This window comes from Alosa pseudoharengus, unplaced genomic scaffold (assembly GCF_046254945.1).
Source record: "Alosa pseudoharengus isolate Yale_2024_CS ecotype anadromous, Long Island Sound unplaced genomic scaffold, YU_APseudo_1.1 YU_APseudo_1.1_scf_1, whole genome shotgun sequence".
Taxonomy (NCBI): domain Eukaryota; kingdom Metazoa; phylum Chordata; class Actinopteri; order Clupeiformes; family Clupeidae; genus Alosa; species Alosa pseudoharengus.
In genome coordinates this window covers 16915184-16987272 of record NW_027468564.1, presented here as the reverse complement: position 1 = coordinate 16987272, position 72089 = coordinate 16915184, and the positions used below count along the sequence as shown (strand labels likewise).

The following is a 72089-nucleotide window of genomic DNA, read 5'->3' as shown; positions in this document are numbered from 1 at the left end:
AATAGTATTCGAGCTAGAGCCTAAAGCACTACCGGGGATTCGAACCCTCAACCTAACAAACACCAGCACTAGGCATTATCCCACTGAGCCACTGACAATCCTACATATTGGCTAGTCACATTCACATGGTGAAAATGTGTGTTGGTAAACACACAAGAAAAACTCCAAGTATATATTTGACAATAAAATGAAGGGCTTTCCTGAAAAAGTACACCTGAAAACTTTTGGATATTCTGGGGCAATTAGACATTTATAGAGAAGAACAGTAATGGATGAAATATAAATATGATAGACTTAATGATGAAGGAAAAATAGTAAACAAAGAAGTTCCCCTATATGTCATAGAGTGTGTCGGCATTCTGATTCTTGGCAACTAATGAGTGTGAATGTTAATTGTCTGATGTCATTCAGGTGCTGTTCAATAGTGTGAATCTTCAATAACCAATAGCATGTGCATCTTGAGCCTAAAGCTCTAGCAGGATTTGAACTCTCAACCTAACAAACACCAGCACTAGGCATTATCCCACTCTGCCACTGACAATCATACACATGCAGCAGTCACATTCAAATGGTGAAAATGTGTGTTGGTAAACACACACGAAAAACTCCAAGTATACATTTGACAATAAAATGAAGGGCTTTCCTGAAAGAGTACACCTGAAAACTTTTGGATATTCTGGGGCAATTAGACATTTATAGAGAAGAACAGTAATGGATGAAATATAAATATGATAGACTTAATGATGAAGGAAAAATAGTAAACAAAGAAGTTCCCCTATATGTCATAGAGTGTGTCGGCATTCTGATTCTTGGCAACTAATGAGTGTGAATGTTAATTGTCTGATGTCATTCAGGTGCTGTTCAATAGTGTGAATCTTCAATAACCAATAGCATGTGCATCTTGAGCCTAAAGCTCTAGCAAGATTCGAACTCTCAACCTAACAAACACCAGCACTAGGCATTATCCCACTCAGCCACTGACAATCATACACATTGAGCAGTCACATTCAAATGGTGAAAATGTGTGTTGGCAAACACACAACATCAAGAAAATTCCTAGCATACATTTGACAATAGAATTAAGGGCTTTATAAAAAAGAGTACATATCTGAAAATGTGCACTGTTAATGGTATCCACCTAATGATGGTTGTATGGTTGTTATCCAAGAAAAAAAAATTACTCATATAGGAATATAGGTGATATAGGAGAAATGGGCTGAGTGGTCGAACTTTATTGGCCTATATCTCTGAAATGGAACAACGTATCCAAATTCTTTTGATAACTTTTGTGAGGCTTTGTCTAAACATTGTCTGTGAGAATTTTGGTGAAGATTTGATAATTTTTTAAGCCTGTGAAACTTTTTATGATGTTTGGCTTTTCTCTGAAATTGTGGCAAAAGTAAACATTTTTAGAGCATAAGACCAGGGTGAAAAAGATGCATCTGAATGTAGAGATTAATATGATGAAAGAATTTTGAGTCTAGGTGAATCTGGTAAGGAGAAATAAGCGTTTTTGACAAGAGCGCCACCTTTGGGTGCAGTACCCCAAATTTGGGTTATGGGTAGTGGGGGGTACTGGTAACAATACTTGAAAATGTCAAGTTTCTAGGACTTACGGTTTATAGGAATATAGGTGATCTAGGAAAAAAGGCCTAAGTGGTCTAACTTTATTGGCCTATATCTCTGAAATGGAACAAAATATCAAAATTCTGAGCGATAACTTTTGTGAGGCTTGGTCTAAACATTGTCTGTGAGAATTTTGGTGAAGATTCGATTATTTTTGAAGAGTGTGAAACTTTTTATAATGTTTGGCTTTTCCATGAAATTGTGGAAAAAGTAAACATTTGTAGACCATAAGACCAGGGCCAAAAAGATGCATCTGAGTTTAGAGATTAATATTCTGAAGGAATTTTGAGTCTAGGTGAATCTGGTAAGGAGAAATAAGCATAATTAACTTTTTTTTTCAATAGCGCCACCTTTGGGTGCAGTACCCCAAATTTTGGGTTATGGGTAGAGGGGGGTACTGGTAACCATACCTGAAAATTTCAAGAGTTTTGGAGTTACGGTTTAGGCTGCAGTATGACTTTTACAGAATTTTGGCCAAAAAATGAACGGTACAGAAACAATAGGGTTCCTGCAGCTACGCTGCTCGGACCCCTAATAATCCTTACAAAAACAATAGGGCCTTGCGCCCTTCGGTGCTCGGGCCCTAAATATAGCCGCAAGCGGCAATGACGGGCCCGAGCACCGAAGGGCCGCAACCCGTGACATGTCGGAATCCAACAAAGCACCGACGTGGTGCATCTGTGAAATGTACATATTTTATGCGTGTGCTATTTGTTTTCGTATTTTATTTTCTGGCACATATCCTGCTTGACCAGGTGGTGGCGCTATGCCAGGCAGGCCCATTGGGTGTCTGGATATCATCATAATCATAATATCTATTAACCTGAGAAGTTTCAGACCATTTATTCAAAGCATTGAGCATTTCTGGCACATTATCTGCTTGGCCAGATGGTGGCGCTATGCTAGGCCTGTGAATTACGCATGTGAATATCATCACAATAATGATATCCAATATTTAATAAACTTTCAGATCAATCACTTAAGGCATTGTCCATTTCTGGCACATTTCCTGCTTGACCAGGTGGTGGCGCTATGGCAGGCAGGCCCATTGGGTGTCTGGATATCATCATAATCATAATATCTATTAACCTGAGAAGTTTCAGACCATTTATTCAAAGCATTGAGCATTTCTGGCACATTTCCTGCTTGGCCAGATGGTGGCGCTATGCTAGGCCTGTGAATTACGCTTGTGAATATCATCACAATAATGCTATCCAATATTTTATAAAGTTTCAGATCAATCACTTAAGGCATTTTCCATTTCTGGCACATATCCTGCTTGGCCAGGTGGTGGCGCTATGCCAGGCAGGCCCATTGGGTGTCTGGATATCATCATAATCATGATATCTATTAACCTGAAAAGTTTCAGACCATTCATTCAATGCACTGTGATTTATGACACATTTCCTGTTTATGTGGTGAGATATTAAAATCATATCAAATATATTACAACATTCAAAAATCCCTTCACAATTTAACATCAGCGACATCTTGGCATAATGTTTGCCAAATTTCAAATGAATCTGACAAACCGTCTAGGAGGAGTATGTTCAAATTGATCATGTGAAATCACTATAATTGTCATTCTTTCTGTTGCCAGGTGGTGGCGCTATGCCAAACATGCATTATGGGCATGTGCATATTATCATTAACATGGTCTTTAATGACCTGTGAAATTTAAAACATTTCAAGCCATGCATGGTGAATTATGACACATTAATTGTTCATGTGGAAGGGTATTAAAATGAATAATTTCGCCATTTCGTCAAATTACAACATATCAAAAAAAGGCTTCACAATTTATAATCAGGAACATCTCGGCGTCATGTATACTAACTTTGACATGAAGCGGATCAACCGTCTAGGAGGAGTATGTTCAAATTGATCATGTCCACAACGCACAAATTCTCAATTACCTCACGTCCTGTGGGCGTGGCTAATGACATGTTAATACAAAAGTTGTTTGTTTTTGGGAGTTACATACACCCACCAAATTTGGTGTGTGTATCTAAAACTATATGCCAACCACAAGTCACAGTGACATAAGGGGGCGCTATGGAGTTCCTGGGCAACGCCCGGTGCCAAGCTTTTATCCCTGTCTATTCACTGTATCACTTGATGTGTGTGCCAAATTTCATGCGTTTTCACCCATGGGAAGCACCTCTTTTGGCATCATGATTCATCACATATTTCATCACATATTAGTCTGCACAAAATCCCAAATACCTCACTTCCTGTTGGGCGTGGCTAATGCATTGTACATACGAAAGTTGTTCATCTTGGGGAGATACAGACACCTACCAAATTTGGTGTGTGTAGCTGAAAGTATATGCCCACCACGGGATCAGTCATCTAAGGGGGCGTAAGGGGGCGCTAGCGAGTCTCTGGGCCATACCCGGGGCCAAGCTTTTTTACCTAGCTGCTTTGTGTGACACTTGATGTGTGTGCCAAATTTCAAGACTTTTCGATTATGTTAACCACCTCAAAATATTTGCCAACCACGGGATCAGTCACCTAAGGGGGCGCTAGCGAGTCCCTGGGCCACGCCCGGGGTCAAGTTCTTGTACCTAACTGCGATGCGTGACACCTGATGTGTGTGCCAAATTTCAAGAGTTTTCGACCATGTTAACCACCTCAAAAACAGGAAAGCAAAAAAGTGGAATAACAATAATAATAGTGAAATATAGCCGCAAGCGGCAATGGCGGGCCCGAGCACCTGCGGGCCGCAACCCGTGACATGTCAGAATCCAACAAAGCACCGACGTGGTGAGTTTCTGAAATGTACATATTTGATGCGTGTGCTATTTATTTTTGCATTTTATTTTCTGCCACATTTACTCGCTTGGCCAGGTGGGGGCTTAATGCAAGGCAGGCCCATTGGGTGTCATCATATTCATAATATATATTAACCTGAGAAATTTCAGACCATTCATTTTAAGCAAAGAACATTTCTGATACACTTTTTGGTTTGCCAGATGGTGGCGCTATGTAAGTCATGAAAATTACACATGTGAATATCATCACAATAATGATATCCAAAATGTTTGTAAACTTTCAGATCAATCACTTAAGGTATTGTCCATTTCTGGCACATTTCCTGCTTGACCAGGTGGTGGCGCTATGCCAGGCAGGCCCATTGGGTGTCTGGATATCATCATAATCATAATATCTATTAACCTGAGAAGTTTCAGACCATTTATTCAATGCATAGAGCATTTCTGGCACATTTCCTGCTTGGCCAGATGGTGGCGCTATGCTAGGCCTGTGAATTACGCATGTGAATATCATCACAATAATGATATCCAATATTTTATAAAGTTTCAGATCAATCACTTAAGGCATTTTCCATTTCTGGCACATTTCCTGCTTGGCCAGGTGGTGGCGCTATGCCAGGCAGGCCCATTGGGTGTCTGGATATCATCATAATCATGATATCTATTAACCTGAGAAGTTTCAGACCATTCATTCAATGCACTGTGATTTATGACACATTTCCTGTTTATGTGGTGAGATATTAAAATCATATCAAATATATTACAACATTCAAAAATACCTTCACAATTTAACATCAGCAACATCTTGGCATAATGTTTGCCAATTTTCAAATGAATCTGACAAACCGTCTAGGAGGAGTATGTTCAAATTGATCATGTGACATCAGTATAATTGTCATTCTTTCTGTTGCCAGTTGGTGGCGCTATGCCAAACATGCATTATGGGCATGTGAATATTATCATTAACATGGTCTTCAATGACCTGTGAAATTTAAAACATTTCAAGCCATGCATGGTGAATTATGACACATTTATTGTTTATGTGGAAGGGTATTAAAATTAATAATTGTGCCATTTCGTCAAATTATAACATATCAAAAAAAAGCTTCACAATTTATAATCAGGAACATCTCGGCGTCATGTATACCAACTTTGACATGAATCGGAGCAACCGTCTAGGAGGAGTACGTTAAAATTGATCATGTCCACAACGCACAAAATCTCAATTACCTCACTTCCTGTGGGCGTGGCTAATGGCATGTTAATACAAAAGTTGTTTGTTTTTGGGAGTTACATACACCCACCAAATTTGGTGTGTGTATCTAAAACTATATGCCAACCACAAGTCACTGTGACGTAAGGGGGCGCTATGGAGTTCCTGGGCAACGCCCGGTGCCAAGCTTTTATCCCTGTCTATTCACTGTACCACTTGATGTGTGTGCTAAATTTCATGCGTTTTCGATTATGTTAACCACCTCAAAATATTTGCCAACCACAGGATCAGTCACCTAAGGGGGCGCTAGCGAGTCCCTTGGCCACGCCCGGGGTCAAGCTGTTGTACCTAACTGCGATGCATGACACCTGACGTGTGTGCCAAATTTCAAGAGGTTTCGACCATGTTAACCACCTCAAAAACAGGAAAGCAAAAAAGTGGAATAACAATAATAATAATAAATATAACCGCAAGCGGTGATTTACGGGGTCCGAGCAAAACGAACATGATGGCATAGCTTTTTAGTTTTACATATGCTTTGATTGTTTGGGCACAATTGTTCAAAAGAAATGTGATCGGATTTCGGTTATCGGATTTCAGTTACCGGATTTCGGCTATCGGATTGGATCAAATCTTGAAAATGGGTTGTTCAAAAGGAAACAAGGATCCTGAAATTGGATTAGATCACATAATCTATTCTTGGTTTTGATCTGGATAAAACCTTTGTGTTGTTCAAAACTTTTGAGTTAGATTGGAATAAATTTGATCCATAAAATTAGGATTACCCTGTGCTGTAACGTTATAGTGTGCTAACCTCCACAACCCAACAGTATTCTAACAATACTTGATTCTACAGGACTATTTATTTGTTGTGGATAAGATGAAGGGTTTGATAATGGAAGGCAGTGTTTCCCACAGAATTGAATTGCATTTGTGGTGGTGGGTTCTGTGTTGGAGTCAATAAGATAAACAGCCTATAATTATACAGTTATACTTGCCTTGCACTACAAGTCCATATTGACAAGTAGCTGTAATGCTGTAATGTTATAGTGTGCTAACCTCCACAACATTCTATTCTAGTATGCTAACCTCCACAACCCAACAGTATTTGAACACTAATGCTTCAGGTGGGATTTGAACTCTCAACCTAACGATGACCAGTACAAGGCATTATCCCACTAAGCCACTGTCAATCCTACATCTTTGCCAGTCACATTCACATGGTGAAAATGTGTATTGGTAAACACACAAGAAAAACTCCAAGTATACATTTGACAATAAAATGAAGGGCTTTCCTGAAAGAGAACACCTGAAAACGTTTGGAAATTCTGGGGCAATTAGACATTTGTAGAGAAGAAGAGTAATGGATGAAATATAAATACGATAGACTTAATGATGAAGGAAAAATAGTAAACAAAGAAGTTCCCTATATGCCATAGAGTGTGTCGGCATTCTGACTCTTGGCAACTAATGAGTGTGAATGTTAATTGCCTGATGTCATTCAGGTGCTGTTCAATGGTGTCAATCTTCAATAACCAATAGCATGTGCATCTTGAGCCTCAAGCTCTAGCAGGATTTGAACTCTCAACCTAACAAACACCAGCACTAGGCATTATCCCACTCAGCCACTGACAATCATACACATTGAGCAGTCACATTCAAATGGTGAAAATGTGTGTTGGTAAACACACAAGAAAAACTCCAAGTATACATTTGACAATAAAATGAAGGGCTTTCCTGAAAGAGAACACCTGAAAACGTTTGGAAATTCTGGGGCAATTAGACATTTGTAGAGAAGAAGAGTAATGGATGAAATATAAATACGATAGACTTAATGATGAAGGAAAAATAGTAAACAAAGAAGTTCCCCTATATGCCATAGAGTGTGTTGGCATTCTGACTCTTGGCAACTAATGAGTGTGAATGTTGATTGCCTGATGTCATTCAGGTGCTGTTCAATGGTGTCAATCTTCAATAACCAATAGCATGTGCATCTTGAGCCTCAAGCTCTAGCAGGATTTGAACTCTCAACCTAACAAACACCAGCACTAGGCATTATCCCACTGAGCCACTGACAATCCTACATATTAGGCAGTCACATTCACATGGTGAAAATGTGTGTTGGCAAACACACAACATCAAGAAAATTCCTAGCATACATTTGACAATAGAATTAAGGGCTTTATAAAAAAAGAGTACAGATCTGAAAATGTGCACTGTTAATGGTATCCACCTAATGATGGTTGTATGGTTGTTATTCAAGAAAAAAAAAATACTCATATAGGAATATAGGTGATCTAGGAAAAAAGGCCTAAGTGGTCTAACTTTATTGGCCTATATCTCTGAAATGGAACAAAATATCAAAATTCTGAGCTACGCTGCTCGGACCCCTAATAAAACTTAAGAAGAACAATAAGTGTGCTTGCAAGCACACTTAATTATACAGTTATACTTGCCTTGCACGACAAGTCCTGACTAGTAGCTGTAACGTTATAGTGTGCCAACCTCCACAACCCAACAGTATTCTTAACAGTATTCTATTCTAGTATGCTAACCTCCACAACCCAACTGAAGGAACTGTAGGGGGCGATGTGGGTCGAGGTAGAGTGAGTGTGTGGCGAGCAGGCAGAGCCTCGGTCAGAAGGCTCAATGGTATGGAGTGATAACACGGAGATGGCAGGTTTCGGTGCAACACAAGTTAACTTTATTTGAGTTTCAATTCATCTGTTCTTTTGTTCTTTACTTGTATGTGTGCTTCATCAAAGAGGAAACAAACAGAAAATGGAGTAATCAGTGAAATGGGGTAAATCAGTACAGATCCCAACTCACAAACAAACCAATTGACATTTGAACAATAAACTGAAATCATATGGCTATATAAGGTACAACTAAACAATACTTGACATCCCAAGTCAACCAACATCACCTAATCATCTCTCACATGGGACTCCAACACACCAAACCAACAAAGACCTTAACTTTACACATGATGGCAGAGCTACTCTACAAACTGATAAACATCACAAAAGTCATAGTGAGGGTGATTAAAGTGATGACTTACGTTAACTCAAAGACGCACACAGAGCCGGACACACTGGAGTGCTGGGTTGAGATGAACAAAAGAGCGAACTGAGGGCGAGCAAACAATTTATCCTGGTCTGAGCCACTGCTCCGGAGCTACAGGGTTTCCCAGCAGGTAAACTTTGGAAAGATTTGCAAAGATTTGGAAAAGATTTTTGAAAGACTACAGTCTCAGACCCTCTCACATCTAAAGACAAGTAGTAGAGTTTTAAGTCACAGACTATAATTTTGCAATGACTAGGGATCTTGCAGGGTCACTATTTACAAGACTGCAACACGATTCCTTTAAATTATTACCCATTGTGCAATAGATAAACAGGAACTGAAAATTATAGCCTACTAAACTCAAAGTCGTATTTTCGTGTTTCTGCAGCATTGTTTCATGCGTGACATCCTTAACCGATATAGAGTTGTTCTGTCAAGTGGAAGAGCCGACTAAATATGTATAAGAAATGACAAATATTATAAGAATAACAAATAATTATAGGCTACAGCTTATAATTATACAGTAATACTTGCCTTGCACTACAAGTCCATATTGACAAGTAGCTGTAATGTTATAGTGTGTTAACCTCCACAATCCAACAGCATTCTATTGTAGTATGCTAACATCCACAACCCACTAATGCTTCAAGTGGGATTTGAACTCTCAACCTAAGGATCACCAGTACAAGGCATTATCCCACTGAGCCACTGTCAATCCTACATGTTGGCCAGTCACATTCACATGGTGAAAGTGTGTATTGGTAAACACACAACAAGAAAAACTCCAAACATGGAGGGGCAATTAGACATTTGTAGAGATGAACACTAATAGATGAAATATAAATATGATAGACTTAATGATGAAGGAAAAATAGTAAACAAAGAAGTTCCCCTAAATGTCAGAGTGTCTCGGCATTCTGATTCTTGGCAACTAATGACTGTGTATGTTGATTGCCTGATGTCATTCAGGTGCTGTTCAATGGTGTGAATCTTCAATAACCAATAGTATTCGAGCTAGAGCCTAAAGCACTACCGGGGATTCGAACCCTCAACCCTCAACCTAACAAACACCAGCACTAGGCATTATCCCACTGAGCCACTGACAATCATACACATTGGGTAGTCACATTCACATGGTGAAAATGTGTGTTGGTAAACACACAAGAAAAACTCCAAGTATACATTTGACAATAAAATGAAGGGCTTTCCTGAAAAAGTACACCTGAAAACTTTTGGATATTCTGGGGCAATTAGACATTTATAGAGAAGAACAGTAATGGATGAAATATAAATATGATAGACTTAGTGATGAAGGAAAAATAATAAACAAAGAAGTTCCCCTATATGTCATAGAGTGTGTCGGCATTCTGACTCTTGGCAACTAATGAGTGTGAATGTTAATTGTCTGATGTCATTCAGGTGCTGTTCAATAGTGTGAATCTTCAATAACCAATAGCATGTGCATCTTGAGCCTAAAGCTCTAGCAGGATTCAAACTCTCAACCTAACAAACACCAGCACTAGGCATTATCCCACTCAGCCACTGACAATCATACACATTGAGCAGTCACATTCAAATGGTGAAAATGTGTGTTGGCAAACACACAACATCAAGAAAATTCCTAGCATACATTTGACAATAGAATTAAGGGCTTTATAAAAAAGAGTACAGATCTGAAAATGTGCACTGTTAATGGTATCCACCTAATGATGGTTGTATGGTTGTTATCCAAGAAAAAAAAAATACTCATTTAGGAATATAGGTGATATAGGAGAAATGGGCTGAGTGGTCGAACTTTATTGGCCTATATCTCTGAAATGGAACAACGTATCCAAATTATTTTGATAACTTTTGTGAGGCTTTGTCTAAACATTGTCTGTGAGAATTTTGGTGAAGATTTGATAATTTTTGAAGCCTGTGAAACTTTTTATGATGTTTGGCTTTTCTCTGAAATTGTGGCAAAAGTAAACATTTTTAGAGCATAAGACCAGGGTGAAAAAGATGCATCTGAATGTAGAGATTAATATGATGAAAGAATTTTGAGTCTAGGTCAATCTGGTAAGGAGAAATAAGCGTTTTTGACAAGAGCGCCACCTTTGGGTGCAGTACCCCAAATTTGGGTTATGGGTAGTGGGGGGTACTGGTAACAATACTTGAAAATGTCAAGTTTCTAGGACTTACGGTTTATAGGAATATAGGTGATCTAGGAAAAAAGGCCTAAGTGGTCTAACTTTATTGGCCTATATCTCTGAAATGGAACAAAATATCAAAATTCTGAGCGATAACTTTTGTGAGGCTTGGTCTAAACATTGTCTGTGAGAATTTTGGTGAAGATTCGATTATTTTTGAAGAGTGTGAAACTTTTTATAATGTTTGGCTTTTCCATGAAATTGTGGAAAAAGTAAACATTTGTAGACCATAAGACCAGGGCCAAAAAGATGCATCTGAGTTTAGAGATTAATATTCTGAAAGAATTTTGAGTCTAGGTGAATCTGGTAAGGAGAAATAAGCATAATTAACTTTTTTTTTCAATAGCGCCACCTTTGGGTGCAGTACCCCAAATTTTGGGTTATGGGGTAGAGGGGGGTACTGGTAACCATACCTGAAAATTTCAAGAGTTTTGGAGTTACGGTTTAGGCTGCAGTATGACTTTTACAGAATTTTGGCCAAAAAATGAACGGTACAGAAACAATAGGGTTCCTGCAGCTACGCTGCTCGGACCCCTAATAATAATAATAATAATAATAATCCTTACAAAAACAATAGGGCCTTGCGCCCTTCGGTGCTCGGGCCCTAATAATCCTTACAAAAACAATAGGGCCTTGCGCCCTTCGGGTGCTCGGGCCCTAATAATAATCCTTACAAAAACAATAGGGCCTTGCGCCCTTCGGTGCTCGGGCCCTAATAATAATCCTTACAAAAACAATAGGGCCTTGCGCCCTTCGGTGCTCGGGCCCTAATAATAATAATCCTTACAAAAACAATAGGGCCTTGCGCCCTTCGGTGCTCGGGCCCTAATAATCTTTCCAAAAACAATAGGGCTTTCCAAAATCAATAGGCCGTCCCGGCCTCGTGCACCGTCGCCCTAATGATAGAAGATCCATAAAAAAGACAGAGTGATGGCAAAGAATTGTTCCTGCCTCAAAACCCGGATTGCTGCTAAAAAGGTGCGGTCTACAGTCATTGTGGAGTCATGAAGAGGCTTGGTAGGTATTATATGAACCATTTTGAGAGCTGTGATGGCAAATAAAGATGTTTCCATTGATTATTCAAAAAAGGTATGAATAATTTTAGCCTGCCTGGTTATAAGGGCAGATAGAGACAGTTTAAAATCACGGAAACCACAGAAATCAATCAGTGGCGTCTTGTGCATTTTTATTGATAAACAATGAACGTCTAGCACTGATAGGCAAGCTAGTTTTTTATGAAACCCACAAACACACACAAACACAATCACACAGAAATGCATACATGAGGCTACTCCAATGTTGTAGAGTTCAGCATCCTAACAGCCTGGTGTATGAAGCTGTTGGTGAGTCTGGTGGTGCGGGAGCGCAGGCTTCTGTACCTCTTCCCAGAGGGCAGTGGATCAAACAAATTGTGAGCGGGGTGACTTGCATCACGTAATGTTGATGATTATAACTGACAACTAATGAAAATCCCAAATTCAGTATCTCAGAAAATTTGAATATTACTTAAGACAAATACAAATATTTTTTACAGCACTCAATACTTAGTTGGGGCTCGCATTAATCACTGCCTGGAGTCAATGAGTCAGTGGCACTGCTCAGGTGTTATGAGAGCCCAGGTTGCTCTGATAGTGGCCTTCAGCTCTTCTGCATTGTTAGGTCTGGTGTATCGCATCTTCCTCTTCACAATACCTCATACATGTTCTATGGGGTTAAGGTCAGGCGAGTTTGCTGGCCAATTAAGAACCAGGTATTGGTAGCTTTGGCACTGTGTGCAGGTGCCAAGTCTTGTTGGAAAATGAAGTCATTTCTCCATAAAGTTGGTCAGCGGCAGGAAGCATGAAGTGCTCTAAAACTTCCTGGTAGATGGCTGCATTGACTCCGGACCTCAGAAAACAGTGGACCAACACCAGCAGATGACATGGCACCCGAAACCATCACTGACTGTGGAAACTTTACACTGGACTTCAAGCAACGTGGATTCTGTGCCTCTCCTATTTTCCTCTAGACTCGGGGACCTTGATTTCCAAAGGAAATGCAAAATTTCAGAGAACATAACTTTGGACCACTCAGCAGCAGTCCAGTCCTTTTAGTCTTTAGTCCTTTTTGTCTTTAGCCCAGGCGAGACGCTTCTGATGCTGTCTCTTGTTCAAGAGTGGCTTTACACAAGGAATGTGACAGCTGAAACCCATGTCTTGCATACGTCTGTGCGTGGTGGTTCTTGAAGCACTGACTCCACCCTTTGTGAATCTCCCCCACATTTTTGAATGGGTTTTGTTTCACAATCCTCTCCAGGGTTTTTCCCTTTTTCTACCACATCTTTTCCTTCCCTTTGCCTTTCTATTAATGTGCTTGGACACAGAGCTCTGTGAACAGCCAGCCTCTTTAGCAATGACCTTTTGTGTCTTGCCCTCCTTGTGCATGGTGTCAATGGTCGTCTTTATGACAACTGTCAAGTCCCCATGATTGTGTAGCCTACAGACCTAGACTGAGAGACCATTTCTAGGCCTTTGCAGGTGTTTTGAGTTAATAAGCTGATTAGAGTGTGGCAACAGGTGTCTTCAATATTGAACCTTTTCACAATATTCTAATTTTCTGAGATACTGAATTTGGGGTTTTCATTAGTTGTCAGTTATAATTAATCATCAAAATTAAAATAAACACTAAATCATACATTATACAAGTTTCACTTTTTGAATGGAATTACTGAAATAAATAAACTTTTTCATGATTATAATTAATGATCTAATTATATGACCAGCACCTGTGTATACTTAACTATATACAGTATATAGTTAAGTATTTCTGATCTGTTGCTGATTGGATCACAAACGGCAACAAAGAGGTAATGACGGATTCTTCTCTATTATTGTGTTTACATGTTCCTATCTATATTTTTGGGGCCGTATTCACAAAGAATTTTAAGGCTAAAAGTAGCTCCTAACTGGTGAACTTAGGAGCAACTCCTAAAAATAATGGATCACTCCTAACTTTAGGACTCCTAAGTTTTTTTTCATTGAAAGTAATTCACAAAGCATTTTAGACCTAAAAGTAGCACCTAAGTCTGGGACAGCTCACTGGGACACCCCCCAGTGCTCCCCGAGCGCCGCTGTTGTTGCAGGCAGCTCACTGCGTCGGGATTAGTGTGTGCTTCACCTCACTGTGTGTTCACTGTGTGCTGTGTGTGTTTCACTAATTCACGGATTGGGATAAATGCAGAGACCAAATTTCCCTCACGGCAGGGCTGGAGTGGGGCCACTTTTCAGCCCGGGAGTTTCAGGCCCAAGACCGGCCCACTTTTTTTAGTGGTGGAAATTGGATAAATAAGGCAACATTTCAGCTCTTACTATCCTGTAGTTTTTATTATAGGCTAATATTCCACTATTCCACAAGGATAGGTTGATAAGTTAACAAAAACAGGAAGGAAGAAATAAAGCATTTGAAATGTATCCCACAACTCCACTAAGAGGCATATTGAACTACTGTATTGTTTACATGTTTTTTCTGCATGGGTCAGCTATCATGTTGTTGTTTGGTGATTTGCTCCTTTACTACACCCACTTAGGTGATCAACTATAGGTTGATCATGTAGCCTACTGCTGTCATAGCCTACTGTTATTTTTTCCATAAAATAACTTTAATATTTATGGTTAACTCTATTATCCTTTCTACTTGTCCCTATAGTCATAGTTAATTTCGGGCTCATCATTTTCAGCGGGGGACTGGCTGATCTGCTGCTCAGGCTACTTTTGTTTTTAGGCCTATAGGCTACTACACAGATCAAGCTTGAGTTTTGTTATCAATATTTGCATAATATTTGCAAAGTCTATGAATAGCCATATTGGATGATACCAAAATGCTAATATTTTAATTAATTTAATATGTTACTTGCAAATAGGTTGACAACGCAACAACGTCCAGTAGGTTATTAGCCCAATTACGCCGTTATAATCATGGCTATCTCTCTTTACCAGTTGCCACTTATGTCTGTCCTCTTCAAAAAAAATTGGAAGCATGGCACATTTGGCAGCATTTCCCTCCAATACTTTTCGTCTTTTTTACCTGGCCTTTTCAGTCCCTCATGGCATCTTTCTACCATCCATCCTCCCTGACACTTATCACTACTGTAGGGCCGGCCCAGCTGGTATCTGAGAAAACTTTTTAGGAAAGACGGGCTATATGGACCCAACCAATTAACTCTTCTTGGGAGGGGAGAACAACCCATGCAGAGGCTGCGGTGTTAGGCATAGAATGCGAACGTGTGTAGCCAACTTTAAGAGAAGATAGATTAACGTGACAAATGCCAATATTTTTCCCTCGACCGGCCCAAAAGTGAAGCGGCCCACCGGGAATTCTCCCGATTCTCCCGATTACCCACTCCGGGCCTGCCTCACGGGATCAAAACAGTATATACAATTATACTTAATTATACTACACTATAACTCCTCCTCTAGGTCATAGCCAGACATTAGCCTATCTGCACCCGGCACTTTAACTCATGCACAGGACTCTAGTACAGACCCATGTTCATCTATTTACTATTTATTATTATTTTACATATTTTTAAACAATGATTTATAGGATTTTTACTGTACTCTACTCCATGGTACTATGTACTCCTTGGAGATAAATCAAGTCAACCTGACTCCCTGACTTCCGCTCCACTCACATCCATCTGGGATCGCTTCCGTTGAGAGTGATTTCAGCACAAGATTGTATGGTAGAGCCAATCAGGACGCAGGGCGGGAGTTTCATAGATGTGACGTAGCATAGAAGCGACTGTGACGGGTTGGCTTTGATGTGAGTGGTTGAAGTAGCGCGTCAATAAATGACGGACAAGTGGCTTATCTAATCATATGAAAGGATGTTTTGATAAGGCCCAGCCTTCTGAAGCAACACTCCAATGGATCGATCCCAGATGGATGAGTGGAGCTAGGCGGAACGAAATTCATCTGGCGAGAGTCAGGTTAAAATAAAGTGTTTTTCAATTGAATTTGTTTACCATCTAAACCTGTACAATTAAGGTAAAAAAAAATTCGATAAGATGATACCTGTCTCATCTCTGTCATCACTAGCGTAGTTTGGCATAGCTCATTGAGGTGGGCAGAACCAAAAGTAGCAAATTTGATAGAACTCCATCATTGTCTTATTTACATGTTGTGACTACTATAATTACAATGTGTACAAATGTCAATTTCAAATATTAGTCACAGTGATTTTCTAAGTTTATACACGCTTGCAACTACTTTCACTTTCAGGTGAAGCACTGCTACCAGAGACTTTCTAATGAGGAGACACAGCACTCAAAAAATCCTCCATAGAAATGCATGGGGCTAGTTTGTAACGCCAATATGGCCGTTGTCTACACATATCACACCCCTTCCTCGGCAAAACGTCAACATGTGAATACATTGAACCAATCATGTGCTGTGTTGTGAAGACATTGAGCCAATCATGTGTTGTGTTGTGAATACATTGAGCCAATCATGTGTTGTGTTGTGAAGACATCGTGCCAATCATGTGTTGTAATCTCGCCGCGGGAGCGAGGTTGCTGTCGTGAAGCCTTGCACACGCAGTTCTGCCCAAAATAGATGCCCGATAAGTGGCCAAAAATATGGCCGCCGAGTGGAGGGACTTGCCGAAAAGGACTTCGCTGCTACTTGGGGTATGCAGAAGTAACACCGGATCTTCTCAAATGCTTCATGCAGATCATTCCACCCAAGTAGGGATGTAACGATTACCGGTATAATGGTAAACCGCGATACAAATGTTGACGATAATAATTACCGTTTTCATTTTAAATATCATGATTATCACTGTTGATTACCGCGGTGTGGAAACCGTGTGTTTAATCCTTCCCAGCTTCATCCGAGCCTGCTTTTGACATACAGTAGGCCTGGTACAATGAAACAAAACTGGTACCCTACTGAATCTGTTGTCTAATTGATGGTTTTAACTACGATTCGGATTAGGCTACACCAGATTTTAAAAGGCAGAACTTTTTCACCGCAAAATGTGCACTGTATCATGTAGCCACTCTGCGAATTTTTATTTTAGCGTCCACATTAAATCCATTCCACTCATGTTATCAGGAGAATATAGTAGCCTTAAGTTTTATTTGAACACTTACTTTGGTCTCACTCATTGCATCCAAATAACAGAAATAGCAAACTCCAAGTTATGGTAGGGTAAGTTAAGCACATAGCCAATGCACATGACGAAAAAAGTGAATGGGACACTTTTTGAAACTATTTCAGCTTGTGTAGGCCTATCGGTGATTTCTTAACATATTGAACACACTTTCAGAAATATTGAAATAATTGATAATATTGAAAACCATGATAACTTTGGTCACTATAACCGTGAGGTTACATTTCCATAGCGCTACATCCCTACACCCAAGTAGTGAGAACATAGGTCAAAGTTCGTATATGCTTAGAAAATCACTGTGGTACATTGGTATTTGTAGCCTATGTTGTAACTATACAAGTCACAACATGTACATTGGAATATTTTGGAGTAATAGGCTAGCTGGTTCTGTCCACCTCAATGAGCTATGTTAAGTTAATGTGGGTGTGTCAGACTGAGTTACTGCACGATGAGAAGGGTATGTATCATCTTATCTCTAGGGGAGAACTCTAGGTGTGTCCCTTTAAGCATCAGTGCCCTATTTGAAGTGGCTAAAAAGAAGCTCCCTTTGAATTAAACTATCATTGTTGCACTTCTTTGATTTCCTTTTCCCTGACAGGGTCTGCCATCCGACAGCTTGTGAGTCAACAACTTAAAGATGAACTGAAGAATAAATACACTAGCATCTTTGAAGGTCCTGAGGAGGCTGAAGTCCAGCTGGATAAGGTCTACACAGAGCTGCATGTCACAAAGGGAGTGAGTGAAGAGGTGAATAGTCAGCATGAAGTTCAGCAGATTCAGATGCAGACCAAATGTGCACTAGAGAAAGACATTACCATAAACAGCAAAGATATTATGAAATCTTCACCTGGAAATAAAGTCAGAATTGTGATGACCATTGGTATTGCTGGCATTGGGAAGTCTGTGTGTGTGCAGAAATTCTGTCTAGACTGGGCTGAAGGAAGGACCAATCAGGACATTGATTTCATCTTTGTACTTCCTTTCCGAGAACTGAACTTAGTTGAAAAAGAGTTCAGTCTTTCCACACTTTTGCAGTTTTTCTACCCTGAACTGGAGAATTTGAATGATGTGCATATGTATGAAAACTCAAAGATTCTGTTTGTCTTTGATGGCCTGGATGAAAGCAGAGTGAAGTTAGATTTCAGATTTATTGAAAAGGTCAATGATGTGAAAAATAATTCATCTGTGAGTATGCTACTGACAAACCTCATTGAAGCACATCTGCTCCGGTCCTCTCTTATATGGATCACATCACGACCTGCAGCAGCAAATCAAATCCCCTCTCGTTACATAGACAAGTGGACAGAAATACGTGGATTTAATGACACCCAAAAAGATGAGTACTTCAGCAAGAGACTTGCTAATAGTCATACTGACAAGATCATTTCACAAATCAAAACAAGAAGGAGCCTCTACATCATGTGTCACATACCAGTCTTCTGTTGGATCCTTGTCTGTGTGCTTCAGGACATGCTGACTCCCGACTCTAAAATGGAAATACCAACAACCATGACTGAACTCTTCATCCACTTCCTACTCATACAGACCAACAGGAAGAACCAGAGATGTTTTGGCCAAAGTGAAACCAACAGACGGGAGCTCCTGAAGAGACACAAGGAACACATACTGAGATTGTCTGAACTGGCTTTTAAGCAACTGCAAAAGGGCAACATCTTGTTTAGCCAAAAGGGATCTGAGAGAAAGTGGCATTGAGGATGGTGAAATTAAACAATACTCTGATATATGCACAGAGATCTTCAAGAAAGACCGTACTTTCTATAAAAAAACATTATTTTGCTTTGTTCATCTGAGTGTTCAGGAGTTTCTGGCAGCTCTTCATGTGTTCCATAGTTTTGTGAATAAGAACCATAAGGTGCTGGAGCCCTTTAGACCTATTGCTGACAATGCTGAAGCATCCAGCTCCCAATCAGAGGACAAAAAGAAGAATCCAAGCAGAATTAAATTATTCTTCATGCAGTCAAGGAGAAATCTTAAGTCTTTTGTCAAGCGCAGCATCCCTCAAAAAGACAGCATCCATACAGAAGAGATAACATTGTTGGATTCTCTTTTAAATGAGGCAGTGTGTAAGTCCTTAAATAGCAAGAATGGACACTATGATCTTTTTCTGTGTTTCCTTTTGGGAATTTCACTGGAGTCCAATCAAGACCTTCTTCAAGGCCTACTGACACATGTAGAGAAGAGTTCGGAAACCATCAAGACCACCACCAAGTTCATCAAAGAAATTCTAAGCAAGGATAGGGAGAATTGAGAGATGCCAGAATCTATTACTCTGTTTGCTTGAAATAAAGGACAATTCACTTCATAAGGAAATTGAAGAGTATGTGAAATCTGGAAAATTACTCACACCAGCCCAATGTTCATCACAGGCGTACATGCTGCTGATGTCAGATGAAGTACTGGATGAGTTTAATCTAACAATGTACAGGACATCCCAGGAGGGTCGCAAAAGATTGCTCATTGTGCTAAGGGGCTGCAGAAATGCTCGGTGAGTTAGAGGCAGGCATTAGGGCATTTCACTAGCCCTGGTAAACCCAGACAAACCTGTTAGCAAAATTTGAATTTGCTCTGTAAGTCAGTCTGTGTTGTGCTGTGTTGATGCATTTAAAACCTTTGCTTTACAAGAAGGATGTGTTTGCTGGACTTCTGAAACAAAGGTTGGGTAAACCAGTCAAACTTGCAAACAGGTTTGTCTAGGCTAGCCGTTCACACCAGGAAATATACACAAAAACTATAACTATAATGACCACTACCCCCCCCCCCCCAACAAAAAAAAAATGAAATATTATGCGTGCCTGACTTTAACTTTGTATGATGCATTACCTACTGATGCATATGCAGTAAAACATTTAGTCACAACACCATGTCAAATTTACCTGTAGCCCTGAATCTCACCTATCTGAGCAACAACCTGAATCTCCCCTATCTACCTGAGCAACAACCTGAATCTCCCCTATCTACCTGAGCAACAACCTGAATCTCCCCTATCTATCTGAGCAACACCCTGAATCTCCCCTATCTGAGCAACAACCTGAATCTCCCCTATCTATCTGAGCAACACCCTGAATCTCCCCTATCTATCTGAGCAACAACCTGAATCTCCCCTATCTGAGCAACAACCTGAATCTCCCCTATCTATCTGAGCAACAACCTGAATCTCCCCTATCTATCTGAGCAACAACCTGGCTGGGGTTCCTCTGTCACTTTATAAATAAAATATTGATGTCATGTGCAGTGACTTAAATCTCAAAGAAGAAGACCAGTAGTATTCCCTAGGTCTAAAAAAACACTAAAAAAAACACCATGTCCTTATTCAAGTTCACCTGCTGCTGTGAGTGACCCTGCCACACCACCGGAGATTTGATCTAATTTGCGGGCGTCAGAGAGCCGCTGTTAATATGCAGGAGTCTCCCGGAACTTCCGGGAGACTTGGGATGTCTGAAGATCTTTGCAGCGAAGTGTGCCAAACACTTCTAATCGACAGCATGGGCTACAGGGAGTTAAGCCAATCAAAAAACAGACCTGTGTTGAAGACGTATTTTGGGTGGCGATACTGAAGTGGGAAATGATTTAACCTTTTGTGTACCGCATGAGGTGCGTTTCCCCCCCATTTCAACCTGAATATTGGACATTTCAGTCATTATTTGATATTGGTGTGGACACGTCCTTCGGACCCCACGCAAATCTAGGCCCATGCTCTCACTTAACTGATTTCATTTCATACATGCAACAAACCTCATAAAATTAACAAAATAACCCCTACCCCAAACAGTAATATATAGTTCAGTCCAAGCATGTACAGTTAAACTTGACCACTTTGTTCTACCCAGACCCAACCCCAAAGTCATATAAAGCGCTACCGCAACTCCAGGTGCGCACAATGTCCAACAGAGAAAAAAAAGGAGTCACTCCTTGAAACAGAAAAATGCAATAACCCAATAGTCCCGTGATCAAAAATCCACAAAAAATAAACTGTAGTCCTAGGCCTGCAGCGTAGGAAAAATAAACACCGCAGGCTCACCACACCGCAGGCTCACCACACCGAAGGCCTCGAAATGTTCTGCTGCTCCTTTGTCCCGCTGCTCCCCAGACAGTAGCCACTCCAGCGGGAGAAGCGTTAATCCTTTTTTCGCACGAAATGTGGCGAGAACAACCTGCATGCAACGTCTATTTCAATAATCTCTGGTAAACGTTTACTCTCCCAAAAACACACTTCCCGTCTGGCCTCCCCGCTACCCTTTTAAAACCTCCCTCCCCTCAGGAATAGGCCAGGTGCACCTCTCACGTGATCTCTCCACGTACAGGTACCAGGTAGCCAAAACAAAATACATTTTAATTTCAAACAAATCATTACAGTTCAGTTCTGTGTAATATTCATAAACTAGAAGTGAAGGCTCTTACCAACATCAACATTTCAGTTACTATCCTATCTTATACATTATTCAATTCATAGGACAATAAACATATGTACATGTTACAAGATGTATGTTCCAGTCCAAATTGCAGTTATTATCTTTGGTAGGTCTCGTATACACACTTATCTTTAAGTAACTGCTGAACAAAATGTTATTAATATGATTGATGTGAGGCATACTGAGTTAAAATCTCAAGGTCTTCTCATTATAGACTGAATGGCTGTGGTCTCAAGGTCTTCTCATTATAGACTGAGTTAAAATCTCAAGGTCTTCTCATTATAGACTGTTAAAATCTCAAGGTCTTCTCATTATAGACTGAGTTAAAATCTCAAGGTCTTCTCATTATAGACTGAATGGCTGTGGTCTCAAGGTCTTCTCATTATAGACTGAATGGCTGAGTTAAAATCTCAAGGTCTTCTCATTATAGACTGAATGGCTGTGGTCTCAAGGTCTTCTCATTGTAGACTGAGTTAAAATCTCAAGGTCTTCTCATTATAGACTGAATGACTGTGGTCTCAAGGTCTTCTCATTATAGACTGAATGGCTGAGTTAAAATCTCAAGGTCTTCTCATTATAGACTGAATGGCTGTGGTCTCAAGGTCTTCTCATTATAGACTGAGTTAAAATCTCAAGGTCTTCTCATTATAGACTGAGTTAAAATCTCAAGGTCTTCTCATTATAGACTGAATGGCTGTGGTCTCAAGGTCTTCTCATTATAGACTGAATGGCTGAGTTAAAATCTCAAGGTCTTCTCATTATAGACTGAATGGCTGTGGTCTCAGTAATAATTCCTGTGGTGTTATATCATCTACTCTCGAGTTACAAATTCCATTGAGAGAGTTGGACTTGAGCTCTAATCGCCTGTGGGATTATGGAGTGGAAATGCTGTCTGCTGGATTGAAGCACACTAACTGCAGACTGGAGACACTAAGGTTAGTACATAATGAATTAAGTGTGCTTGCTGAATACTGTCAGTCCAGTTATTTTGCCAGCTCCTGCTCCTAGACCTTTTGAGATATTGATACCGGTCCAACTCTGAAATGTGCGGCCGGAAATCGTCGTTTTGTGGAAATTTAAAATAGCGTCACTGACCCTTGTCGTTCTTTTTGGATTTAATAGAAAGCGAAACTAAAACTAAAGGTCACAAATTTATTCTGATCTTCACAAAACTTGACGTACATGATCTCCAGACTAAGCCTAACAAAAGTTATGAGAAGGATTTTTGATTTTCGAAAGCGTTCGCCCGTCACAGCCAAACGAATTCGGTGGCATAGCCACCAATCAGGAAGTAGGGTCATATCTCAGGAACGCTTTCAACGTTTCAAAACCAAACTTGGTAAACAGACTCGGGGCCCAATCCTGAGGACGCACAATACATTTGGTGTCTTGTAATAACTAGTGGGTGCTATAATGATAGGAAGTTCTCATATCTCAGCAACGCTTGCACATATCGAAACAAAACAAGGACACACAAGCCTTTGACCTCTAGGGGTCGCTGTAACTAGCAAAATTGCGTTTTGGTATTTCGGATGTGCGTTAATGCACATAACCTTTGACCCGTATGCCCGATTTTGAAAAATGAGGCACTGTTGGCATCCTTGGATCAAGTTTAGTTCAACACACCATATTTTACTGTCTGCTCCCGTTGGTGAACCGCACCCGAGCAAGCACACTTTGCAGTTCCTCAGAAATACTTTCTAGTTTTGGCTGCTATTTTTGATTTGTCCAAAACACATTCTTGTCTTGAAAATGTGCAATAAATGAGCTCTTATTGAGATTTAACCTTTTATCCTAAGAGTACCATATTGGCATGAATATAAGACAGGCTTTTTTTTTTTCAAAAATGTCTGAAAAAGTGGGGTCGTCTTGTCACAGTTTGACTTACAAACTGGACAAAAATGGGAGGACACACAAGGGATTGCAGATAACAGTGAATCATTTATTTACAATAATAGAATATATGTACAAAACATTGTAGGTCTATAAAATAAGGAAAATATATTGTAATGCAAGCAACAGTCAAAAAGCCCCAGCCAGCATTTGGCTTGCGATCAGGCAGGCACTAAACGGAGAGCCAGCATCAGGGTAGAGAGAGACCATGACCAGCACCTATCTATAACTGGAGAGAGTGACTAACGGCTCCCACACACAATTGCGTGCATTCCGTCAACCAATGCCAGTGGGTGTTCCCGATGGTAGCTATGCAAATGACTTGAAGTATAACTTTGGCTGGTGCCATCTGTTGTTGTCTGTCAGAGCAGCAAAAGTTGAACTTCTAAACGCGAGCGATGGGAGCAACGCGACGCAACGGACCCACAATTCAGTTCAGCAACGGATGACGTAAGCCCATGTAAAGTGAACGGGATGAGTCATCAGCACTGCAACGTTAACTTTTAAGCCCTCCTTACACTGACAGACTTTGGAAAGATTTGCAAAGATTTAGAAACTATTTTTGAAAGACTACAGTCTCAGACCCTCTCGCTTCTACAGACAAGTAGTACAGTTTTAAGTCACAGACTATGATTTTGCAATGACTAGGGATCTTGCAGGATTACTGTTTACAAGACTGCAACTAGATTCCTTTAAATTATTACCCATCGTGCAATAGATAAACAGGACCTGAAATGATAGCCTACTAAACTCAAAGTCGTATTTTCGTGTTTCTGCAGCATTGTTTCATGCGTGACATCCCTGACCGATATAGAGTTGTTCTGTCACGTGGAAGAGCCGACTTAATATGTATAAGAAATGACAAATATTATAAGAATAACAAATAATCATATAGGCTACAGCTGTCGCCTACTTTGCCCCTTCCTGTTCGGTGTTGGAGAGAAGTCACTATTGGTTTTCATAGTTCACGTCACTATTTGCATGAGCCACGACTTGTAAGACTTGTGATAATATCAAACATGTTTGATATTGTCGTAACGGCAAAACTAGAAAAGGACTGACTCGACTGACTTAAAACCGCTAAGATTGGCACCTTACACTTAACAATCTAGTTGACGGGAGCACGCCACGATTTCCAGTACAACTCCTATGATTTCTGTCCGACTTTTAATCGCCGACTGTGAAAACAGACCAAAATCGTACAATGTAAGGCCGCCATTAGTAGGGAAGCTAACTTTTGACGTAATTTGACGCAATTATGCCTGCGTCTTTCTGTCGCACAGTAGGGAAATAACCGTATTGTATGGATAAAAAGTCCAGCCAGCACAGAATGAACAAAGCTATGTAGCCTACAATACCCTTGTATGTTAAGGTAAAGCATTGCATAGAGGCAAGTAAACCTAATAAAAAAACGTTAATAATTTCAGAGGTTTTCGATGGATTGACAGTAGGTCGGAAAAGTGGAAAGAAGATTAAGCTATAACTTTTTTGTTAGTTTTACCAGGACTGTGTTTGAAGATGATCATGTCTTTTAGATGACTTTGATTGTGAAGGAAGTGTGAGGAGAATTTCTCTGTGAACCATCTATCATACGAGTTACAAAATTCAGTTTGATGGCTAACGTTACAAAGTTAACCCTTTAGCCGCCAGGGTTTAAAAAGAATAAATTGGATTTGTACATCAAAATTTCAAAAGGCCATGGCTTGCAAGTGGTCAGAGATAAACATGTAAACCAACAATAGTAAACTATTACTATTACCACAAACCTTATTCTACTATACAATAAAGTAGCCTGGTCAAATCAGTTCCTATCGCGGGTGACTTTGTAGTTCTTCAGAGCCCTATTTGTACTACCCCTGCTGTCTTTACTACGTCCATTACGGACACTATCATCACCTTTACCACTGCCACCTTCAGCTACGTTGGGCAGAGGGTCGACATAAGCGTGGTATGCTTAGTGAACACTGTCGGAAAGACGCAAATGACGCACCTCCATTCACAGACGCAGCGTGACTAGACGATCGCTCATATTCTCCAAAAGGCAGATATTCTCCTTCAGAATCAGACTAGGTAAATAACAGACCCAAGACTTCATCACATGTTAACTTTTTCTTCAACATTTGGTGTATTTCTGCTTCAATTTGTGCAAAACTATGGCCTGCATTGCTTCCGTGTTATGGAGGAAATGCACGTCTTCTTATGTGTTTCTCGTGTGTAATCGCGTGTAATACCACGTCCATTACGGACACTATCATCACTATTACCACTGGCACCTACAGCTATGTTGGGCAGAGGGTCGAAATAAACATTGTATTCTTAGTGAACACTGTCGGAAAGACGCAAATGACGCACCTTCATTCACAGATGCTCCGTGACTATCACTGCCAATAGACGATCGATCATATCCTCCAAAATGCAGATGTTATCCTTTAGAATCAGAATAGATGAATAAAAGACCCGAGACTTCATCACACGTGAATTTTTTTTTCAACATTTGGTGTATTTCTGCTTCAATTTGTGCACAACTATGGCCCGCATCGCTTCCGCGTTATGAAGGAAATGCACGTCTTCTTCGTGTGTTTCTCGCGTGTTTTTCACATGCTTCCTGAAAACTTTGAAAAAAAAGGTTGAGCTTGAATCGAAGCTGTGGGTGTCTGCCAACTAGTGGTCAAGAGTACAAATGAGATTTTACACTGTACTCGCGTCTATCGTCTGTTTTATTCAGTAATGACGCTTGTCGCAATATTGCGACATGGGCGGTTAGAGGGTTAAGTTCGAGTCTGCGCAGTACGATGGGAAACAAACTGAAAAAACGTGACGGTCTGAGGGAGGTCGAAATAGATCGTAAGTTATGTCCATAACTATGGATCTATGAGACCGACCGATGACCGTCACCACGGTCTACACCTTGAATGATGCCATCCTTCTACCTTTTCTCGAGACCATTATATCAACAATGTCATGTGACTGACCTGGAGGCCGTCCCGCAGTAATATAATGCATTCAGGGACATGCCTCTTCCTCTTGCCTGGAACGCCTCAGCTCGTTCCGAGCGACAAGAGATGGTGACGGTCATCGGTCGGTCTCATAGATCCATAGTTATGGACATAACTTAAGATCTATTTCGACCTCCCTCAGACCGTCACCACGGTCTACACCTTGGATGACTAGTCCCAACAGTGTCGCGAGGACAGAAGACTACTCATCACCAGTCAGGTCGGCCACCAACATAACAGTGGAGCCGATAGTGGCGGATGTCACATTGACTCGTTAAAGTCTGGCAGGGATACATGGAGTACTCCAGGATGCCGCTGCACATGCCACCAAGAGCAACCCCTTTCAATGGTACCAATGAGACGGCCGTACTCCGTGTGGAATGAGCCGCCAGGCTTTAAGGGATTAGGAAACACTGCCCAGAGAAGGCCTGAAAAATTGTCTCCACCAATTGGTGGGTCAAACGGTATGTGTCGCGGCGAACGCCCCTTCTCGTCGGGGGTCAGGCGGGACTAATTATCACTCACCTGTGTGCACTCAAGTAGAACAAAGATACGCACGTCTCCAATCCAAGCGGGATAGTTTGAACCGGCAAAACGCTAGTGCAGCGTGAGAAAGAAATACGTATTCTCATTGAGCTTTCCTGAAACTGTGCAGGATCGATCGGGTACCAATTCAAAGACTGAACAGACAGCCGGTAAGATTGCGTAAATAATCAGACTTTGTTGCGAGTGACACTTGGTGATTGTTGTACGCTATCAAGGCGTGGCGGTGCAAGCGGAAAGAAACTGTGTTTGCGAGCTGTAGTATCTGTTTGTTGTAAATATTCACGTGGTAGTTTACGGAATGTATTGCGCAGATATTGGTTGGTTAATTTTATTGTAGTTTAATGTATTGTAAGCTCCATTGTATGTAATTGTAAGCTAAATGCAGAGATTTAATCCTGATATGTGTTTTGATACGTGGGATATTGTTGTACTGGATTGGTGGCTTGCAAAGACATGGTTTAAAAGTGTGCATAGTCGTATTTGCTTATAACATCCGTCAAATGGAAACTAAAAATATTTAATTGCCTAAATTGTAGTTCATGGGAGTGAATATGTATTGTAAATATTTATATGGGAGAAAAATGTGCTAAACTCACTGCTTGACTATTCAAACGCTTAGTGATTCATTGTGTTTGGTTACTCTTTTAATTCATTGTGCCTCCCGTAGTTTAGATCGTGATTTAATGTCCGTGATGAATTCAAGCTGAAATAATTCATGTGAAGATCTGTGATTTATATGTACATATGTGTCTAGAGTCAAGTTTGATAATGAATCATTTTTGAGTCCTGTGTGTCTGTTTTACAGAAAATGTGCAAATTGCTAAATGGTTGATGTTTTTTTGGTTTAAGGTTTTTCACCTGTAAATATCTGGGCTGCAAAAATTGAAGACAAATAAAAAAGGATAAAGATGGAACAGAGGCCTGGTTATTGAGTGAAACCCAGTTTAAAAGTTCAGTATTGGTACCGCCCTATCAAGTGAGGGTTAAGCACAGCCAAGAAGAGGAAACACTTGACAGTGAAAAACCGCTACGAGCTGGTTGAAGAAACACCTACCAAGCCGAGGCAGAGCTCCTGCGAAACTGAGCCCACCCAGTGCTCCTACTAAGCCCACCCCAGCTGAGTCCACACGCCCGCCCGCAGCTGAGTCCGAGCCCGCAACTCCTGTCAAGCCAAGCCAAGCGTGCCAATTTAAAGTTCTTTCCAAAGCCCAAAATGGCTGAGTCAAAGTCTCTGCAGCAGTTAAAGAAAGAGAGAACGACTGCCAAACAGCGGTTTTCCCGACTGGCAAACTCAGTGCTGAGGTCTTGCAAGAAAATGTCGGCGGAAGAACTGGTGGAATGCTTCAGCAAGGTTGTGCTGGAGGCTGACCGAGTGATGGAAGCAAATGAGGAGTTGGAAATTGTCTGGACTGAGGAAGTGGAGCTCGCGTCCACCCCCAAAGAGGGCGAAGTACAAGACGTTAAAAAGACAACAAAAGAGGATGTAAGTGCAGACAGTAAAAAGACAACAGAAGAGTGTGAGCAAAAGCTTGAGGAGGTGGAGACGGCTGTTCAGAGGGTTCTATGGCAACATTTTGGCTACCCAGAACTGTCCCTAGCATTGGAGGCAGCGGAAAAGGAGTGCGAGCGGCTGGAGGAGAATAAATCTGGCCTGAAATTGGAGGTGTATGAATTAATGCTTTGCAACCTTGAGGGGCTGGTGAAAGCAGCAAAAGAAGCCACCCGGCGATGGACTCGCTGGGTCCCAGATGAAGAGCGGCCTGACTTTCAGCAGCGCATGAGGGGTGTGGAAGGTCAGCTACTTGACTTGATTTCAGGCAAAGCCACCCTATTACAGTCGAAGCTAGAAAATGAGGGGTCCCTAGGAGAAATCCCACACCGGTCACCTGCTATCAAATTGAGGCCAACAGCACTCCCGCAGTTTGATGGAAATAAGCGAAACTTCTACCTCTGGAAAAAAGAATGGGAGGCGCTCCAAGAGCAAGGGGAACCTACCCGCTCCAAGGAGGTGAGGAAATTCCAGCTGTTGGATAGCCTCGAGGAGAAGGTAGCAAGGGACCTTCGCCTGTCAACTTATGGAACGGCGGACGAAATCTTTCGTGTCCTTGAAAACCGTTTTGGAAACAAAACAGCAATTGCCCTGGAAATTGTTGAAGAGCTGCAGGCGCTGCCACCGGTGAAAGGTCACCAACCCAGGAAGATCGTGGACTTGATCCAGGTTGTTGAAAAAGCCTTGTATGACCTCAGCGGGTTAGGAAATACGGGCGCCCTGAAAAATCCACTCGTCACAAAGTCCCTGGAGAGCAAGCTGCCTGAAAGCTTAAAAAAGGAGTGGTTGGTCTATGTATCAAAAGGGGAGGAAGCCGGAGCACCTGAAGACAGGTTCGACCTGCTCCTTAAGTTTCTGAGAAGTCAGGAGAAAATTTACGAACAATTAGATCAATTAAGGGATGATGACCCCAGCAAGAGGGAGACAAGAATCCCACAAAAGCACGCTCGAACAAAGTCCACCCACTCCTCAAGCTCCCAAGCATCGTGTGTTGTCTGTGGAGAGAGGGGCCACGGGAGGAAGCTGTATTATTGCAAGAAGTTTAAAATGCTCAGAGTAGCAGAAAAGAAAGAAGCAGTCAGGAAGCTTGGTGCTTGTGGGAGGTGTCTTGAGGTTCACGACAGCGATGCAGAATGCAAGACAACCTTTCTGTGCAAAAGCGATTGGTGTAAGAACATTCAAGGCCCGGGTCATCACTATTACCTCTGTCCCAAGGTTGGAAGCAAGGGAGATGGACTAAGGAGATTGAAGCCCAGCCCAGGAAGGGGCGAAGGAAGGGGCGAAGTAAAAAAGTACACAGAGACCCAGGAGGAGTTCCTGACAAGCCTGGCCCCCGACTTGGCTCAGCGGTGTCGAAATGTGTTCTGTAACTCTGTCTCAAAAACATTTAGTTCAGCCTTGACGGAGAACGGCCTTGAGGAGTTCCCAGTCATAATGATGATCGATCCTTGAAGTCACTGCGAATGCTGGGCAGAAGATCGGTACCTTGATAGACTTGGCATCCGATACCAATTACATCACTCACGAGGCAGCAGGTGAGCTGAATTTGAGGAGTGAGGATGTCACGCTCACAGTCCATGGAGTTGGCGGGATGCAAGTAACAGTTGAGACCAAGCGGTATCTACTGAAGATCCGGGTCACAACTTCAAAGGGAACCCTGAGACCCCACCAGCTTGTGTGTTACGGGCTGGATAGCATTGCGGAAATCAATCAGCATGTGTCACCCAAGAGACTACAAAAAATATTTCCCGACATTCCCCTCCATGAACTGGTCCGTCCCACTAAAATCAAGCTCCTCATCAGTCATAAAGAAGGCCAGCTCGTCCCTCAGAAGGTGCGCTCCGTCGGTGACCTAGTCTTGTGGGATGGTCCCCTTGGAAAAACAGTGGGCGGTTCTCATCCGGATCTTTTGGAAGATGTCACAGTCACGGCCCATGGCTCCAGAACGCATTTTGCACGCTCCATGCGGACAGCGGCTGCGGAGTATAAAGAAGTCATCTGTAATGGCTCAGCTCAACTGCCTTCATTCACCCAAGCCACTACGTGTGCTGCCGGCCGAGACTTCATGAACTGGTGGAGGTGGGATAGCATCGGGGCTGCCTGTGAACCCAGGTGTGGCGGTTGTAGATGTGGAAATTGTCAACCTGGGGGGAAGGAGATGACCATTTCTGAGGAGCGGGAGCTGGAGCAAATAAAGAGTGGATTAACATATGTAACCGGAGATCGTCACAGTGAGAAGCCGCATTGGCATGCAAAATACCCCTGGATGGAGGATCCGGTAACGTTGCCCAACAATAGGAGGGCTGTCGAAGCAACATTCCTGAGGACTGAAAAGCAGTTGGCAAGAGAGCCGGAGTGGAAGGTAGCCTACAAAATTCAAGTCCATGACATGGTTGAGCGGAACGCTGCTGTCAAACTGTCAAAAGAAGAGCTGGCAAGCTGGACTGGACCTGTGTGGTATATTAGCCACCTAATTGCGCCAAACCCCCACTCTGTTACCACGCCGGTCCGCCTTGTATGGAATAGTAGTCAGAGATTCAGGGGCCAGAGCCTGAACGACCTACTTATCAAGGGTCCAGATGTCCTCAATGACATCCGTGCTGTCCTCTTACGGTTCCGGCAAGGTGTTTTCGCTGGGCTAGGGGACATCAAAAAAATGTATAATTCTGTATGGCTTGAGGACCAGGAGGTACATCTTCATCGTTTCTTATGGAGAGACTCTGAGGAGGAGGACATTCAGGAGTATGCAATTACGAGGGTCAACATCGGAGATAAACCAGCGGGCTGCATCGCACAAGTCGCCATGCGTGAGACAGCGAATCTGCCAATGTTTAACCACCTCTCAGAAGAGCGCCGTGCGCTGGAACAAGATGCGTATGTGGACGACATCCTGACCTCGCACAATGACCTGAGCCAGCTCAAGCAAATAACAGCCAATGTTGAGCAAATCCTGGAAGCCGGCGGATTTTACATGAAGCCGTGGGTCTACTCAGGCCAAAGTGGGAGGCCAGGACCCAGAGACCTGGAGAGGGAAGAACCCTCGGTGATGGTCCTTCCAAACCAACTCTCCGAAGAGAACAATAAAGCTCTGGGCCTTGGTTATGATCCAGAGAGCGACAAACTTCGCTTGATGGTAGCTGTGAACTTCTCCAAAAAGAAGAAGAAGATGAGATTGGGAGAAAATCTGTTGAAAGATGAAATAAGGGCGCAAGTGCCAAATCCACTCACCCGTAGAGAGCTCCTAAGTCAAGTCTCTGGGCTGTACGATCCCCTCGGTCTTGTGACACCTGTCAAGCAGAAGGGAGCCATCTTGGTGAGGAGAGCTTTTCAAGAAGCGAAGGTCAAATATAGTCCATCAGAAAATACATGGGACGTACCTTTGTCCGAGGGCCTCCGGGAAGATGCTGTCTGCCTCCTTGAAGATTATGCTGATCTCGGCCAACTGAGATTCGTCAGAGCCTTGACCCCTCCTGACCCACTCGCCGAGCCCTGCGGTATCACATTCTCTGATGGTAGCGAACGCTCGTATGGCGCTGTATTGTACCTACGGTGGAAGTTGCCACAAGGCGTGACCGTACGGCTAGTCGAATCCAAGGCTAGGCTGACTCCTTTAGACCATAAGGGGGACGCTGTTAAGGCTGAAGTTTGTGGAGCTGTCTATGCTGCCCGTCTGAAGAAGTATTTCCAGAAGCATTGCAGAATTCGTGTGGAGAGGTGGTACCACCTCGTTGACAGCCAGACAGTCCTGGGAGCTGTCCAACGTGAAAGCTACGGATACCAGACATTCTTTGCGAATAGAATTGGGGAAATTCAAGGCAGCACAAACGTCCAAGACTGGTGGTGGGTTCCTGGGCCACTCAACATAGCGGATATCATCTCCAGAGGTGCAAGCCCCAAGGAGTTGGACGAAGGCACAGAGTGGCAGCTGGGTCCTAAGTTCCTAAGTCTCCCGGAGAGTGAGTGGCCAGTGAAGTCCGCCAAGGATGTTGCCGTTGAAGCAAGAGAGAACCTCACACGCATCCAAAAGAAGGCTTTTGTTGCTGCTCTTACCCGGGCTGGAGCAAAAAAAGAGCCCAGGCAGGATCCAACTTTGACCTCCGTGGATCTGCATAGGCCACCGGCTGGGGTTGCAGCTACAAGCCTGTTGGATATCAAGCGGTTCAGCAGCCTAGCACGAATGATAAAGTCACTAGCGCTCGTCTGGCGGGCGGCAAAGAAGTTTCTTCATGGCAAAGCCTGGGGAAGATCAAAGTGGGAGGCAGTCCCGTTGGCTGGCATCGTCACTGTGGCCGAAAGGGAGGACGCCTTCAGAGATCTGTGTCTAGCAACACAAGAAGGAGTTACCTTCCCCAGCACTACAACAGACCGGCTGGTCGTGTACAAGGACGAAGCTAGTGGGCTTCTATTGTGCGGAGGCCGAATCCAGTATTTCAGAGGAGACTGCTTGGCTGTTCCACTAATTCCCTTTGACACCTGGCTGGGGACTCTACTGGCACGCCAAAGTCATCAGGAAGGGCATGAAGGGGTTGCTGGGACTCTGTTAAGGATACGGCAGAAGGCTTGGGTCATACAAGGTAGAAGGCTGGCCCAGAAAGTTGTCAACCAGTGCATCCACTGCAGGAAGGCAAGAGCTCAAGTATGCCAACAAGTGATGGGTGATCTACCAGTGGAAAGGTCAAGACCCGCTGCGCCGTTCCAGTTTACATCTGTTGACTTGTTTGGACCATACCTGGTGAGAGATGACATCAAAAGAAGAGTGTCCATGAAAGTTTGGGGGGTCATCTTCTGCTGCATGGCGAGCCGGGCCCTACACATAGATCTTGCCAGTAGTATGTCCACTGAAAGCTTCCTAATGGCCTATCAAAGATTCGTTGCCATCAGGGGCCACCCCTGTAAGGTTTGGTCAGACCCTGGGACTAATTTTATTGGTGCAAGACCTCTTCTGGAGGACTTGTATACCTTTCTGCGAAGCCAAGATACAGCAAGCCTGGAGGAGTATGCTATAAAAAATGGGACAAGCTGGATGTGGAAAGTGCTCCCTGCCGATTCACCACATCGAAATGGAGCTGCTGAAGCTGCCGTAAGGGTTGCTAAGAGAGCTCTTCAGAGTTTGAGCAAGTCGGCAAACCTTACTTTCAGTGAGTTCCTCACAGCCCTCCATTCGGCAGCTAACCTGGCTAATGAGCGGCCTATTGATGCAAGAGTCCAGAGTCGGGAGGACCGGATTGAGTATGTAACACCAAACTCGCTTCTCTTGGGGCGAGCATCTCCCAGTGGTGACTTCAAGTCTTTCAACTTTAACAACTACCCCTACAAGCGTCTTCGTGAAGTTCAGGCCCAGGTTAACGAATTTTGGAAAGCGTGGTGCCAGCTTGCTGGCCCAAGTCTCTTCATCAGAACCAAATGGCACACCACAGAAAGAAATGTCGCTGTTGGGGATGTTGTTTGGCTTTGTGACCAAAACGCTCTGCGAGGTCAGTTTAGGCTTGGCAGAGTTGTCACAGTAGCTCCAGACTCAAAGGGCATCGTGAGAGATGTTGAGATTCGTGTCACACCGGGCAACTGTGCCTTAGTTCAGCATCAAAAGCCAGCGACCCAGTCCTCAGTTTCTGATGGCCGGGTAGAGAGGTCTAATGGAGTGATGCTGCACAGAGATGTTAGACGACTTGTAGTCCTTTTGCCTGTAGAGGAGCAGTCCCCGGAGTGTTTAAGTTCGCCTTATAGTTCTGCAACCTTTCCGTCCAAGTACAAAAAGGTTGAGTGGGAGGTGTCGCGGCGAACGCCCCTTCTCGTCGGGGGTCAGGCGGGACTAATTATCACTCACCTGTGTGCACTCAAGTAGAACAAAGATACGCACGTCTCCAATCCAAGCGGGATAGTTTGAACCGGCAAAACGCTAGTGCAGCGTGAGAAAGAAATACGTATTCTCATTGAGCTTTCCTGAAACTGTGCAGGATCGGGTACCAATTCAAAGACTGAACAGACAGCCGGTAAGATTGCGTAAATAATCAGACTTTGTTGCGAGTGACACTTGGTGATTGTTGTACGCTATCAAGGCGTGGCGGTGCAAGCGGAAAGAAACTGTGTTTGCGAGCTGTAGTATCTGTTTGTTGTAAATATTCACGTGGTAGTTTACGGAATGTATTGCGCAGATATTGGTTGGTTAATTTTATTGTAGTTTAATGTATTGTAAGCTCCATTGTATGTAATTGTAAGCTAAATGCAGAGATTTAATCCTGATATGTGTTTTGATACGTGGGATATTGTTGTACTGGATTGGTGGCTTGCAAAGACATGGTTTAAAAGTGTGCATAGTCGTATTTGCTTATAACATCCGTCAAATGGAAACTAAAAATATTTAATTGCCTAAATTGTAGTTCATGGGAGTGAATATGTATTGTAAATATTTATATGGGAGAAAAATGTGCTAAACTCACTGCTTGACTATTCAAACGCTTAGTGATTCATTGTGTTTGGTTACTCTTTTAATTCATTGTGCCTCCCGTAGTTTAGATCGTGATTTAATGTCCGTGATGAATTCAAGCTGAAATAATTCATGTGAAGATCTGTGATTTATATGTACATATGTGTCTAGAGTCAAGTTTGATAATGAATCATTTTTGAGTCCTGTGTGTCTGTTTTACAGAAAATGTGCAAATTGCTAAATGGTTGATGTTTTTTTGGTTTAAGGTTTTTCACCTGTAAATATCTGGGCTGCAAAAATTGAAGACAAATAAAAAAGGATAAAGATGGAACAGAGGCCTGGTTATTGAGTGAAACCCAGTTTAAAAGTTCAGTATTGGTACCGCCCTATCAAGTGAGGGTTAAGCACAGCCAAGAAGAGGAAACACTTGACAGTATGTAGACACTGGGTGAACCAGCAACTTACCCCCATAGCACCGAAAGCTGTGTGTGCGCCTGTCACCGCAGCCACGTGTGATCAACACAAGCTCCCAATGCCTTGACTGGGCATAGAGCATTAAAAGCCCCCTCAGCTTGGCAAGCTGGCTCAGGGCAAAATAGCTCCAGTTCAATAACATGGTTAACTGACTGAGGGTTCATCCCTTAAGGGAAGAATAATGGTTTCCACCTCAAGCATGTAGTACTCATGGAGGGTGCACATAGCTCACTTGCCATCTTGGCAGAGCATGTGGCCAAAGCTGCAGTTTTATTTTTGCAGGTGGCCAAACATGCAGTTTAATGCAACACAAACTTGATGCCCCAGGGGTCCACCTGGGGTTGCACTCAAAGGCCTCACCACCCAGGGGAGGTTGCAGGATTGAGCTCTCAAAAATCTCCCTGGATGCAGGTAGTCAGCTATTTCAGGAACTGCGACCCCATAGGGTCTTCTCCAACAGACAAACCTTCTACAGTGCCATGGGACCCCAAGGCATAGACTTACAGGATACTGGATCAGCTGCCCTTCCCACATCCCAAAGGGAGTGAAGAAAGTGTAGCACCAAGCATTGGATGTCACTGGATCTAACTCCAGGCCCTGCCAACATGAGGAGAACAATTCCCATCTCTGCTGGAAATGCTTGGCAATACTCATGGGCTCAGTTAGTCAGTTTTAACCCTGAGAAGGGCTGAGGATAGCGGGACCAGATGACAGCTTGACAGGAATTTGAGATTCCGAGCTTCTGGCACTGCTTTGAGTGAGGCCAGGCATGGAAATGTCCACAGCCGAGGTTTCTGAGTAACTTAGCAGCCACGCTGAGCCCTTAAGCCCGCTTTGTGGTCGATATGGTACATGGCAGCAGAGCTGTCTGTCTGCACAAAGACATGCTTGCCCTGTATACAAGAGAAGAGAGCCCTCAGGGTGAAATGCACTGCCCCCAGCTCCAGAAGACTGATGTGCCCCATGTTCCATGGGGGCTCGCAGAGACCACTCACGGTTCTGCCCTCCCAAACTGCTCCCCAGCCTGTCTGGGAGGTATCTATTGACACAAATGTACTAGACTGCCCAAGTTCTTGTACACACATCCTGCTGCCCAGTCATGGGGGCAGAGCTTGCAGACATGACCATCCCATGTGGAATCTTAACATGCCTGTTTTTCCCATGAACGCTGGTTTGAGGCAGTCAGCCAGTGCTGCAGAGATCTGGCTCTGAAGAGTGTGTGGGAACACCATCACTGCTGCAGAGATCATCCCCTGGATTCTCTAAAAGCCAATCGAATCTAATGTTTGCTGAGGCAAATTTCATGTAGGACTGCCAGAACTCTTGCTATCCTTTAAGGGGTAAAAGTGGCCCTCATTGTGAGTGGGTTCAGGTGGAGCCCTAAAAGACTGCCTCCTGAATTGGTTGAAGGTTTCTTTCCTTCAGTTGAGTTTTAGCTGAGGGACTGAACATGGTACAGCACAGTGTCTGTGTACTACATGACCTGTACCCAAAAAGTGTATCAAGTTGGTAGTGGTGAACCACTTCCTTAGTATTTTGACGGGTAAGATTTGATGTACGTGTTGAAGTGCCGGAGGACTAAGAAGGGTCTGAGCCCGCCCCTCCTGTTTTGGAAACAAGGAAATATGCTGAGTAAAAGGCAGCCTGCTGTTCGCTTAGACTTTACTGTGACAATGGCGCCCCTCTGAAATGGCGTTGCTATTACCTCTGCCAAAGCATTTGCCTGGACTGAGGCCCCTTACTGTTATAGGGACCCTAAAACAAGATGGAGGCCAAAATTGGAAACTCCAATGGTTGGGGGAGTGGCAACGTAGTGGCCAAAGAGCTGGGCCAGCCAGCAGCAGCCCCCCGCCCGACAAGCCTCCTAGCCAATATGAGGACATGACCCTTCCAATATCACGGGTGAGTTAGGAATGGGTAACAGCAGCATCCAACAAGTTCTTGGTGTCTGGACCACTAGCGCTACCAGACTTTCTGATAGCTGCTAACAAAACAGCCAAAGCAGTCTCAGCCCAGGCTTCACTATACACATTGTCACTAGCAGACCCAGAGCTCTGAAGCGGGAAGGAACCAAAGTTAAGTACATCCGGCCTCTCTTCTCAATAGGAGAGCCAGTGTACAGAGGAATATGGACTCTGTATCAGCCATATGTGGATCCTGGAAAGGTGGCAGGTGGACAGGGAGTTCCTGCTGCCTAACCTGCCATGGATGGAGCTGGCCCTTGGGAGTGAGCGTCCCCTGGCCACTCAGTCAATCAGGCCCCAAATAGAGGCCGGAATCTTTAACTGCATGTCCTCTTCCCCTACTAATTCCCTAGAGGGGGGGGGAATTAAGCTACGGCCCTCTATGGCTCTTTTCCTCCTATACCTATAGGAGTGCACACAATGCTGTCTGCGTGAGTGACGATCATGGATACTGTCCTGCTCTCCATCACAGGTGGGAGGAGGAACAGTCACTGCATGGGGATGTTCAACCAGGCCAGACCACACTCCTCAAATGGTCGATACCAGCCGGACATGGGCATTCCACATCTTCTGTGAGATGCACTTTGCCCAAACATGGTTAACACTTCCTGTCTGTCCATGATTGTGCCGCAAATGGGTTAAGTATTTGGTGCCATGGTATTGTCAGACGGTAACAGAAACCTTTTACCACTGCACCATTGCTGTGAATGGTTTCAAACATAACCTAGCCCAGCTGCACACAGTAATTTGACACTGAGTCACTGGCCCACAAGAACAGAGGTTACGGGAGATGTTAGAGACGGGAGATGTTAGAGTATTAACGTTAGAATATTAAGTGTAACATTAAAATATTGTAAACTTAATCCCACATGGATTACATCACAGCAGCCACCTGACTGTCATCGTGCGACTTCTTTTCAGCGGTCATGTGACTGCCCTCGTGTGATTGTCACGCAGTCATGCGACTTCATGTCATCATGAGACCACACATCTCGTGTGTTTAAATGAGTTATTTCCTGTTGCATTGATTACAGCTAACAATGGCGTTTGGATGAACACCCGAACTTCTTGCACCTCGTCATCCCGGCTAATCCCATGTTAAAATTAACTATTTTAAAAGATTGTAAACTCAAAGTTAAATAAACTCACCACTCGTGTATGTGTACATACAAGGGAGAAATACAACCTCCACTCACAAAAACGTATGAGGGGAACATAGCAACCAATTTAACAGCTGCGCACAGTGTAAAGGGGGGGGGGGGGGGTATAGACCCTGACGGAAAAATATGAACAGTAACAATTACAATTACATCACACACACCTTCACTCTTGTATGTGACCATACAAAGGGGCAATAGACGTCCACTCCTGCACAGTTGCGCACAACAGTTAAGGGAGATAGTAATTTAACCAAACAAAAGGGCTTTGCACCTCCGGTGCTTGGGCCCTAACGCTGGAAAACGAAGTAAAGTGAATCTTCTCCCACCACATGTGAACACACCGTCTAGGATGGGAGAACAGAAAGACTCTCAGTACGCGGTCGTACTGCTAGACAGGAGAACAAAGACTTCCCACTACATGTGAACACTTGGCCTGCACGCCATTTAGGCTGCGAAAACAGAAACACTCACCATGCGTGAACACACTGCCTAGGCAGACAAACATCCCCACTGCGTCTAAACGCCCTGTTTAGGCTAGTAAACAGAGAGACTTACTATGCGAGAACACACAGCTCTAGCTACTCCTGCTGCATTTGAAAAGGCTGTTTAGGCCGCAGGACCAAAAGGGCTTATCGTGCGCGAACGCACTGCTTACACTGGGAAATAGCAGACTAGAACCGAAGACAAGCTGCAACCCAACGTACACTACCACATCGTATAGGCCAGTAAACTGAGAGACTTACTGTGCGCGAACACACTGCTCAGTCAGTGATACATACTGCCCAGTAAACAAAAAAGACTTGCTGTGCGCGAACACACTGCTTTCTTTACTCCTGCTGTATTTGAGCCGACGGTTCAGGCCGCCGGACCAAAAAGGCTTATCGTGCGCGAACGCACTGCTTAAACTGGGAAATGTTAAGGTTAGCAGACTAGAACCGAAGACAAGCTGCAACCCAATGTGCGCGAACACGCCGTATAGGCCAGTAAACTGAGAGACTTACTGTGCGCGAACACACTGCTTCCTTTTTATTACTGCTGTATGTCATGTATCCTGACTTATTTTAGGCTGCAGGACCGAAAAGGGTTACTGTGCGCGAACGCACTGCTTAGGCAGGGGGACAGCTCTTCTCCTACTGCCTGTGAACACCGCCGTTTAGGCTGCAGAAAGGCTATTTTTTTTTTTTTTTTTAATTTAAGGCCATTTCAGCAACTAAGGCTATTTAATGGCCAGATCATTGTGTGTTATAGAAGCTTAAATATTTTTAAAACTATGCTAGTCAGAAATTCTTAAACCTTCAAAGGTGGGACAATGCACCGCTTAGATTGGATAACAAACTTTTCTCCCACTGCATCCTTACTATGCTCGAACACATTACTCAGACAGAAAAACAAGCTGTATACCCACTGCGCACAAATGCGCTGTTTAGGCCAGCAAACCGAAAGACTCACTGTGCACGAATGCACTGCTTAGACAAAACAACTTTTCTCATACTGCATGTGAACACGCCGTTTTAGGCTGGAGGAACAGAAAGACTAACTGTGCGCGAACGCACTGCTTAGACAGGAGAACATATTTTCCCATATACTGTTGATTTAGGTCGGAAGACCAGAAGTGCATGCACGACCATTGATTGTGCGCGAATGCACCGCTTGGAGAACAAGCCCTTTTCTCCTAACCTACTGCATGAACACACGGTAAGCTAGTAAATTAAAAGACTCACTGTGCGCGAACACACTGCTTTATACGACGGAGTATTAGGGCCACACATGAAGGAAAAAATATTTTTGCCATGACGAGATTAAACTCTACATTTCGAGAATAAAGTTGAAATGTAATATCGACTAATCTCGACGTATCGACTTTAATGTCGCCATGTCGACATTAAACTCAACATTTCGAGAATAAAGTTGAAATATCATGTCGACTTTAATCTCGACGTGTCGACATTAAACTCAACATTTTGAGAATAAAGTTAGTTTGGAGAGAGAACGACCGCTCGGGACGATTGAAAGGGAGGACGAATGAAACAATGCAAGAAGTGCAACAATGATTCAGAGTGTTCGAGTGCAACAATGATTAGACATAGGCCTATCATGTGGACAAAACATAGAATTAACCTCCGTTGCTCAGCCTTTGCTGTTAGGTCCTATCACGGAGTTACAGGCGATAAATGCGATGGTCAAAAGTAGCCTAAACGTCATTAGCGGTTTATTTATTTATTGTAGGCCTATTATTAAAGAGTGTTTTTAAAAGGTTCAACTTCATGCTTATGCACTAGACTAGGCATACTAGGCGCTCTCCCCAATCCTAGACTTTCACGTTGCTTGTTTGTAATGGATGCAAAACAGCCTATTGCTTAATGACTATGGAGGGACAAATGAAGCTGTCCTCCCGACCACCCCATGTACTGTAGGCTAGTAGCCTACCTACATGCACACATATGCACACATAATGCATAAATAAAGTGCATGCACACATATTCCCTCACGGGATCAAAATATATGCTTAGGCTATACCTGTGTTTCTAGCCTCCTATACGTATTGCAGGTGAGACATGGAAAAGCAGTTTTAGAAAAATGAGTTTTGCCATGTTATCCTATGGAGAGTGACGGCCTGTGAAAGGGCAGTTATTTGGATGTGCAGTGGCCTTACCCACGTAAAACAGAGTGAAATAACATTTTGTATAGAAACATTATATCATTATTCTAGCTATTTAGCCTAAACGGCATAGTGCATGGTATTTCCATAACCGCGAGACAGCACTTCACGATGACGGCAATGAGTAGTTAACAGACAAGACGCAATCTATCTAAATATCTGCAATCTAGCAATCTATCTGAAATAACACCTATTTGAAGCCCATTTTTCATATTGTGTGTTAGTGTTAGTGTAGGCCACATAGCTTAAACTGTGTAGGCTATGTTTAAACAGTATTGCGAGTTTAATGTCAGCATGTCGACTTTAAAGTCGATCACGTCGAGATTAAAGTCGACATTACATTTCAACTTTATTCTCGAAATGTCGAGTTTAATGTCGACATGTCGACTTTAAAGTCAACATGTCGAGTTTAATCTCGCCATGGCAAAAATATTTTTTTTCTTCATGTATGGCCCTAATACTCCGTCGTAGCTTTAGCTATACAACTCCAAAAGCCCTTACGTTTCGTAATGAATTTAGGCCGATTACCATCCCTGCACACCTGTGTGTAAATCCTTAACAGGGCAAAAGTTAGTCTTGACCACCCTGCCAATTATCAGCCTTTGTTTTCTAAACAAAGCATCATTCACGCGGCTTGTAAGATCAAAAAGCGCGGAGAGAAACACAACAGGTGTCAACAATTAAACCGGCTACACTAGCTTGCATTCAACAAGCCGCCGGTAACGTTCTACCGTGAAGGCGAAAGTAAACGCCTCACTAGAACGACTATCAAAGGGAAAACCAGTTTGAATCCTCAGGGACCAAAGGCACCTGCACGATAACGTGGCGGATTACTGGCTTCTAATGAAATCATACTCACCGGTCTCAGAATTGAGGCGAGAAAGGCAAAGAGGAAGAGGCATGACCCTGAATGCATTATATTACTGCGGGACAGCCTCCAGGTCAGCCTCCAGGTCAGTCACATGACATTGTTGATATAATGGTCTCGAGAAAAGGTAGAAATTCAAGGTGTAGACCGTGGTGACGGTCTGAGGGAGGTCGAAATAGATCCTTCAATTTGCGTCAGTGCCCTCCCATTGAAAATGACGGAGTCTGTTCGTCCATTTCTTTTACGGTCTATGGGAACAGCAAAAGCAAACACAGGACGACACACTAAATGGCTACCAGGGTGGCACAAAGTCAATCAGTCCCAGGGGGTGAGGATTTGGAGGGCTAGCTTCCGCCAATTAGCATGCATTTGGCAATCAACATTTTTTTTTAAAAATGGCGTTACACAGTTTTTACATGCCAATTGGTAGATGACAGCTCATGAACGAGTGTAGTGTTGGGCACGAGCGTCCTCGCGCATCCATGTTGAAAAACGACAAATAAAACGACTGCCTCCTTGGATTAAGCTACTGATACTTGACTTAATGCCTACATAGTTTAGGTGTATTATATCAATAATAAAATAAAAAAGTAAATGTTGTCATATACTATTATTTGCCTTATTTGTGGTTTGACAAGGTGATACATTTGTAAGTGCAGCAAGCTGACATATAAAATAAAAGTCTTGAATCAAAAGTTCTTTGTTTGTTTATTTATGAATTTCAAATCACAAACATAAACACTTAGGATCTTTACTTTTCTTAGATTAACTGTGTAGTTCCTTTCCTGTATGATTATTCTGTAATTGTTCTGTGTACGTCGAAAGACTTGCTCCAAAGTCCAGTGGCTTATGACTGTTTCACGGGGTTCTTTTTATTTTATACTAAATCTAACAGCCAATCAAATTACATTATTCTAAATTATTGGTCAACTGTTTACATTCCAATTTTTATGTTACATTTGCAACACAGGTTTTCTCAGTTCTTACAAAATAACTCAACATATTATTAATTCCATAGAAATGGCTTCAACAACATTTATGCATAGCAATGACCTATATCCAATTATTAGCCTAGGCCTACTCATTGCATTGTGTATGAAAGCTATTATAAAACGCCCATGCAGGGTGTAGTTCCTACCTGTAGTCCATGACATTGCAATGTTGGTATCATGTAACCGTCTTCCCAAGAGATTTAAAACGAAACAACTGTCAATTACTTATTTAGTTTGCTTTCTTGCAACATTGACATGATTAGGCTATGCGATTTAAATAGTCAGACTGCCAGTCGAGGCAAAAGCCAAATATCCAATAACAGTTGCAGACTCTTGAAATGCCTGCTCGAACCACAATACCCGAGGGATGTGTGCTTCTATCGGTAAGTTTAGTTTGCGTTGGCTTCATTTCGTCTGCCTGCAAATGTAGCCTAGGTTTAACAAGCTGCAAATTCACACTGGGTGCAGCAAAAATCCCAACTATCCACAAGTTTCTTACATCCCATGTCTATTTAATTATAGTCATTAACGTTGGATAGCCTATTGCGCAATTAATGCCTATAATGGTGGTAGAAATTTGCCCTGTCTCTGAAGTACTAAGTTATTTAATGTGATGTTCAATGTGATAATAAACAATACAAGTTTATGCAAATCAATATTGAGTCACTTTAGGCTACACAAATAATGATCTCTAATTGCTATATTTGGACAGGCTGTATAGGCTCAGTTGCAAAAGTTGGGATCGTGCTACCAGGGTCAGGATTTTCAACCGCAGCAACCCACTTCGTCACGTTTAAAAGAAAAGTATTAATTTGCTTCACTTTAGGCTCATATCAATTCTTTACGTCCGATTCCCGTTCATCTTCACTCAAAGTTTCGATGTAAGAAGCATGAAGACTTTTGAATTCACTAAACATTTCGTTGAATTTCATAGTGCTCTGTTTTACTTCATCAACGAATTCTTTATCAGCCATCAGAGACATAACAATGTTCATTCGTATTTTCTTCCACTCAAATCATCCAAACACCGTTTTGCAATCCAAGTCTTCAGAGGCCCGACGTTTTCTTTTACAGTCTGTGTCGGCTTTTTCAACAAATTATTCAATTGTCTATGCATTCAAAATAAACTTTGTAAAATGTAGTTAATTTCCATTCCAGTTATATCGATAAAAGTCCACGTTCTTTTCCATTAGTTGAATTTAAAGCTCATACCTCTGCCGAGACGCTCTCCTTTGTTTGCTGCGTCCTGCGCCAAGCGTCGGCCTTCTTGGTTCATTCAAAGTAATCCATTAGGAAATAATCCATTAGGAAGTAATCCATTAGGAAATAATCCATTAGGAAATAATCCATTAGGAAATAATCCATTGTGAAAATTATTATTCATATTTTTTGTCATGTTTTACATACAAGAAAGAAACTACTTTGCTTTGTAGAAATAGAAACCAATATTTCTAATCTATGGTGTTCCCAAAGGGGTCAATTCATCCATTTGTAGTTTGGCAAAGACATTAATATCATTATTCATTGTTCTCTCACTTATATCTATTTTCTAAACACAGATTGTCTGGATGTGGTCTTACTGAAGCTTCCTGTGAAATTATATTAAATATTATCCAATCGGGGACTTCACATCTGAAAGAACTAGACCTGAGCTTTAATCACCTGACGGATTCTGGAGTGGAGATGTTGTCAATTGGATTGAAGCATTCAAACTGCCGACTGAAGACATTGAGGTTAGTAGTTAACACACACACACATGCACTTGACAGAAACAGGTTCATACAATTCTAAGTCTATTTTGTCCACTTTTATTACCGGTATTCTGCTTCAACTAAGTCATCCAATGGTTCCTGTCTACTTTTCTATTCCACCTGCTGGTCTGCCCGCAGTCACACACGTGTTTAATGCTTCACTCACTTCTGCAATACTTCTTCTTTAAACAGGCAAGGGTTAAGCCATTGCTAAAGAAAAGTACACTTCCAACTGATGTGAAGAACTACAGACCTGTCTCCCTTCTTCCTTTATTGTCAAAGGTTTTGGAGAAAGTGGTCTTCAAGCAAGTCTGTGACTTCCTGTATCAGAACTTTTTTACACCACCACTTTTTCACTCCCATGGATTTGATTATCACTGCTCTGCGGACAATACTCAACTTTATCTGTCTTTCCCACCTGAGGACAGTTTCTCATCGGATTTCTACATGGATATTTCAGTCTGGATGAAAGATCGGCACCTTCAGCTTAATCTCTCAAAAACTGAGCTTTTGATGTTTCCAGCTAAAACAGCTATTCCCCAACAGATTAACATCCAGCTGGACTCAACTTCACTGACCCCAACTAGATCAGTGCGTAACTTGGACATCATAATTGATGACCGACTTAACTTTTCTGGGCATGTAGCCACAATCGCAAAATCATGTCAATTTGTCCTTTACAACATTAAAAAAATCCAACCTTATCTGACACAAGATTCCATTACTTCTTGTACAGGCCATGGTTATCTCCAAACTGGACTATTGTAATCCAATGTTAGCTGGCCTGCATGTGAAGTCAGATCATTACAACTGATTCAGAATGCTGCAGCACACATGGTCTTCAATCAGCCAAAGAGGACACATGTAACTAATTTCCGAGTTACTCTCAATTGGCTCCCTATAGTGGCCAGAATAATTTAAATATCTCACCTTGCCCTATAGGACATGCTCCCTGCTATATCAACTCTATGATTCAGCTTTTGTTAGTCAAATTCAAAACTCATTCCTCAGTGGTGCTCTCCGTTCTTGTGATCAGGGTAGGAATTTCACGGCGTCCACGTCATAGCCACTTGCGTTGGCCGTGAGGCCCCTTTGAAAATCAGAGGTTTACAGACCACGGTGGCCTTGGTGCCCCCTTCTTTCAATATTCTGCTCTGCGTCCTACTAATAGCGATTTTTATTTAGCCTGTGGCCTGTCAAAATAATCTTAGCATTTACAGCGCAAATTAATTTAGTCTTTTACGCAGTGGAGAAAGTGACAGCGCAAGAAAGAAAGTGCGTCCAAATTCACTCATTCTCAGTTGAACTACTCGCGAAGTAGCCTATTCATCACACAGACATCACAAGTATCACATGAAAGAACTTTTTCTCAGCTTTTAAACGATGTTAGCCGATAATTGCTGTGTTGAACGCAAGGGCGCGGGAAGGGGGGTGCTGAGGGTGCTGCAGCACCCCCTGCTGGCAGGAGATAGATTTTTAAAAAATATTATATATTTTTTTTTAATAATTAGCCTACTAATTCGCTGTCTGACATTATTTATATTTTTGTATGTGAAATGATGAGTCAAATAGCAAAAAAGGGTTATGGATAGGTTTGAATATAGGCTACTAAAAATGAACAGTTATAGAGATCAACGTGAACGTGAGTCAGTTACTGTAAGAACCGTAGCGTGGTTTCAGCTAGGCCTATGTGATAGCGATCAAGTGTATAGCCCTACGGTTGATATAGGCCTACATATTCTATGCGATTTACACGTTCAAACTAATAAATGCATAGCTAGTGAAATCATTTCACTATCCTAGTCGCTAAGATAGAAATTATTAGGACACATACTTGCTGTGAAGACGACACACTTTAGGCTATTCAGAAATTATTTGCGAGATCATTGCAGCCTGATTATTAGCCTATATTTAAAGCTTATACCATGGTCTAGGTTGAAAAGGGTGTCATTTAAAAAGTGATATACTACACCTATAAAATTATTATGACGTTGCTTGACAACGCCTGAGTTAGTCCGCTCAGCTGTGACTTATCAGCATTCCACAGCATTGCAAAAACAGCTGAAAAAACGAATGGTTTTAACTCTAAAACTCATTTTTTTTTTTAAGTACATTTTTATTGAAGGAAAGTTTCGTAATACAGGGTGTACATTGTGACACATCCTTCTTTTTTGTTTTTGTTTTTTCCAAATAAGGAACCCAATCCCACCCCACCCACCCATACACACTGCCTTAATATGAAATGAAAGAAAAGTAATGTATGCATAAAAATACATAAAAAATAGAAAACAAAACAAAACATAACCTAGCACGTCTCGTTTCCAGATAGTATGTCTGAGCACAACACACATATACCCATGTACACACACAGTGCATATATTAACAACTATACAGACAAATATGTACATAAATACATGCAATTTTTAAAAGAGAGGAACAAAAAACAAGGAAACAACGCACATATGCCGAGCCACGTATATCAGTAGAAGACCTTGATGGACAAGGGCTCTATGGCCAGCGCAAACAACAGAGGGCTTAGGGGGCAACCTTGTCGTGTGCCCCTTGACAAAGGAAAGAATTGAGAAGCCACTCTATTCGTCACCACTGATGCTTTGGGGGAGGTATATAACAGTCGGATCCAAGAGGTAAATGTAGTACCAAAGCCAAACCTTTCTAATACTGCAAATAAGTAAGGCATTTCTGTCCTGTCAAACGCCTTCTCCGCGTCCAGGGAGACAACCACCTCTGGCACCTCCCTGGACGCTGGGGAGTGGACGACATTAAGCAGTTTCTTGATATTTATAAAAGAGTGTCGGTTTCTCATAAAACCAGTTTGGTCCATTGAGATAATAGGAGATATGACTTTGTCTAACCTTAGGGCAAGGAGTTTAGCTAACATCTTAACATTTGTATTTAAAAGAGAGATGGGTCGATAGGAACCACACTCAAGTGGGTCTTTACCTGGTTTTAGAATGAGTGAAATGGAGGCTTCAGTAAGACTCTGTGGAAGATTTTTTTGTGTTAATGAATGATTAAACATTTCTAATAGAATTGGAACAAACTCTAAAACTCATTTAGTAATAATAATTGATTTCATATTTATTTATTTCTTAAGTGACCATGGTATAAACGGGATAATGCCCTTCGATGCGTCGATGCGCTTCGCGTCGGACAGTTCACGCCTCCGCGTCATCCATTTATTTCTGATAATGGACACCTCGTCGGGCATTATCCCTTACCTAACATCTCTGGTGTGGTTTTGACGATCGGAAAAGTAATTTTCCTTAGCTATACTGAAATAGGCTAATGATGTCAAGTGCGCTTCTGTGGGGTTAGGCTGGGCGCAGTGGACTCGGAGTGTCGCGGAACATTGGAATTTGTGGCTGCCCAGGACTTTTCTAAAACTTCTCGCTATCACCCGCACACCGCACTAAAATGACGTAGGCTATTTAGCAGTTCAAATCCGAAACATGTCCAGGGGGGGGGGGTGGGGGAGATCGTCGGACATCCATTATTTTTGTTATTCAGCACCCCTGGTCAAAAATAGGTTCCCGCGCACCTGGTTGAACGGTTCACGAGAAAAGTAAATAACATAATTCAATTTAATCATACATTCTACTGAAGCTTTTGCGTCCCATGATCTCCCTACCATTCATCTCGGTGGAATACTTTACGAACCCTTCTTTTAACACATGACAAACCATATATCACAATAAACAGGAGACCTTACCGAACACAAAGCAGTCCCCTGTACAGTTAGCCGTTCCAGAGTAATCCAGTTTTGAATTTGCAGTAAAGTTCGACATACATGGATGTCTCCAAATTTGGGCTTGACGTTTTACAATGTGTTTAAATTGTTCCACATGATTTCATAACGGGCCAAATACAAAATAAATGTTACAAATATCGCCTAGATATTGGTAAATCAGAGGACAGCTGACTAAGAGTTTGTGAAAGTAGCCTTAATGATCACAAAATGCTAAAATGCATGTAGGCTATTTGAGTTTCTTAAAGCTGAGCTGTGCTTAAATTGTTCAATACATGATTTCATAACAGGCCAAATATAAAATAAATGTTATATATAGCCTAGATATCTGTAAATATTAGATGATCAGATGATTTACAGTTCTATGTAATATGCCATGTTTCATGTTTTTGTAATGTTTCATACAGTGATGCAGGTCTACTGCAATGAATAGGCTAAATACAACTTTGATCATTTTTATAGCCTACTACTGTATAGTTAACTTTGGCCTTGGTGCCCTGACATGTGGCCTTTGTGCCCCCCACCAAATATGCCCAACTGAAGGCCAAGTGGCCTTGCCCCCAGAATGGTGAAATTCCAAGCCTGCTTGTGATAGTTTTGGGTCTTTCAAGCGGGGTCTTAATACATGTTCAGCATACACTTAAATAATCAAGCGGTAGTATGTTTGTATTTTTAAAAAATATATATTAGGCTATTGATCAGATATTGCATTGACATTATTGGTTCTTATTGCTGTTGTCTTTAAGTCTTACTGTTCACTGTTAATTTTTAACTATGGTATTGTTTTAATCTGTAGGTCGATTTGGACAAAAATAGTCTGCTAAGATAAATTGGTATTATGAGAAGCAGCTGCCATTAAAACGTTCTTTCTCAACAGTTTTAAATTATGAATCTACACACCTCAAACATGTCTTGAATTTTTATGAACAATCCTCAAAGAAAAGGTGACATTTTGTTAAGTCAATTCTTTGTTAGGCTATGTAATGACATCACTTCACTGTAGGCCATTCACTATTCAGTTCACCATTAGCCTGGCTAACATCAGACCTCATCTCATTGAGATGGGGTCTGGGAACTAGGCATTAATTTTCTCCTATTTGAAATGTGGTTTACGAATGCCCAGAGCCGTTTATTGGGCGCTACGAATGTCTATCAAATGCGTCTGTACATAGCTCATAGCGGCTTTGGTGTGTCGTCATCATCTTGCTGCCTTCCCTCCGTTCTGTGATTGGTTCCTTCGTTGAGGTGAAAACGAAGTCCATAGAATCCAGGCTGCCTAGCAGCGTGAATAAAATTGCGCGCGTCAGGCAGTATAACGGAGTCAGACTCAGGGATGGATTACTGCACGGGCCTACCGGGCCCAGGCCCAGGGGCCCAAGGGATCAGGGGGCCCTGAAGCCCAAGCCTTTGCATGGAATCATTGCCTCAATATCAGTACATCAGGTTGTAGGCTATGAATCTGATTGAATTTAGTATTGGCCATCCCCAAAATGCACCAGAATACAGGAAATCACATCAAACAAATTAAAAAAAATTCTGGGGGAGGACCCCCAAACCCCCCCTCCCACATATACGACAATGAGTGGGGGGCCGTTAATACATCTGGGCCCAGGGGCCCGAAAGTTCATAATCCGCCCATGGTCAGACTAAGCTAGCATGCTAGTTGCCCGTGTAAATCCTCACAGCCCTATCCTTAAGAACGCTTCTAACCGCTGAGTTGGAAGCCTGGGCTGTTAGCTCGTACGGCCGGCTGTGTGTCGAACAACTGCCAGCGAATGAAACTCGAATAACTCCCAGCAAATGGCCAATGAGGCGGCTCGTTGCCCCCACGAAACGGCAGGGGAGCAGCCAATGACAGCTCGAGTGTCTCCCTAGAAAGGCTGCCTGGAAAGTTACCCCAGTGACAGCCTAGCAACGGCCAGTCACAGAGCGGTCCGCATATCCAAGTGCCTGGTGACGCACGAACCAATCAGAGAACCGTTGCCATGGGGTACGTCCCGCCCTCACCCCTCGTAACGGCGCGAGCTATCTGCACAGGTACGCTACGTTATTTACCTCAGCGAGTATTTTGCAGTGTCGTTTTCGGAGTTTCTGCGGAGGAAGATTTCGACTTTGTTGGTAAGTTTGTTCACGTTTTTTTACTGTATTGTAAGTGTCACGTTAGCTTATTGCATAAACGAGACATAAATAGACACTGTTTATAACCTGCAGGTTAAGTTCAAAGTTACCGATGGGTCTCCCTCCCCCACTTGAAAACGATTGATCACTCACTGACTGAATTCTGCTTCATTCGTAAAGTTTGACTTGACTGAATTCTGCTTCATTCATAAAGCTTGACTTGACTGAATTCTGCTTCATTCATAAAGTTTGACTTGACTGAATTCTGCTTCATTCATAAAGCTTGACTTGACTGAGGGAAAGTTTTTGTTTTTTTGTTATTGTTTTTTGTCAAAATGTTAGCATTAGCCTGCCATTGATGATAAATCGATTCAAGCTAGGTAGAAATGAGTGTTAAATTAGCCCGCAGTGCCTAAACGGGACGTAACGTTAATGTTAACTTAATCAGAGTCGTCATTTAAAGCTTGCGCTATTTGTATCTTTAACGTAACTCTTCCTGACTTTTGGTGGACTTTATTAGCAAAGCTTTTATTACTATATAATAACATCCAGCTAATAGGTAACGTAGCTATGTTTGTGGTGTGGGGGAGTCTAGCAACACTGCCGTTCTCTTTTTCCCCTCCAAGAAGCTAGCTTAATTAACTTAGTCGTTATTTGAAGCTTGCGCTATTTTTATCTTTCTTGTCATCATCACTTTTGGTGGTCTTTTATTATTGCTATATAATAGCATCAAGCTATAGATATGTGTGTACTGTGTAGGGGAGTCTCGGTACAGTGGCTGTGGTACAGTGGTACAGTGTCACCCACCCCCTCCCCCCTTATGTTGGCTAGCTGCTACCTGATATACTGTGTCTAGACTGTGTGGTTGATATGGGGTGGTTCATAGTGCTGTCTGGACTTGCCATCATGTTTCTAACCTTTTTAATAGTCTCTAAGATGTATCATTAGGTTAATCTTCTGATAGGTGCTCAGATACACGTGAGTTTTTAACATGGTTTTCCTTAAAAATGTTCTGCCTGGCCCTCCCCCCTGGTCAATTTTTTTTTCCAGGGGCCTCCCCCCGGCTCAAAAAAAATTATCCTAGGCCCTCCCCCCTACGTGAATCAAATTTGGTCGAAAAATCGAAAAAAAAACTGGTCGAAAAATGACGTTTACAAGGTTAAAACGGCCAGCAAATGTCATAAGCGCACATACACACACACGGGGCTACAAACCAGTGTTGCGCGGGTTTGGTCACAAGCGGCCTGCGGTCGCCCGATATTTTAATCAACCCGACCGCAACTCGGACCGCGAATATTAATTAGGACAAAATTATACCCGACCCGCGATCCGACCCGCTTATTTTACAAAATGTGTGCTTTTGGTTATAGCCTGCATGCAGTAGTCCATTTCTGTAAAACAAACTAATTTATTTGCAAAACTTTATGCAGTAGAACTACACGCAGGCATGCAGGACATAATGTTTGCGCAGGAGAAAGAATGAGAATAAGAGCGCAAGCACGCACGCAACCACCAAGGATTAGAACACTAGGATAAGATTTGGCCATGGACATATAGGCTACTTCTTTCGAAAATAGAAATGGGAAGGCAAGGTAGGCAAGACAGATACATTGCTGGTCAAAACGTTAGCGTAAGAACTGGTTTAAAATGCTGAATGAAGCACAAAGCTTTACTAAAGCACATCCACTGTTTAAAGTTACAAACACAACGAGCTAAGGTAACTTTTATGCATGCGCGAACCTACCGGTAGATATGGCTGTGTAGTCTGTGCCATAAGATTCATTCCTGCAGGCTGCCGTTTCGGCTGTCATACTTTTAAATGGCTTCGCAAGAAGTAGGCCTACATAGACCATAACTTGTACTACTGTCATCTTCTTTAAGAACTTTTCCCAATATTTCCCATAGCCTATATCGCTTTTCCTGAAGGGGTGTCTTTATTATTTTAACTCGCGTCTTCAGCTTCTTTACTGTTGACTTACTGTATTGATGCTTTACTGTATTGATGCTAGCCTTCTCGTGATATTTTAAGTAGGCCTATTTGTAGAAAATATATATTTAATTAATTTTAACTGACCCGCCCGCAAATGACCCGAATATCATTAAAATATTTGGTTTATGACTCATAACCGCGGGTGACCTGCAAGTTTACGAGGGGAGTTGTGGGAGATTCAGGTAGGGTTGCGACTTTTTGGACTCGCCCACTCTGTCAAAGAGACGTGAATCATGTTTTGGCCTACAAACCTTTCGAACCTTTCATATCGAAAACGGATCATTGATCAGGGGAAAAAAATATCATGGATCAGGAAAAAATTATTTTCCTCGGCCCTCCACCCTGGCCAAAAAATTTCTCCTGGGCCTTCCCCTAAGGCTTAAAAAATTCTCTTAGGCCCTCCCCCCCCTGACGACCGGCCCTCCCCCCCCGGTAAATATCGTACAGTCCCTTACTGACAGATATGGAGCCAAAGTTTAGAAAGAGGGCTGATGGGACAGTCATTTTAAATGACTCCCATGAAGCAGACAGGGTAAAGAAGAGTGCCAAGCCATGGTCGCGTCCTCTTCCACCAGACAAGGTGTTGGAGTTGGCCAAGCAAGCAGCAGTTCAGCAAGGCCTTGATCCAGAAGATGAGGTCTGTGTGCTGGGTCTGCATACACTGCAGTTCAGGTTTTTCAGGGGACAGACATTCAGGTGGGTCCTGGAGAATGCGCTTGGTTTTGGTGGGTACCTGGTGGCTTCCATGATCAGGGAGAGTGAGAGGGGTGAGGTGAAGGACGCCTTAGCCAACAAGGCAAACAAGGAAGCCTTCAGACGCTATATGGAGATGTTCCCTGAGGGCCGAGGGGCTATCTCCATAAAGCTGCAACGGGCGCTGAGCACCCAATCATCCTCCTCCACGTCTCATGTCGGCAGTGCCTCAGCCTCTGCCACAGCATCCACCAGCTGGTCCCCAGCGCCCCCAGTGCCACCCACCAGCCGGTCCGCCTCTGCAGTGCCATCCGCTAGCGGTTTCCCTTCCACCAAGCGTGTGCCAGTCACATCATTGCGTGGATTGCTGGTGGGAAAGAGTCTGAGCCAAAGGAGCCTTGACATGTCGGTCAGAAGACTTGTCTCTTCTTCGGCCAACAGGTTTCAGCCTAGTAAGTCTAATGTTATTAAAGGTGTGTGATGCCAAAAGTAATATGAATACACATACATATAGATTTTTTAAAACTATCATTATTGTCTTCTCTAGCCATTCCAGCAGTGCCAGCACGAGGCTCATCAGAGCATGTCTGTCCATCAGTCCCAGCAGCAGTGCCATGTGAACTGGAGACAGGTGCCATTGATGACAGGGACCTGGTCATGGCAGCAGAGCATGCGGAGGAGGCGATAGCAGCACGTAAGATAGTAGTAATAAGAATAATAGTAGTAAAATGACATATACAAATGACATAAACACAGCTGATGTAATGCGCAGAAAACAATAAATATAAAGATACTCTCAGACATTTCAATTTGTGAGTGTTCAGCACAAAATACATAAAACAAGAGCCTCACACTGCATTTCTTGTGTTCTGTTTCATAGAGAACAGAGTTTGTCTCCCTGCTGGCTGGATACCGGCCTTGCCAGTCCTAGACCAGCAGTGGATCTCAAAGGCCCTTTTTAAGTGGTCCCGGACTGGACAGCCAGAGCTTGACTTCACCAGGGTGGACAGGATGTGGTGGCACACCCCGAATCCATCACTTGTCCCCACTGGTATTCCCCCAATGGAGAGGTACTTCGGCCACTCCCTATTTATTTGGATGCCGAGGAAGCTGTGGCGCGTGCGGCTACTCTGCCCTCATGAAGACTGCGGGAAGGAGGAGCTTACATCTGCCGGATTGCACCAGAGGGTACGGCAGGTGGTTGGTGTCAGCGGGACATACTTCATGGTGGCAGAGTATCTGGCCTGCAAGGGGTGCAAGCGGAAGGTCATCAGCTGGACCTGCAACATCATCCGCCAGCTGGACATCGGCCATCGTGTCCATTTCCCCTGTCTGCTGACGTCCAAGCTGGGCTGTGACATGCAGGTGGTGCGGCAGATGCGCCAGAGGGGCCTCGGAAACAGCTGCAGCCAGCTGAGGAAACAGCTTGATTGTGGCACCAGGGGTGGAGTCCACCAGACGGTACATTCCTTTGATTTTTGTGATTGTTTATTTGTTTGTTTTGTTTACAATCCATTTGACCATATCTATAATTACCATGTTTTGCACTGCCTTAATTGTCTAGGTGTTTCGTTGGGTCACATGGTCCTGCCCAGTGGCCAGACTGCAACCGGCTGGTGGAGGCCATCTTCATCCAGCTCTGCATGGCCATCACTGGCCGAAAGAAAAGCCCAGAGGGAAGCCAGAGCCGGTGGACCCAGATCATACATGCATATAGCAATTTAAGGCAATGCATTATCAACAATGCACGTGTGATGGCCGACACCACTATCCAGCTGCCCGAGGTGAACACGGCGACGCTGGCACAATGGTGAGTAAAGTGAGCTTCACTTAAGGGAAGAGGAGAGATAGACCTCTCCGCATAGTCTGTCTGCCTCTCCACCCTCTCCATGTTTGTGTACTGTCTGTCCACTAGCCACTTTTTACCACTGTGTCACTGCTTCACTGTTTGCGTGCTATATGAGCACATATGCATAACCCCTCCCTCCATGCCAAAGCTGGATTGTGGTCACACTTATACCTGTACTTAATAATAGTAGTTTTCTATATACATATATATATACAGCGGGGAAAATAAGTATTGAACACGTCAACATTTTTTTCAGTAAGTATACTTCCAGTGAGGCTATTCGCATGAAATTTTCACCGGACATTAGTATTAACTTAGGTAATCCACACATATATAAAAATCCAAACATTAATGTCTAAAAGTAGTGTTATGAGTAAAAAAGTGGAATGGCATAGGGAAAAAGTATTGAACACGCTAAGAAAAAGCAGTACACAAAGGCAAGGAATGGCAAGGAACTGTAATTTATCAGTAATTAGAGAAATTATCCCTCCTATCTGTGCAAATTCATATAAGCTGGGTTAATACATACTGGTGAGCTATAAAAAGGTTTTTTGTTAGAAGGGTGTCACACAAGAAACATTTCATGATGGGCAAAAGCAAAGAGCTCTCCCAAGATCTTTGCAACCTTATTGTTGCCAAACATATTAATGGAACTGGTTACAGATGCACATCAAAACTTCAGAATCATCCAGCAAGCAATATTGGAGCGATTATTTGCAAGTAGAAGGAACATCACTACATCATCAACTGGCCATGCACAGGATCTCCTTGCAAGATTTCTGACCAGGAAGTCAGAAGGATAGTCAGAGCCAAGGACCCCTCTGAGAAAACTCCAAAAAGATTTGGAGGCGGCAGGTACAATTGTTACAGAGAAAATCATAGGTAATGCACTCCACCGCCATGGCCTCTATGCACCCTCACCCCGCATGACTCTATTGCTGAAGAAAAACATGTCAAAGCTCGTTGAAAGTTTGCTTCACAACATTTGAACAATCCTATGAAATACTGAAAGAATGTATTCTGGTTAAAAATGTAACTTTTCGGATGTCATACTACACACCATATTTGGAGGAGAAATGGCACTGTGCATCACCCTAAAAATACCCTATCAACATGGAGGTTTGGAGGTGGTGGCATCATGGTGTGGGCTGTTTTTCATCTCATGGTACTAGCAGACTTCATACAGTTGAAGGAATGATGAATGGAGTCATTTTGTTCTGGGAGAATCTTTACATCCACCAGGATGATGAGGATGAGACATGGCTAGACCTTCCAGCAGGACAATGATCCTAACCATTCAGCAAAGGAAGCTCTCAATTGATTTCAGAGAAAGGAAATCAAGGCCCTGACTTCAATCCAATTGAACAGTTTTGGAAGTTAACTAAAGATCAGGATTCACAAGAGGGACCCCTGAAATCTTCAATATTAAAGGACTATCTGTTTAAAAGAATGGGCCAAACTCACCAGAATACTGTGTGATTAGTTTCATCATACAGGAAATGCCTTGAAGCTGTCATTACGAATAAAGGCTTTTCCACAGCAGGCGTGTTCAATACTTTTTTCCTGTGTCATTCCACTTTATTGCACATAACTCTACCTATGGACTTTAATGTTTGGATTTTTTTATATGGGTGAATTATCTGAGTTAATACTAATGTCTGGTGAAAATTTCATGCAAATAGCCTCATTGGAAGTATACTTACTGAAAAAAATGTTGACGTGTTCAATACTTATTTTCCCCGCTGTATATATATATCACTGATTCTTGAGATAAGGGACAAAACATGTCTCCCATCAAAATGTTGCAATTTCCTTTAAAAAACAATAAATTATTTCATTTAAAAAGGCTTTAAAAGTTGGATATGAAAGAATTGTGTATGTTTAGACTTTTAGTTTTGGCTATATTTATATTATTTCATAGTAATTTCATAAAATACCGGCACTGTACTATGAAAGCCCATGGAAATGAACTCGTCCTCCGCAGAGGTTACAGTATCAAACTGTAAAAATAAAGTGTTTTAAAATGCCCAAAATGCACAAATATGATTATGAGGTTAATTGGATGGCTTAATAAAATATCACAAAATACTTAACGTGAACATTGCATTATTTTATACATTAACAACAGCCTTTCAAAATCTGTCCTCAATTCATGTCAACTCCGTCAGATATTTTTCAAATTCGAAATAAATCAGGCATATTTTGGTCAGCTTTAACCCTGAGGACCCCCTTTGACTTCTTTCTGTTGATGGATGCAGCAGTCCAACACATGGTCTCATAAGTGTTTTTAAAAAAATAAATATTCAGCGTTGAAAGTTGAAATCCCTGTGGTCACAGCTTTTATGTGTCAACACTGTCTTCAAAGTAGAGCTGAATTCAATCAAGAAGTTTGAAATAAAAGTTGGTATTTTGGTTTAGTTTAGTGGCAGCTGGCAACTGAGGAAAATCAAAATGGCTACCATCTACTACACATGATTAAGTTAAAAAAAACATGTTGTTTTGTCAACTCCGTCAGACGTCAACTCTGTCAGATATTTTGTCTGACGGTGTTGACATGTAAGCTGACGGAGTGGAAAAGTGCTCCCAAATACTCATTAAGTAATGTATTACAACTACATAACATGATAATATGATCTAAGTATGCATGTTGATTGACTTAAAACATCTTAATATACCCAAATGCCAAATAACTTATAATAATAACTCATAAAAGTATTGTTTTTATCTGTAATCTAGGCAGAAGCAAAAACAAAGAAACAGTACCAGAGAAAAGGGAGAGAAAGAATTAACAGTGACCCAGAGAGCAGAAGGGACAGTTAGACAGTAAACAGCAGTTAGAAAAGGAGAGACAGAGATGGAAGGACAGGGTCCAAAACAAAAAAGTAAAACAAGTAGGAGAATTAGGACCCAGAGCAAAAAGGCACCGCAATAAGTATTGGAGGAAAGCAAAGAAAAGGTCCAGAGCTATGCAGAATAGATGGCTAAATGAAATAGACACCCCACCAGAATGTCCTCTGGACCAGGCTGTTGAGGAGCCTACTTCAACCCAGCGTGCCCTTGCAGCTGAGAGAGAGAGGAGAAAAACCAGGAAAAGACACGCAAGAGAGATAAAAGCATTGAAAGAAAAGGTTAAGAAATTAACAAAAGAGCAACACAAACTAAGAAAGCAGGAATGGCGGAAAAAGAAGGCTCAAATAGAACAGTCAAATGTCAAACTTAAAGATAAAATGATTGTAGATTCTCCATGAACAGAAACAGAGAGGATGATAACGGGAAGCCAACATCGGAACTCCAACATTAGGAGATATCTTCTTTTTCACAAGAGCTGAGAAGGAATTATACAACTCATGTGGCACAGAAACGAGCCGTTGAAAAATCAGGTCACAGACAACTGGCATTACACTGCAAAAACTGCTTATCTAATAAAATCTAACTAAGATTATTAATCTTATATCAAGATAAAAAACTAGTTTGTATTGTTTTCAGTATAAAGAGACTTACCAGCGCTTTCTCATGAAATCATTTGACTTAATTTAAGAAAAGTTTGACTTATTTTAAGACATCTCATCATGAAAACAAGCAGATTTGCCAGTGCATTGAGCAAATCTGTCCTAAAAACAAGCCAATTTGTCTGCCAGTGCGTTAAGTAAATTTGTCTTGATAAGACTCCTTAAAATAAGTCAAAGTCTTCTTAAATTAAGTCAAAATGACCTTTCAAGAGGTAAGTCTTTTCATACTAGAAACAATACCAAATAGATTTTTTTGATGTTATTATAAGATTAGATTTAATTTTTTGCAGTGTATCAGGCAAGATTCTAAAGAAGTATCGGCTTCTCCATAGGCTTCGCCAGTTTGGTGTTAGCTACAGACAACTATCATGCTCTTGCAGTGCTATTGAATTGCCAATGCTTTCCCCCAGCTACTCTTTGTATAAGAGACTGCTCAGAGGAGCAGCAGACTGATGCAAGGGCCAGGAAGAGCCGTCCATGTTGATAGAGGAGATGGAAGACGAGTTGGGAGAAGCAGGGGATTCGGTCGATGAAATGTACGATTTGGTGGATGAAATGGAAGAGGAGCCATTGAAAGATCCTGGGGGTGCTACTGTTGATATAATTATCAACAGTATTGAGACAGGGGATTGGCTGGCAGTGGTGTATGATGATCACTGGTGGTTAGGAAAGTCCATTGATGTAGATATAGAACACCAAGATGTGAAAGTTGAGTTTTTGCATCGTCGTGGTCTTACTGCCAATTTTCACCCTAAATATGGGAGGGGGGTAACCTAGAAATCTAGATGTACCCTAGCAGCAGCAAATGAAATTTGCAGCCAGGATAGTCTAGCAACTCTCTGTTGGCTTGTGAGCTGGAAAAATCAAACTTTGATCAGGCCAATCATATTGTGTGTAGAGTCGGTGGGCGGGCTTAACATAATGATGACAGAGTTGCGACGGTTCCACGTGAATTCCCTGCTACTTGAAAACAAAAAAGATGGATGCTGTTGCTGGAAAACAGCGGTCTTTGAATCACGACTGGAGTTAAGCTTTTTTTTTTAAGTTGGCAAAAGTTTGATCAACTAGCCAACTAGCTCCACTGGTGGGAAAGCGCATGGGACTCATGAGATGAGTAGGCAGTGTTGGGAAGGATACTTTCAAAAAGTATTCTGTTACAGAATACAGAATACATGCCCAAAAATGTATTTTGTAACGTATTCAATCTGAGTAACGTATTCTGAATACTTGGATTACTTCTGCATTGATTTGCAATGCAGCCATCAAATCCTGCTTACTAAACAGGCCTATTCTGGTGTGTTCTTCTGTTCCAAATGGCTAAACCCTGCTGAAAAAAACAGCTAGAAACCAGCTTATGCTGGTAGCTGGTTTTAGCTGGTCTTTGCTGGTTTTCTTCCAGCTCTTGCTGGTCTTTGCTGGTGTAGCTGGTTGGGCCACCAGCTGGATATGCTGGCATGACCATCTGAGGAAGCTGGTCATGCTGGTGTGACCAGCCTGTCTTGTGGGATACAGCTGGTGCAAGATGGTCATGCTGGTGACCAGCCCGTCAAGCTGGTCATGCTGGTTTGCTAGAATGACCAACATAAGCTGGCATGGCCAGTTAAACCAGCACTATAGACCAGCAACACCAGCTAAAATGACCAGCATGAGGTGGTACTACAAGCAAAACCAGCTGAATTACCATCATAAGCTGGGAAAACCAGCTGAAGGTATGTTTTCGTAATAGTTTTGCTGGTCTAGTAGGTCAACCATCATAGGGTGGTCAAACAAGCTGGTCAACCAGCAAACCCCCTTTAGCTGGTCAGGCTGTTTTTTTCAGCAGGGAAGTGCCCATATAGGAGAATGTAAAGTCAACAAAGCTACCAGATACAACTATAAAATAGCAAGGTGACCAGTAAAACTACAGCAGGCAACTAGGCTAGGAGGAGGGATGTCTGTTTCTGTCCAGTGAAAGATTTTGAAACTGACAGGGACAGCTTGTTCCCTGTTCAACACCTCTTGTCCAATGTCCAAGTCCCGCAGGTTAGACAAACTATTATATATAAATATCTAATACTTGGCTCTACACCGAAGGCAGTAATGACAGATAAAACACTATATGTACTTACTTGCTGAGAGAAATTGGAGCAAATCATAGAACTTACTTGCCTGAGGTCCTGTAGAAACTCTTTGTTTGAAGTTTGATACTCTTTCCCTTGATACTGCCATGTCAAAACTAGTCAAATATCTTTAATCAGTTTGATTCTCGATTAGTTTGTCAACACCGTCAATTGTGTGTCAACACCGTCAGTTGTGTGTCAACACCGTAAGATGGAGGTTTTTCATTTTTATAAAAAAAATTATATTTATTTTGTTCAATTGAGTGTGTTCATACATTAAAACACCAACTTATCTACATGCATCAGTGTCTTGTGTGCACAAAACCACTAATTGTATATATTAAAAATTAAAAAATAGTAAACTAAATTAAGGTAATTTAAAATGGCTTATTTCAAAACAATGTAAAATGATATTAAAAGTGTATATAATGCAATTTATCACTAAACCTTGCTAAGGCACACCATTTCTACACACTTAAAGACTTTAGAGTGTTGTTGAATTGATCAAACACACAAAAAAACATATTTTCATGTGTCTGACGGAGTTGACAAATGACAAGTTACTAAGTCAGTAAATGTTAATTTTTATAAAAAGTGGTTAATAAAAAACCTGTTCCTTTTCAGGCATGATAGATGAGATCTATGTTTATGATGATATCCAATTAAAATTAATGTAGTATTGATTTTTTGTTTGTCACTTTTCAAAAGTACTTTTGTCCCTTATCTCAAGAATCAGTGATATATATATAAATTGTATTTTAGTATATTCTTTATCTTCTACTGTCCTTATTTCTTGTTGTGTTTTTTATATTATATGCTTTTAATGACTTTTTCTGCTGTTAGTGAATGTTGTGTGAGATGTCTGTATGCTACTGTGACCTTGAATTTCCCCTTGGGGATCAATAAAGTATCTATCTATCTATCTAAATTAATAAATATCTGTACAACCTAGGTAGCAACAACAGCTTTATTTGTGGAATATATCTCTTCTTTAAAACTGCCCTTTTGATGTTATTTTTATTCAGGTACAACAAGCGTAGCCGGAGTCAGGAGACTGAGGTGCTGCAACAAGCCATCCCCTGTCCTGAGGCTCCAATTGCAGGACCTGTGCGGCAGCAGTCTACACCCCAAAAAGAGGCTCTGTCCGTCGTAGTTGTGGTGGACAACCCGCATGTCTTTTCCCTGCCGTCAAATACAGCAGGCACGGCCAGGCTGAAAAGACGTCTGACATTTGGGGAGATAGACCAACCTGCCGCAACATTCGCCCCCCTGCAGCGCCCTTCAGCCAGCGCCACTGCTACACTCTCCTCTGTGCAGCGCCCTTCAGCCAGCGCCACTGCTACACTCGCCTCTGTGCAGCGCCCTTCAGCCAGCGCCACGCTCTCCTCCATGCAGCGCCCTTCAGCCAGTGCCACGCTCTCCTCCATGCAGCACCCTTCAGCCAGTGCCACGCTCTCCTCCATGCTGCACCCTTCAACCACCGCGACACAAGGTCCAAGCCAGGCTAAGGCAAATCCTGCCAGCCAGTCCTGTTCCTTCAACAGCACCAGTTTTAGATATACCATACAACACACAATGGAACAGAAAGAGGAGAATGGAGAAGGAAGAGGCGGGTGAACGTGTTAGAAAGTATACTAAAAAAAACGATGTAGTGGTGTGTAGAAGCTGTTTAAAGGACCGTAAGCTGGCAGGTCACCAGCAGTATTATGGGAACTGGTACTGTGAGGAGACAGCCATCGAGTCCTTAACTGAATGGCGAGTGCGTCTGGCAGCCAGAGGATATGGGAAAAAAAGGAGCAGATGGGAGTGGAGCAAAGGGGTGTGAGGGGAGAAGGCAGGGAAGAGGGGCAAACTGACAAATGATGCACTTGCACTGTTGTATATAGTTATTTAATTAAATAAATTCTTTTGGTATCAATTCCCCCCTCTGTGTAATTCAATATTCAACTGTGTATTTTTCTGTGACATTGTTATGGTAAAGTAATTGATAAGGACTTCTCTGTCATAATTAATCACAAGTCTGGAGCTATTGGTGAACCATTTACTGCAGAAAAGGTAGGTATTTGTAAAACTGCACAGACCATAAAAAGCCAGGCTTTTTGTTTTCCTAAATCCTCTAAATGACCCTGCTTTTATGTGGGACAGGCTTCTATATCAGACAGCCTTTTAATTCCTTACACACAGAATTTTACCTCAGCAAAGATGGTGTTGTAGCTTTATGTAATGCTGGTTATTGTTGTACTAGTAATACTCGTGGGTTACTTACTAAAGCATATAATATGAATACACGCCTCTGTATATAATATTAAAATAATTAGTAATTAGTAATTAAAATTACTAAAGCATATAATATGAATACACGGAGGCAAGGATGAAAAGAACTCGGTGCTCAATCAAATACACCACAGATGAGAAATATGAAATTTAACATTTCACACAGAATATCTGCCTATCTTTGAAATAAATAAGGAATGATATAAACCAGAAAAAAACAACAGACATAGAACAAAACGTCTATCTCCAAGCTTTTATTTCAAGTTGTACAGTATACAGAAAATGATTATGCATACTACATTGCAGCTAACTGTTAAGAAGAGAGTCATTTTAAATATCCTAATTTCTCTTAGTTAGCGTTCATACCGTCCCACATGTGACACGTCAGTATTCCATACAACGATTGATATCTGTAGCATATTTTCAATGCAATCCATCAGAGAAAATGACATGTGACAGGTGAAAAACAAACGTGTGTATCATCCTCGTTTCTCTTAGTTAGCGATCATACCGTCGCACGTGTGACACGTCAGTATCATTCCATACAACGATAGACATCTTTAGTGTATTTTCAATGCAAATATTACGTGCATGACAGGATTCGAACCGGCGCTTTAGGGGGCGCTTTTGGACAGTTCTTGGAGACAAACCTCGACATATGCGCGACAGTGGTTAGAGCGTTCGTCTCCCATGCCAGTGTGTGTGTCAAGGTGGCGGGCTCGAGGCCCGTGAGCGGCGAATGAACTGACCTTGTGACAGCAGCATGCGAAAACCCAGGCTAGTTCACCATGCTTATATTTTCAAAATCAAAGATTGGTTTGTGTTCTTTCTGGATTTAAATGACATTCAGAAACTCAAAAAAGTCCAAGTTCCACGTTTTCATATCAACCTAAATGAACAAAATCTGATTAAATATTTTTTTTTATAAGGCTGCCCTGTGGGTGTAACCAAAACTGGAATGGGTGAATGTGCGCCACTGAAAAGTGCGTAACTGAAGCACATGAAAAAGATTTACACGCACAGAAGCTGGAATGGGAGAATTTGCCCATTAAATATTCCATGGCCACCACAGGGCCTAACATTTATCTTGAAAATCTTGTTTTAGGAGCTGACAGGTTTCGCTAAATGTATCTAGTGGATGTCTGTTTCTCTTGCTGTATATATATTGTAGAAAAATCTAGTTTATTATTAGTGGCATGGCTGCTGTCAAAATTCACCAGCATTAGTTTGAGCACATTTTCGAAATATTTTTTTGGGATGACTAGTGGTGACCAAAAAGTATTTTTTGCCAGATTGTGTGACGCCAGTCACAAATAGACAGGGAGGATAATACAATATATCTATTAAGCATAATGATACTATTGTAGGTACAGAGTGAACCTTTGTGAAAGAGAAATTATTGCTAGTAAATTCCCTTTCCTCTGTGACAGATGTTATGCATCCCTCTGTACTGTAAGCTTACACAAACTGCATTTTTCTCCTTTTGTCTCTTGAGCATTAGAGATCCTATAATCTGAGAAATATGATAAAAATGTATGTGATGAGTGATACTGTAAAAGCAGTTTTCATTTGTATTTTATAGACTTGCTTCCTGCAACCTTACAATGGGATCATGTCATTTTATGGCCTTATGTGTCCAGTCAACAAACTCACACTTGACAGAACTGGACCTGACCAACAACGATCTGATGGATGCTGGAGTAAAGGAATTGTCTCAGGCATTTCAGTGCCAGAACTGCAAATTGGAGACACTTAAGTATGGATTTAAACTGGTTTGATACCAATCTCTCACATTTTTGTCCAAAACTCTCAAAATAAACCAAAATATTTCTGCCTGATCACATTTCATTCTTGATACATGGCTGTCAACAAGCAACTTAAGAGGAGTGCTTTAGTTGTACCAAAACATGAGACAAGAAAAACAATGTATGTGAGTCTTAATGTCTGTGAGCGGCTCTAAGGAGCACTGCTTTGTGCCACTCTGCTCGGCTTCAAGTCGATTTTAGCTTTTTTCCTAAAAACGTAGCCTAAGTAAACAGTGAGTGCACAAAATAAGAAGGGCCGGCTTTTCAGTGCCTGAGGACACGTATTGGTATAACTGAAGTACTAATCATCAGGTAAACAGGGATATCAACAAACAGGAAACTGGTTTGAAGTCAAATCAGAAGAACCATTGCTGCCAGTGCAAGTATTTGAAGCCCATCACGCTTTGCAAAAGATTTGAACAACATTTTTGTTGAGACTTTAACTAGACTATAGACTATTGAAACATCAAAAAAGTCAAGATCGGTAGAAACTAAGGCTGTCAGTGCTAGCCTGACATAGTCATACTCAATTCTAGTCAGAATATGAGTCTGATACTGCTCCATTGGGACGTAACAACAAAATAACAATAGCAACAAAATAGCTTACCGTGAGGTTTAGGAAGAAAACACACGAACCATCCTTCTCCTATATCCCCTCTGTTCTGTTGAACAGTGATATGCTACAAACATGTTAAACAGCTGGGAAAGGCTGTTGCAAATCCCTCAAACAGGTGGTCAATCAGAGATTTCAAACTAACGAACATGTCGCAATGCAACAGCACTGTTTTCCCTTGATGAAAGTGAAACCACGATTTTTCCCACATCTCAACTTTGGCCAAAGTTTTCAGAAATAATCGTTTCCAGTGATACAACTTCATTAAATAATACAAATTTTCCATATGGGGTCTTAAAAGCCATGTATCCTTCTAGCCATAGGCGCTGTTGCTCACCTGTCCATCATCGTAAAGCCTGATTTGATTGGTCCGCCCGATATAGGGCGAGCATACTTCCACCACAATGAAGCAATGCCAGACCGAACTTCCCGACCTCAAATGTTGTGAGCAGGACTAAGTTCGGAATGGCACCCAGGCTATGTTATTGCATTAAAGGAACACGCCACCCAAAAACAGTAGTGATATATGTTCTTACCGTAACTTTCACGAGTTGAGTCGTACCTCTCCCGTGTCGGTAGGTGCACTCAAACGCTCTGTCGCGCGGTGCTAATGTGTTAGCATGTTGCTATGCTAGCGGGCTCTGCCGTGGCCGTAGAGAGAGGCACATAGCAGTATTCAAACACCTCCACGTTTTACCTACTTAAATACAGTTGCACGAGTAGTTGATGAAAAATGTTAGGGCACACAACATGAAACGTGACGATTTTCCAAGCGAATAAACATGAGAACTACAATGTGTGGCGCAATAGCACTTGGGAGTACTTTGACCTAGCGTGGTAATATTATTAACACCTAATTGTAGATCGATCCTATCCACCACAGAGTTTAGAATCCATGCTGGATCGACCCTTAGCCTCTCCCTCCCCTCTGAGCGAGAGAGGCACACACACTAGAGATGCGCTGATGGGCTATTATTTCAACCATAACTGCATAGCAAAACTTATCATCCATCAGCCATCCATCAGCACCAAAGTTTGTTGACCAATTTTCAAAACTACACCTGCCCACCATCCGCTGGTTGTTTTAATGTAGGCTATATGGGTGATGCAGCGCTGCTGACGTGAGGCTAGAAAGCCCTTGCCTGTTCTAGAAAGACTGATCTAATGCAGCAAATACATTAAAAGGCAAAAGTCGTACATTGGCTAGGCCTATCCCCAGAATATCAGCAGCAAACTCAGTCTCTGTCGCGCAAAACAGTCTCCAAATAAAACGCACATCGGCCTGTTGCCTATTCTGCCATGCAGCTTGTGACAATATATCGTCCAAAATGCTTGATTGATGCATTGCATTCCCCACATTTTTAGCTACATTTTCATGTACCACATTAAATTCCAATGTCACCGTGTCCATTTCATTGTAGGAGTTAGAAAAGTATTCTTTTGGGATGTTTTTCAACCAGGGGGTGCTGGTGACCTTCTCAAAGTAAACGGTAACACTAAAGCAAGAGGCTACACTGAGATTCTGGAGGAAAAGATAAGGCAGTGTGCAAGAGACATACCCCAATAGGCATAATTGGACCATTAAACCATACAATGATTCAAAACATACAGCCAAACAAGTCAAGAAATGGTTAACAGAGAACAATGTCATATTTTAGAGTGGCCCAGCCAGAGTCCAGACCTCAATCCGTCAAAAAAGTGAGTACAAGGCCAGAGGGATGGCAAATAATGGCTCCTAACTCAAAAAAAGGTCAATCATTGTGGAGACATGGAGCAGCTTGGTACATATTTTAAGAACCATTTTGAGAGCTTTGATTGCAAATAAAGATGTTTCCAGCGATTATTTTAAAAGGGTATGAATAATTGCGGAGACGTCATTTTTCATAAAAATGTTAAAAAAGATAAAAACATTTATTTTTTTGATTCCATGTTTCTACCACATTGTCCTATTGGCAACCTATTGGCATGTGGCAGTGTCATTTTTAGTCAGAACAAACATATTTGAAGAGAGAGAAAATCAACATTAAATCAATATTTGCCAGGGGTATAAATAATTTTGTTCTTAATTGTAGATAGACAGTGTGCATGCAAAATACACTCCTAAACTCGCACCCTCAAGAGTCAAGCCCCCCCCCCCCCCCCTCCTGACCTAATATGTCTCTCATTCTTTCCATTCTGTCCTTCCTGTTCCCTCAGACTGTCTGGATGTTGTATCTCAGAAACAGGCTGTGCATTCTTAGCTGCTGCTCTTAGATCCAACTCCAGCTTGAAAGCTGGATCTGAGTTACAATCACATACGTCGCTCAGCAGAGGTGTCCTTGCCCTTTGAATGGAGGACATTCCGACTCTGGTAAGTTTCAGTTACCTCTTGAGTACTGTACATTGAGAGACTCAAAACCAATGTTTTGATCATTCAATATTTCACACGTGATGTCTGTGTGAAAAAATAAATTGCATCACTGTACATTTCCTAATTATGACCGCCGCGCAGCGAATTGGCATATATATCATATCATATAGGTTTAGTCAGATTTTTATTTTATTTTTTTTCTTCTTTTTTTATTTTTTTTCTTTTTCGCATGGCCAATTTTCCATCAAGGAAGTAGCCCCACAAGGATAGCATGGAAATGGAAGCGCCAGCGTTTAGTTCTGTCAGGAAGACTCATTCATTCATTCCTCCTAGCCAATCAGCGGTTTACACACACTTTAAAACACCTTCACTCACATACCTGTTTGCTGTTCTCAGGTGCCGACTTTCGATTTCGTTAGTTGCCTTCTGTGTCTCTGTTAGAAAGGCCATTGGCTGCGCTGAAGATTCTGAGCTCGCGCTTACGTCCTCACGTTTGCGCGGGAAGCTCAGTGTCCACGCATCTTCAGTGTGGAGCAGTTCAGTTAGTGAGATCTGCTGCCAGTCAGTTTGCCACGGACTTTGGCTCGACGTTTCACCATGAAAGGACACTTTATTCACCTTCTAAAGTCAATTTCTGTTCCTTGTGTGCGTCATTGAAGATTTGTGAGTACTTTTATCCTGTTTTAGTGTCCAGATGTTTGCTAGTTTAGTCCGTTTTGAGAGTGTGATTTCGCTAGCTTTAACAGTGAATGTAGAGTAATGTAGAGCCTTCTAGAATGTTCCTATGACTTCGTTTGTGATTTGTAGTGCCTCATATTGATGTCGGATCCCTTAATTGTCATTTGGAATGTGTTAATTGCCGTCTTTTGTGTTAGTATAGCGAAATACCATCGTGTGTTTTACTGTGGAGATTTCGCACCTTTAATAGCCTGTTTATAGGGCGCCATTGTAATGTGTAATTACCACGAGTTTGCCAGTAGTTGGCAGTGTTTCCCCAGGGTATAGCAGGCATGTAGATTTTCCCTATGGAAGCTGTTCATGCCTTAAATAACTAGACTGAATGCCTTTATGTCAGTAATTTTTTATTGATGCAGAGTTTGTATTTCTGCTTCCTTCCTTTCTTAGACCACACACATATCTGTAACCAACTGTAGAAAGCCTATTTGAATTATGCAACTGAGTGATAATTAAGACGAATTATCATCTGATTGACCCTGTATACTACTGTGCTGCCTTCAAGTTAATTAAAACCCCTTAACTGCATTTTGGACTCAGTGGCGTTCTTACCGACGCACCAGGAAGACACCATACTATCCAACCAGCACCTATACAGTCCACCCACCTAATCACCTAACACCACTAAACCCTCCATAACAGTCACAGCTCACAATGTCTTCGTTTGATCCTCTCGAGTTTCAACTCTCTGACTCGGATGATGACATTATTCCACCGTCTGGTTCTCCTTCAGTCCGCCGAAGCGCTCGCGTCCTCGTACGGGACTCTCCCTGGTCTAGCTATCCCTCCGATCATATCCTGGGACTTTTAGAAGATCAAGGGATCCCCGTCCATAGTGATATTCGGAGAGAAGACCCGCTCACTCTGGCTTTTAACTCCTTGGGCGATCCCTCCGCTTTTGCCCCGGAGGATCCTGCGCCCCCGGAGCCCGAGGTCCCAGCTCAGCCGAAGAAAGCGAGCAGGAAGCGCCCCGCCAAGTCTCCTCCACCTCGACCAGCAAAAAGGGCGAGCAAAGCTTCAGCACAACCTCAGCCTTCAACCTCCCAACATCATACATCTCCAGCGGATGATCAATCAGTCGTCCAAGCTATTCAGTATCTCACAAAATCAGTCAAGGGCTTAGAAGCGCGAATGAAAGCCTTCGAGAATCCAAACCTCCCTTCGACATCCAGGCCATCGACTTCTTCAACTACATCTCCCACCTTCTCAGCGTTTCCCTCTACGCTGCTCCCCTCCACTTCCTCCTCCCAGCCAGCGGACGTTCTCCCTCCCGCTCATTCCACGGCCGTACCGCGCTCAGAAGCCTCCGTTGTAGCAGGCACGCACAGCTTCAACCTCGCTACAGCACTCCCAGCGCAAATTCCGGGTAGGTTTGTTTCTCCCACCGCAGCGGCTCTCTCCCCTTTACTGAGGTCCCATATACTGCAAGGTAAGGACGTAAATCTTGCTTCACTTTTACTGCCATCACCTGCCATCGACCGTCAGTTTATAGACTGCGGGGACGTCTCCGTTTTACTGAAAACGTCGGACCCTAGACTGCTTCGCAATCTGTCTTTCGGGGAGTTTGTCATAGCGTTCAGCGTCTATAGAGACACTATTTGCCATAGTTACCCTGAGCGGAGGGATGAGCTGGACCTTTATTTAACTATGATGGTGAAACACTTTTCTACGAATACCACCTAGCTTTCTCCGCCAAATCTGCAGCTTTTATCGCCCTACATAACACCAGACTGGATTGGTCAGTCACTGACATGGAGCTTTTGGTCCGACACTTCGGTGGACACCGAGTGCTCTCGTGCACCATATGCAGCTCGCACGGTCATGCAGCCTCTGTTTGCCCCAAAACTGTCAGCAGGAATGTGCCATCGGCTGTTCAGGCGGATCCCGTAAGCGGCACTCGTGATCGAAAGGGGCGCCCTTTTGTTCACTTTAATGGTGTAACTGTGTGTAACAATTTTAATGAATCTGTCTGTACCTTCCCTAACTGCCGTTTTCTACATATTTGTAGTTTTTGCAAAGATCCACACCCAAAATCTGTCTGCCCCCGGTGCCTGAGGCCTCCTTCGAGAGGGAAAGCCGAGACAACGTCAAAACAATTTTAAGCAGGCACCCCTCCACTCCAATCAATGTTCCAGCCCTCTCTCTCTTTCTGTCTTCTCACCCCGATTCCTCTTTTGTTAATTACCTACTGACAGGGCTATCACAAGGGTTTCGGGTTGGTGTTCTCTCCCCCTTGAGGGTTTCATATGTAGCCAAGAATTTGCAATCTGCTCTGTCTGAACCACTCATTGTGTCGAGCCTGTTGGCTAAAGAAGTCAATAAAGGCTATGTGGTCGGACCTTTCTCTTCTCCTCCTTTCTCTCCCTTCAGAGTCAATTCCTTAGGAGTTGTGACTCGCAAATACTCAGGCAAAAAGCGCCTCATTTTTGACATGTCTTCCCCCCACTCTGACCTGGTAGCCAGCATCAACGAAAGCATTCCCCTTCACCCCTTTTCCCTGTACTATGCTTCTGTCGACAATGCCATTAATTTGATTAAGTTAGCAGGCCAGGGCGCATGGCTTTCAAAAGCCGACATCACGGATGCTTTTAAAATTATGCCTATCCATCCCTCCGATTGGCCGCTTTTTGGAGTTAAGTGGGAGTCCAAATTCTATTTTGCGGTCAAGCTGACATTTGGCTGTAGGAGTAGTCCTCACATCTTCTTTCTGAAGCGCTGTGTTGGATTCTGCTCAACGTCTGTAAATTACGTTTCGTTTTGCATCTTCTCGACGATTTTCTGCTCGTTGACTTTCCGTCCTCCGAGAATTCCGTCTTAGACACGCTTAAGCGAGTATTTAGTGCTGTAGGCGTCCCTCTCTCCGAGGAGAAAACGATGGGTCCTCTTACGCGTCTCGAATTTCTAGGCATTATGTTGGACTCCGTTAAAATGCAAGCTTCTCTTCCAGAAGAGAAACTTATCAGAATTAGGGCCATTACTGCGTCTTTCGTCTCGTCTAGAACGGTTTCAAAACGTGAACTTCTCTCACTACTCGGCCACCTCAATTTCGCTATGAGGATAATTCCTCAGGGCCGCACCTTTATCTCTCGCCTCCTATCTCTCGCTCACTCTGTCGAGAAGTTGAGCGATTTAGTTCTGGTCGATGAAGGAAGCAGGTCTGATATCGCGTTCTGGTCCCAGCTCCTTGGCAAATGGAATGGCATTTCGTTTTTCTACAACGACGTCCCTGAGTCTTCCGACTCCCTCGAGATATTCACGGACGCCGCTCCTTCAGTAGGTTTTGGGGGGGTCTTCCGAGGGCAATGGTTTGCAGAGAATGGCCAGCTGATTTCTCTACCTTTGCCCTCGGATCTGCCTCATCCGCTCTTCATGAAATTTATCCTGTGGTGGTTGCAAGCGTTCTATGGGGAAACGATTGGTCTCGTAAACGCATAACTCTATTCTGCGACAACGCGGCAGTCGTCGGCATGATCAATAAAGGGAGATCTTCTCCTTCCATAATCATGTCGTTACTTAGACGCTTAACTTGGCAATCAGTGTTACATAATTTCATCATTAGCGCTG

General features: G+C 42.5%; 1 protein-coding gene and 1 long non-coding RNA gene across 2 annotated transcripts; both read left to right on the top strand.

Moving 5' to 3' along the window:
* Positions 1-19288: 19288 nt before the first annotated feature.
* On the top strand, positions 19289-46156 carry LOC143122976 (uncharacterized). Its single transcript, XR_012986778.1, has 4 exons — positions 19289-19524; positions 22213-22383; positions 44533-44706; positions 44917-46156. It is a non-coding gene; the product is annotated as an uncharacterized LOC143122976 (long non-coding RNA).
* Positions 46157-53053: 6897 nt separating this feature from the next.
* Positions 53054-62365, top strand: LOC143117219 (uncharacterized). Its single transcript, XM_076278801.1, has 5 exons — positions 53054-53743; positions 53839-53985; positions 54172-54715; positions 54856-55101; positions 61774-62365. Exons 1-5 carry the CDS (start codon positions 53062-53064, stop codon positions 62363-62365), a joined length of 2211 nt encoding a protein of 736 aa, XP_076134916.1. The 5' UTR covers positions 53054-53061.
* Positions 62366-72089: the final 9724 nt, after the last annotated feature.

Coding starts and splice junctions, on each gene's coding strand:
- LOC143117219 (XM_076278801.1), top strand. CDS start 53,062: ATGGAGCCAAAGTTTAGAAAGAGGGCTGATGGGACAGTCATTTTAAAT. Junction 53,744..53,838: donor GGCCAACAGGTTTCAGCCTA/GTAAGTCTAATG, acceptor TGTCTTCTCTAG/CCATTCCAGCAGTGCCAGCA. Junction 54,716..54,855: donor TGCAGCCAGCTGAGGAAACA/GCTTGATTGTGG, acceptor TTAATTGTCTAG/GTGTTTCGTTGGGTCACATG.